This window comes from Strongylocentrotus purpuratus, unplaced genomic scaffold (genome assembly GCF_000002235.5).
Source record: "Strongylocentrotus purpuratus isolate Spur 01 unplaced genomic scaffold, Spur_5.0 spur5_scaffold_18, whole genome shotgun sequence".
In the NCBI taxonomy this organism is placed as follows: Eukaryota; Metazoa; Echinodermata; class Echinoidea; order Camarodonta; family Strongylocentrotidae; genus Strongylocentrotus; species Strongylocentrotus purpuratus.
Window position 1 is genome coordinate 21,938,513 of NW_022145603.1, and position 72,089 is coordinate 22,010,601.

Consider the following 72,089-nt stretch of genomic DNA (forward strand, 5'->3'; position numbering starts at 1 on the left):
CATACATGCCATTAGATGAATCCTGACCCCCATATCCCTTTGAAAGGGGCGTAGGGGCAAATATTGTGATAATTTGAATAAACACCAATTTCAGGCCGAAATGGTAAGGGCCGGGGTGGTTCAGCATTTTGGAGGAAAAATAATATTTTTTTTAATAGGCTAGTTTCCCCACAATGAATGTACCTACATGCATTAGATCGATTCTGACCCCCATATCCTTTTGAAAGGGGCGTAGGGGCAAATATTGTGATAATTTGAATAAACACCAATTTCAGGCCGAAATGGTAAGGGCCGGGGTGGTTCAGCATTTTGGAGGAAATATATATTTTTTTAATGGGTTAGTTTCCTCACAATGAATGTACATACATGCCATTAGATGATCCTGACCCCCATATCCCTTTGAAAGGGGCGTAGGGCAAATATTGTAAAAATTTGAATTATCACAACTTTCGGGCCGAAATAGAAGGTCCGGGGTGGTTCAGCATTTTGGAGGAAAATATATATTTTTTTAATAGGTTAGTTTCCCCACAATGAATATGCCATTAGATGGATCTTGACCCCCATATCCCTTTGAAAGGGGCGTAGGGGCAAATATTGTGATAATTTGAATAAACACCAATTTCAGGCCGAAATGGTAAGGGCCGGGGTGGTTCAGGATTTTGGAGGAAAATATATATTTTTTTTAATAGGTTAGTTTCCCCACAATGAATGTCCATACATGCCATTAGATGGATCCTGACCCCTAATCCCTTTGAAATGGGCGTAGGGGCAAATATTGTGATAATTTGAATAAACACCAATTTCAGGCCAAAATGGTAAGGGCCGGGGTGGTTCAGCATTTTGGAGGAAAATATTATTTTTTTTTAATAGGTTAGTTTCCCCACAATGAATGTCCATACATGCCATTAGATGGATCCTGACCCCTAATCCCTTTGAAAGGGGCGTAGGGGCAAATATTGTGATAATTTGAATAAACACCAATTTCAGGCCGAAATGGTAAGGGCCGGGGTGGTTCAGCATTTTGGAGGAAAATATTATATTTTTTGAATAGGCTAGTTTCCCCACAATGAATGTACATACATGCCATTAGATGAATCCTGACCCCATATCCCTTTGAAAGGGGCGTAGGGGCAAATATTGTGATAATTTGAATAAACACCAATTTCAGGCCGAAATGGTAAGGGCCGGGGTGGTTCAGGATTTTGGAGGAAAATATATATTTTTGTTAATAGGCTACTTTCCCCACAATGAATGTACCTACATGCCATTAGATGGATCTTGACCCCCATATCCCTTTGAAAGGGGCGTAGTGGCAAATATTGTGATAATTTGAATAAACACCAATTTCAGGCCGAAATGGTAAGGGCCGGGGTGGTTCAGCATTTTGGAGGAAAATTTATATTTTTTAATAGGCTAGTTTCCCCACAATGAATGTAGATACATGCCATTAGATGGATCCTGACCCCCATATCCCTTTGAAAGGGGCGTAGGGGCAAATATTGTGATAATTTGAATAAACACCAATTTCAGGCCGAAATGGTAAGGGCCGGGGTGGTTCAGCATTTTGGAGGAAAATATATATTTTTTTTAATAGGCTAGTTTCTCCACAATGAATGTACCTACATGCCATTAGATGGATCTTGACCCCATATCCCTTTGAAAGGGGCGAAGGGGCAAATATTGTAAAAATTTGAATTATCACAACTTTCGTGCCAAAATGTAAGGGCCGGGGTGGTTCAGCATTTTGGAGGAAAATATATTTTTTTTTTAATACGCTAGTTTCCCCACAATGAATGTACATACATGCCATTAGATGGATCCTGACCCCCATATCCCTTTGAAAGGGGCGTAGGGGCAAATATTGTAAAAATTTGAATTATCACAACTTTCGGTCCGAATTAGAAGGTCCGGGGTGGTTCAGCATTTTGGAGGAAAATATTTTTTTTTTTAATAGGTAGTTTCCCCACAATGAATGTCCATACATGCCATTAGATGGATCTTGACCCCCATATCCCTTTGAAAGGGGCGTAGGGGCAAATATTGTGATAATTTGAATTATCACCAACTTTCGTGCCGAAATAGTAAGGGCCTGGGTGGTTCAGCATTTTGGAGGAAAATATTATTTTTTTTTGAATAGGTAGTTTCCCCACAATGAATGTCCATACATGCCATTAGATGGATCCTGACCCCTAATCCCTTTGAAAGGGGCGTAGGGGCAAATATTGTGATAATTTGAATAAACACCAATTTCAGGCCGAAATGGTAAGGGCCGGGGTGGTTCAGCATTTTGGAGGAAAATATATATTTTTTTAATGGGTTAGTTTCCTCACAATGAATGTACATACATGCCATTAGATGAATCCTGACCCCCATATCCCTTTGAAAGGGGCGTAGAGCAAATATTGTAAAATTTGAATTATCACAACTTTCGGGCCGAAATTAGAAGGTCCGGGGTGGTTCAGCATTTTGGAGGAAAATATATTTTTTTTTTAATAGGTTAGTTTCCCCACAATGAATGTCCATACATGCCATTAGATGGATCTGACCCCCATATCCCTTTGAAAGGGGCGTAGGGGCAAATATTGTGATAATTTGAATAAACACCAATTTCAGGCCGAAATGGTAAGGGCCGGGGTGGTTCAGCATTTTGGAGGAAAAATATATTTTTTTTAATAGGCTAGTTTCCCCACAATGAATGTACATACATGCCATTAGATGGATCTTGACCCCCATATCCCTTTGAAAGGGGCATAGGGGCAAATATTGTGATAATTTGAATAAACACCAATTTCAGGCCAAAATGGTAGGGCCGAGGTGGTTCAGCATTTTGGAGGAAAATATTATATTTAGTGAATAGGCTAGTTTCCCCACAATGAATGTACATACATGCCATTAGGTTGATCCTGACCCCCATTCCTTTGAAAGGGGCGAAGGGCAAATATTGTAAAAATTTGAATTATCACAACTTTCGGCCGAAATGGTAAGGGCGGGGTGGTTCAGCATTTTGGAGGAAAATATTTTTTTTTTTGAATAGGTTAGTTTCCCCACAATGAATGTCCATACATGCCATTAGATGGATCCTGACCCCTAATCCCTTTGAAAGGGGCGTAGGGGCAAATATTGTGATAATTTGAATAAACACCAATTTCAGGCCAAAATGGTAAGGGCCGGGGTGGTTCAGCATTTTGGAGGAAAATATTATTTTTTTGAATAGGTTTGTTTCCCCACAATGAATGTCCATACATGCCATTAGATGGATCCTGACCCCAATCCCTTTGAAAGGGGCGTAGGGGCAAATATTGTGATAATTTGAATAAACACAATTTCAGGCCGAAATGGTAAGGGCCGGGGTGGTTCAGCATTTTGGAGGAAAATATTATATTTTTTGAATAGGCTAGTTTCCCCACAATGAATGTACATACATGCCATTAGATGATCCTGACCCCCATATCCCTTTGAAAGGGGCGTAGGGGCAAATATTGTGATAATTTGAATAAACACCAATTTCAGGCCGAAATGGTAAGGGCCGGGGTGGTTCAGGATTTTGGAGGAAAATATATATTTTGGTAATAGGCTAGTTTCCCCACAATGAATGTCCATACATGCCATTAGATGGATCCTGACCCCTAAACCCTTTGAAAGGGGCGTAGGGGCAAATATTGTGATAATTTGAATAAACACCAATTTCAGGCCGAAATGGTAAGGGCCGGGGTGGTTCAGCATTTTGGAGGAAAATATATATTTTTTTAATAGGCTAGTTTCCCCACAATGAATGTACCTACATGCATTAATCGATTCTGACCCCCATATCCTTTTGAAAGGGGCGTAGTGGCAAATATTGTGATAATTTGAATAAACACCAATTTCAGGCCGAAGTGGTAAGGGCCGGGGTGGTTCAGGATTTTGGAGGAAAATATATATTTTTTTTAATAGGCTAGTTTCCCCACAATGAATGTACCTACATGCCATTAGATGGATCTTGACCCCCATATCCCTTTGAAAGGGGCATAGGGGCAAATATTGTGATAATTTGAATAAACACCAATTTCAGGCCAAAATGGTAAGGGCCGGGGTGGTTTAGCATTTTGGAGGAAAATATTATATTTTGTGAATAGGCTAGTTTCCCCACAATGAATGTACATACATGCCATTAGGTGATCCTGACCCCTAATCCCTTTGAAAGGGGCGTAGGGGCAAATATTGCGATAATTTGAATTAACACCAATTTCAGGCCGAAATGGTAAGGGCCGGGGTGGTTCAGCATTTTGGAGGAAAATATTATATTTTTTAATAGGCTAGTTTCCCCACAATGAATGTACATAAATGCCATTAGATGGATCCTGACCCCCATATCCCTTTGAAAGGGGCGTAGGGGCAAATATTGTGATAATTTGAATAAACACCAATTTCAGGCCAAAATGGTAAGGGCCGGGGTGGTTCAGCATTTTGGAGGAAAATATTATATTTTTGAATAGGCTAGTTTCCCCACAATGAATGTACATACATGCCATTAGGTTGATCCTGACTCCCATTTCCTTTGAAAGGGGCGAAGATGCAAATATTGTAAAAATTTAAATTATCACAACTTTCGGACCGAAATGGTAAGGGCCGGGGTGGTTCAGCATTTTGGAGGAAAATATATTTTTTTGAATAGGTTAGTTTCCCCACAATGAATGTCCATACATGCCATTAGATGGATCCTGACCCCTAATCCCTTTGAAAGGGGCGTAGGGGCAAATATTGTGATAATTTGAATAAACACCAATTTCAGGCCGAAATGGTAAGGGCCGGGGTGGTTCAGCATTTTGGAGGAAAATATCATATTTTTTTAATAGGCTAGTTTCCCCACAATGAATGTACATGAATGCCATTAGATATATCCTGACCCCCATATCCCTTTGAAAGGGGCGTAGGGGCAAATATTGTGATAATTTGAATTATCACAACTTTCGTGCCGAAATTGTAAGGGCCTGGGTGGTTCAGCATTTTGGAGGAAAATATTATATTTTTTTTAATCGGTTAGTTTCCTCACAATGAATGTACATACATGCCATTAGATGAATCCTGACCCCCATATCCCTTTGAAAGGGGCGAAAGGGGCAAATATTGTAAAAATTTGAACCATCACAACTTTCGTGCCGAAATTGTAAGGGCCGGGGTGGTTCAGCATTTTGGAGAAAAATATAATTTTTTTTTCATAGGCTAGTTTCCCCACAATAATGTACATACATGCCATTAGATGGATCCTGACCCCCATATCCCTTTGAAAGGGGCGTAGGGGCAAATATTGTAAAAATTGAATTATCACAACTTTCGGGCCGAAATTAAAAGGTCCGGGGTGGTTCAGCATTTTGGAGGAAAATATATATTTTTTTTAATAGGTTAGTTTCCTCACAATGAATGTACATACATGCCATTAGATGGATCCTGACCCCCATATCCCTTTGAAAGGGGCGTAGGGGCAATTATTGTAAAAATTTGAATTATCACAACTTTCGGGCCGAAATTAGAAGGTCCGGGGTGGTTCAGCATTTTGGAGGAAAATATATATTTTTTTTAATAGGTTAGTTTCCCCACAATGAATGTACATAAATGCCATTAGATGGATCTTGACCCCCATATCCCTTTGAAAGGGGCATAGGGGCAAATATTGTGATAATTTGAATAAACACCAATTTCAGGCCAAAATGGTAAGGGCCGGGGTGGTTCAGCATTTTGGAGGAAAATATTATTTTTTTTGAATAGGTTTGTTTCCCCACAATGAATGTCCATACATGCCATTAGATGGATCCTGACCCCTAATCCCTTTGAAATGGGCGTAGGGGCAAATATTGTGATCATTTGAATAAACACCAATTTCAGGCCGAAATGGTAAGGGCCGGGGTGGTTCAGCATTTTGGAGGAAAATATTATATTTTGTGAATAGGCTAGTTTCCCCACAATGAATGTACATACATGCCATTAGATGAATCCTGACCCCCATATCCCTTTGAAAGGGGCGTAGGGGCAAATATTGTGATAATTTGAATAAACACCAATTTCAGGCCGAAATGGTAAGGGCCGGGGTGGTTCAGGATTTTGGAGGAAAATATATATTTTTGGTAATAGGCTACTTTCCCCACAATGAATGTCCATACATGCCATTAGATGTATCCTGACCCCTAAACCCTTTGAAAGGGGCATAGGGGCAAATATTGTGATAATTTGAATAAACACCAATTTCAGGCCGAAATGGTAAGGGCCGGGGTGGTTCAGGATTTTGGAGGAAAATATATATTTTTTTTAATAGGCTAGTTTCCCCACAATGATGTACCTACATGCAATTAAATCGATTCTGACCCCCATATCCTTTTGAAAGGGGCGTAGTGGCAAATATTGTGATAATTTGAATAAACACCAATTTCAGGCCGAAGTGGTAAGGGCCGGGGTGGTTCAGGATTTTGGAGGAAAATATATATTTTTTTAATAGGCTAGTTTCCCCACAATGAATGTACCTACATGCCATTAGATGGATCTTGACCCCCATATCCCTTTGAAAGGGGCATAGGGGCAAATATTGTGATAATTTGAATAAACACCAATTTCAGGCCAAAATGGTAAGGGCCGGGGTGGTTTAGCATTTTGGAGGAAAATATTATATTTTGTGAATAGGCTAGTTTCCCCACAATGAATGTACATACATGCCATTAGATGAATCCTGACCCCCATATCCCTTTGAAAGGGGCGTAGGGGCAAATATTGTGATAATTTGAATAAACACCAATTTCAGGCCGAAGTGGTAAGGGCCGGGGTGGTTCAGGATTTTGGAGGAAAATATATATTTTTTTAATAGGCTAGTTTCCCCACAATGAATGTACCTACATGCCATTAGATGGATCTTGACCCCCATATCCCTTTGAAAGGGGCATAGGGGCAAATATTGTGATAATTTGAATAAACACCAATTTCAGGCCAAAATGGTAAGGGCCGGGGTGGTTTAGCATTTTGGAGGAAAATATTATATTTTGTGAATAGGCTAGTTTCCCCACAATGAATGTACATACATGCCATTAGGTTGATCCTGACCCCTAATCCCTTTGAAAGGGGCGTAGGGGCAAATATTGCGATAATTTGAATGAACACCAATTTCAGGCCGAAATGGTAAGGGCCGGGGTGGTTCAGCATTTTGGAGGAAAATATTATATTATTTTTAATAGGCTAGTTTCCCCACAATGAATGTACATAAATGCCATTAGATGGATCTTGACCCCCATATCCCTTTGAAAGGGGCATAGGGGCAAATATTGTGATAATTTGAATAAACACCAATTTCAGGCCAAAATGGTAAGGGCCGGGGTGGTTCAGCATTTTGGAGGAAAATATTATATTTTGTGAATAGGCTAGTTTCCCCACAATGAATGTACATACATGCCATTAGGTTGATCCTGACTCCCATTTTCCTTCTAAAGGGGCGAAGATGCAAATATTGTAAAAATTTAAATTATCACAACTTTCGGACCGAAATGGTAAGGGCCGGGATGGTTCAGCATTTTGGAGGAAAATATTTTTTTTTTTGAATAGGTTAGTTTCCCCACAATGAATGTCCATACATGCCATTAGATGGATCCTGACCCCTAATCCCTTTGAAAGGGGCGTAGGGGCAAATATTGTGATAATTTGAATAAACACCAATTTCAGGCCGAAATGGTAAGGGCCGGGGTGGTTCAGCATTTTGGAGGAAAATATCATATTTTTTTAATAGGCTAGTTTCCCCACAATGAATGTACATGAATGCCATTAGATATATCCTGACCCCCATATCCCTTTGAAAGGGGCGTAGGGGCAAATATTGTGATAATTTGAATTATCACAACTTTCGTGCCGAAATTGTAAGGGCCGGGTGGTTCAGCATTTTGGAGGAAAATATTATATTTTTTTTAATGGGTTAGTTTCCTCACAATGAATGTACATACATGCCATTAGATGAATCCTGACCCCCATATCCCTTTGAAAGGGGCGAAAGGGGCAAATATTGTAAAAATTTGAACTATCACAACTTTCGTGCCGAAATTGTAAGGGCCGGGGTGGTTCAGCATTTTGGAGAAAAATATAATTTTTTTTCATAGGCTAGTTTCCCCACAATAATGTACATACATGCCATTAGATGGATCCTGACCCCCATATCCCTTTGAAAGGGGCGAAGATGCAAATATTGTAAAAATTTGAATTATCACAACTTTCGGGCCGAAATGGTAAGGGCCAGGGTGGTTCAGCATTTTGGAGGAAAATATTTTTTTTTTTTAATAGGTTAGTTTCCCCACAATGAATGTCCATACATGCCATTAGATGGATCCTGACCCCTAATCCCTTTGAAAGGGGCGTAGGGGCAAATATTGTGATAATTTGAATAAACACCAATTTCAGGCCGAAATGGTAAGGGCCGGGGTGGTTCAGCATTTTGGAGGAAAATATATATTTTTTTTAATGGGTTAGTTTCCTCACAATGAATGTACATACATGCCATTAGATGAATCCTGACCCCCATATCCCTTTGAAAGGGGCGTAGAGCAATTATTGTAAAAATTTGAATTATCACAACTTTCGGGCCGAAATTAGAAGGTCCGGGGTGGTTCAGCATTTTGGAGGAAAATATATATTTTTTTTAATAGGTTAGTTTCCCCACAATGAATGTCCATACATGCCATTAGATGGATCTTGACCCCCATATCCCTTTGAAAGGGGCGTAGGGGCAAATATTGTGATAATTTGAATAAACACCAATTTCAGGCCGAAATGGTAAGGGCCGGGGTGGTTCAGGATTTTGGAGGAAAATATATATTTTTTTTAATAGGCTAGTTTCCCCACAATAAATATACATACATGCCATTAGATGGATCTTGACCCCCATATCCCTTTGAAAGGGGCATAGGGGCAAATATTGTGATAATTTGAATAAACACCAATTTCAGGCCAAAATGGGTAGGGCCGGGGTGGTTCAGCATTTTGGAGGAAAATATTATATTTTGTGAATAGGCTAGTTTTCCCACAATGAATGTACTTACATGCCATTAGGTTGATTCTGACTCCCATATCCCTTTGAAAGGGGCGAAGATGCAAATATTGTAAAAATTTGAATTATCACAACTTTCGGGCCGAAATGGTAAGGGCCGGGATGGTTCAGCGTTTTGGAGGAAAATATTATTTTTTTTGAATAGGTTAGTTTCCCCACAATGAATGTCCATACATGCCATTAGATGGATCCTGACCCCTAATCCCTTTGAAATGGGCGTAGGGGCAAATATTGTGATAATTTGAATAAACACCAATTTCAGGCCGAAATGGTAAGGGCCGGGGGGGTTCAGCATTTTGGAGGAAACTATATATATTTTTTTTAATAGGCTAGTTTCCCCAAAATAAATGTACATACATGCCATTAGATGGATCCTGACCCCCATATCCCTTTGAAAGGGGCGTAGGGGCAAATATTGTAAAAATTTGAATTATCACAACTTTCGGGCCGAAATTAGAAGGTCCGGGGTGGTTCAGCATTTTGGAGGAAAATATATATTTTTTTTAACTGGTTAGTTTCCTCACAATGAATGTACATACATGCCATTAGATGGATCCTGACCCCCATATCCCTTTGAAAGGGGCGAAGCGGCAAATATTGTAAAAATTTGAATTATCACAACTTTCGTGCCGAAATTGTAAGGGCCGGCCGGGGTGGTTCAGCATTTTGGAGGAAAATATTTTTTTTTTTAATAGGCTAGTTTCCCCACAATGAATGTACATACATGCCATTAGATGGATCCTGACCCCCATATCCCTTTGAAAGGGGCGTAGGGGCAAATATTGTGATAATTTGAATAAACACCAATTTCAGGCCGAAATTGTTAAGGCCATTGTGGTTCAGCATTTTGGAGGAAAATATTATTTTTTTTGAATAGGTTAGTTTCCCTACAATGAATGTCCATACATGCCATTAGATGGATCCTGACCCCTAATCCCTTTGAAAGGGGCGTAGGGGCAAATATTGTGATAATTTGAATAAACACCAATTTCAGGCCGAAATGGTAAGGGCCGGGGTGGTTCAGCATTTTGGAGGAAAATATTATATTTTTTTAATAGGCTAGTTTCCCCACAATGAATGTCCATACATGCCATTAGATGGATCTTGACCCCCATATCCCTTTGAAAGGGGCGTAGGGGCAAATATTGTGATAATTTGAATCACAACTTTCGTGCCGAAATTGTAAGGGCCGGGGTGGTTCAGCATTTTGGAGGAAAATATATATTTTTTTTATTAGGCTAGTTACCCCACAATGAATGTACATACGTGCCATTAGATGAATCCTGACCCCCATATCCCTTTGAAAGGGGCATAGAGGCAAATATTGTGATAATTTAAATAAACACCAATTTGAGGCCGAAATGGTAAGGGCCGGGGTGGTTCAGCATTTCGGAGGAAAATATTATATTTTTTTAATAGGCTAGTTTCCCCACAATGAATGTACATAAATGCCATTAGATGGATCCTGACCCCATATCCCTTTGAAAGGGGCGAAGGGGCAAATATTGTAAAAATTTGAATTATCACAACTTTCGTGCCGAAATTTTAAGGGCCGGCCGGGGTGGTTCAGCATTTTGGAGGAAAATATTTTTTTTTTTTAATAGGCTAGTTTCCCCACAATGAATGTACATACATGCCATTAGATGGATCCTGACCCCCATATCCCTTTGAAAGGGGCGTAGGGGCAAATATTGTGATAATTTGAATAAACACCAATTTCAGGCCGAAATTGTAAGGGCCAAGGTGGTTCAGCATTTTGGAGGAAAATATTATTTTTTTTGAATAGGTTAGTTTCCCTACAATGAATGTCCATACATGCCATTAGATGGATCCTGACCCCTAATCCCTTTGAAAGGGGCGTAGGGGCAAATATTGTGATAATTTGAATAAACACCAATTTCAGGCCGAAATGGTAAGGGCCGGGGTGGTTCAGCATTTTGGAGGAAAATATTATATTATTTTTAATAGGCTAGTTTCCCCACAATGAATGTACATAAATGCCATTAGATGGATCTTGACCCCCATATCCCTTTGAAAGGGGCATAGGGGCAAATATTGTGATAATTTGAATAAACACCAATTTCAGGCCAAAATGGTAAGGGCCGAGGTGGTTCAGCATTTTGGAGGAAAATATTATATTTTGTGAATAGGCTAGTTTCCCCACAATGAATGTACATACATGCCATTAGGTTGATCCTGACCCCCATATCCCTTTGAAAGGGGCGAAGATGCAAATATTGTAAAAATTTGAATTATCACAACTTTCGGGCCGAAATGGTAAGGGCCAGGGTGGTTCAGCATTTTGGAGGAAAATATTATTTTTTTTGAATAGGTTAGTTTCCCCACAATGAATGTCCATACATGCCATTAGATGGATCCTGACCCCTAATCCCTTTGAAATGGGCGTAGGGGCAAATATTGTGATAATTTGAATAAACGCCAATTTCAGGCCGAAATGGTAAGGGCCGGGGTGGTTCAGCATTTTGGAGGAAAATATATATATTTTTTTTAATAGGCTAGTTTCCCCAAAATAAATGTACATACATGCCATTAGATGGATCCTGACCCCCATATCCCTTTGAAAGGGGCGTAGGGGCAAATATTGTAAAAATTTGAATTATCACAACTTTCGGGCCGAAATTAGAAGGTCCGAGGTGGTTAAGCATTTTGGAGGAAATTATGAATTTTTTTTAATAGGTTAGTTTCCTCACAATGAATGTACATACATGCCATTAGATGGATCCTGACCCCCATATCCCTTTGAAAGGGGCGAAGGGGCAAATATTGTAAAAATTTGAATTATCACAACTTTCGTGCCGAAATTGTAAGGGCCGGCCGGGGTGGTTCAGCATTTTGAAGGAAAATATTATATTATTTTTAATAGGCTAGTTTCCCCACAATGAATGTACATAAATGCCATTAGATGGATCTTAACCCCCATATCCCTTTGAAAGGGGCATAGGGGCAAATATTGTGATAATTTGAATAAACACCAATTTCAGGCCAAAATGGTAAGGGCCGAGGTGGTTCAGCATTTTGGAGGAAAATATTATATTTTGTGAATAGGCTAGTTTCCCCACAATGAATGTACATACATGCCATTAGGTTGATCCTGACTCCCATTTTCCTTTGAAAGGGGCGAAGATGCAAATATTGTAAAAATTTAAATTATCACAACTTTCGGACCGAAATGGTAAGGGCCGGGGTGGTTCAGCATTTTGGAGGAAAATATTATTTTTTTTGAATAGGTTAGTTTCCCTACAATGAATGTCCATACATGCCATTAGATGGATCCTGACCCCTAATCCCTTTGAAATGGGCGTAGGGGCAAATATTGTGATAATTTGAATAAACACCAATTTCAGGCCGAAATTGTAAGGGCCGGGGTGGTTCAGCATTTTGAAGGAAAAAATTAAATTTTTTGATTAGGCTAGTTACCCCACAATGAATGTCCATACATGCCATTAGGTTGATCCTGACTCCCATATCCCTTTGAAAGGGGCGTAGGGGCAAATATTGTGATAATTTGAATAAACACTACTTTCGGGCCGAAATTAGAAGGTCCGGGGTGGTTCAGCATTTTGGAGGAAAATATTATATTTTTTGAATAGGCTAGTTTCCCCACAATGAATTTACATACATGCCATTAGATGGATCTTGACCCCCATATCCCTTTGAAAGGGGCGTAGGGGCAAATATTGTGATAATTTGAATAAACACCAATTTCAGGCCGAAATGGTAAGGGCCGGGGTGGATCAGGATTTTGGAGGAAAATATTATATTTTTTTAATAGGCTAGTTTCCCCACAATGAATGTACATAAATGCCATTAGATGGATCCTGACCCCCATATCCCTTTGAAAGGGGCGTAGGGGCAAATATTGTGATAATTTGAATAAACACCAATTTCAGGCCGAAATGGTAAGGGCCGGGGTGGTTCAGCATTTTGGAGGAAAATATTATTTTTTTTGAATAGGTTAGTTTCCCCACAATGAATGTACATACATGCCATTAGATGGATCCTGACCCCTAATCCCTTTGAAAGGGGCGTAGGAGCAAATATTGTGATAATTTGAATAAACACCAATTTCAGGCCGAAATGGTAAGGGCCGGGGTGGTTCAGGATTTTGGAGGAAAATATTTTTTTTTTTAATAGGCTAGTTTCCCCATAATGAATGTACCTACATGCAGTTAAATCGATTCTGACCCCCATATCCCTTTGAAAGGGGCGTAGTGGCAAATATTGTAAAAATTTGAATTATCACAACTTTCGGGCCGAAATTAGAAGGTCCGGGGTGGTTCAACATTTTGGAGGAAAATATATATTTTTTTTAATAGGTTAATTCCCCACAATGAATGTCCATACATGCCATTAGATGGATCTTGACCCCCATATCCCTTTGATAGGGGCGTAGGGTCAAATATTGTGATAATTTGAATAAACACCAATTTCAGGCCGAAATGGTAAGGGCCGGGGTGGTTCAGGATTTTGGAGGAAATATATTTTTATGCCTCCGCCACCGAAGGTGGTGCCGGAGGCATCATGTTTTTCGGGTTGTCCGTCCGTACGTCCGTAACGTTTGACCGTTATCACAATATCTCAAAAACCATTTAAGATTTAAACTTAAGACTCGGGAATAGTATTTATCACCATAGGAAGACGATCTGATTAGATTTTGGAGTACGTAGGTCAAAGGTCACAGGTCACAGAGGTCAACTTATGAAATTCCTTATATTGAGTTTGTTAGCGCGATATCTCAAGAACCATTTGAGATTTAAACTTAAAACTTAAGGATAGTATGTATCACCATAGGAAGACGATCTGATTAGATTTTGGAGCACGTATGTCAAAGGTCAAGGGTCTCAGAGGTCAACTTATGAAATTCCATACATTGAGATTGTTATCATGATATCTCAAGAACCACTGGAGATTTAATCTTCAAACTTAGTGATAGTGTGTATCACTATAGGAAAACAATCTGATTACATTTTGGAGCACGTAGGTCAAAGGTCAAAGGTCACAGGGCTCATTATGTATGCAAAAACAGCTTGTGATCGCGTTATCTGAACAACCGATTGATGGATTCCTGCCAAACTTTGGTCATGTATGTATCTTGCAGAGCTGATGAACTGATTAGATTTTGGGGTCACGAGGCCAAAGGTCAAAGGTCACAGGGCTCATTATGTATGCAAAAACAGCTTGTGATCGCGTTATCTGAACAACCGATTGATGGATTCCTGCCAAACTTTGGTCATGTATGTATCTTGCAAATCCAATGAACTGATTAGATTTTGGGGTCACGAGGTCAAAGGTCACAGCGCACATTATGTATGCAAAAACAGCTCGTGATCGCGTTATCTGAACAACCGATTGATGGACTCCTGCCAAACTTTGGTCATGTATGTTACTTGCAGAGCTGATGAACTGATTAGATTTTGGGGTCATGAGGTAAAGGTCAAGGTCATGCGGCTCATTATGTATGCAAAAATAGCTTGTGATCGTATTATCATTAGAACAGATTGATGGATTCCTGCCAAACTTAGATCATTTATGTATCTTGCAGAGCCAATGAATGGTTCATAAGATCAAAGGTCATGGGCTCATTGTATGCAAAAATAGCTTGTGGATGCATTCTCATTAGAACTGACAGATGGATTACTATTTAACTCAGGAAATCTTGCAGAGCCAATAAACTGAGTAGATTTTAGGGTCATGAGGTCAAAGATCAAAGGGTCATATATGTTTATGAGAAATTGCTTGTAATCACGATATTCTGAGAACATGTTAATGGATTACAATTGAACTTGAATTTGAAAAATTTCTTCCGTTTCGGTTTGTAAAATTGCTCTATGACGGAGGCATCATTTTCGACTGCGCGCAGTCGAATTCCATCTAGTTTTTAATAGGTTAATTCCCCACAATGAATGTACATACATGCCATTAGATGGATCTTGACCCCCATATCCCTTTGATAGGGGCGTAGGGTCAAATATTGTGATAATTTGAATAAACACCAATTTCAGGCCGAAATGGTAAGGGCCGGGGTGGTTCAGGATTTTGGAGGAAAATATATTTTTATGCCTCCGCCACCAAAGGTGGTGCCGGAGGCATCATGTTTTCGGGTTGTCCGTCTGTACGTCCGTCCCGTTTGACCGTTATCACAATATCTCAAGAACCATTTAAGATTTAAACTTAAGACTCGGGAATAGTATTTATCACCATAGGAAGACGATCTGATTAGATTTTGGAGTACGTAGGTCAAAGGTCACAGGTCACAGAGGTCAACTTATGAAATTCCTTGTATTGAGTTTGGTAGCGCGATATCTCAAGAACCATTTGAGATTTAAACTTAAAACTTAAGGATAGTATGTATCACCATAGGAAGACGATCTGATTAGATTTTGGAGCACGTATGTCAAAGGTCAAGGGTCACAGAGGTCAACTTATGAAATTCCATACATTGAGATTGTTATCATGATATCTCAAGAACCACTGGAGATTTAAACTTCAAACTTAGTGATAGTGTGTATCACTATAGGAAAACAATCTGATCACATTTTGGAGCACGTAGGTCAAAGGTCAAGGGTCATAGAGGTCAACTTATGAAATTCCATACATTGAGATTGTTATCATGATATCTCAAGAACCACTGGAGATGTAAAAACTTCAAACTTAAGGATAGTATGTATCACCATAGGAAGACGATCTGATTAGATTTTGGAGCACGTAGGTCAAAGGTCAAGGGTCACAGAGGTCAACTTATGAAATTCCATACATTGAGATTGTTATCATAATATCTCAAGAACCACTGACGATTTAAACTTCAAACTTAATGATAGTGTGTATCACCATAGGAAGACAATCTGATTAGATTTTGGAGCACGTAGGTCAAAGGTCAAGGGTCACAGAGGTCAACTTATGAAATTCCATACATTGAGATTGTTATCATGATATCTCAAGAACCACTGGAGATTTAAACTCCAAACTTGTTTAAATTGCTCTATGGCGGAGGCATCATTTTCGACTGCGCGCAGTCAAAATTCCATCTAGTTTTATTTGGACATTGCAGTTCAGTGTACGTTTACTGTCTGTTGTCATCTCTCTCTCTCTCTCTCTCTCTCTCCTTCTTTCTTTCTCTTCTTCCTTTCTCTTCTTCCAACTCTTTCTTTCTTTCTCTCCAACTCTCACTTTCTTTCTCTCTTTCTCTGCCTCCACTTTCACTCTCTCATCCAATCGGTATGTACCTGTATCTTCTGTGACATCACAACATTCGCTCTCCCTCTCGCTCTTCCTCAAACTCTTTGCTCTCTCTCTTCCTCTCTCACTCTATCTCTCACTCTTTCTCTCTTGTCCAATCTCAATATGTTGTGATGTCATATGGACCTCCCAAGCATAATATATCCCCGTACTATTATCTTTATCTCCCTTTTCTGAAGTGATGCAAAGTCTCCTCGGAATGAAATTCTTCACAACATCGAGCCGGTCTTCAACTACTCGGCCATCAGAATAGGCGACTATAAACTACACTACGGCGCTCTCTCTGCGCATTACTCCGGATGGTATCCACCAGAAGGTATACACATTTTTTTTAATGATTCACTTATTTATTGATATCAATACAACACGATCGCATAGACTTCTAAGATGTCAACACCAACAGAAATCAGGGTCATTATTTCTTCATACTCACAGGATAAAAGCAAGCACTTACTGTGATCGCCCTTCACTTGCATATATATCTTAAAATATAATTCTTGGTAGTGTGTTATCAGTCATCATTTCTACTATTATTATATTGTGTACACGTTTACAAAATTTGTTATATTTTGTATATGTTGTATTGCTGCAATGTTATCTGATTAGTATGTTGCAGAAGAAAATAAATAAAATTCGATTCAATTCAATACAATTAATCCATAGAATGCCAGGAAAAGTCACTTCAGGTTCATTGCATACCTTTTTTTAGCAGCTGATTGATACAATTACCAGTATATATTTATTTTTTATCAAAATACCACTATTTTTCTGTGGTTTGCTAAATCAAATCACTAATTTGGGGTTAATTTTACCAAGGGGCTGCAGCCCTAACTCTGTTTAGCTTAAATATCAACATCTCATGTTTTTATTTGTGTAGGAGAGACTTTTAACGAGACAAAGCGAGTTCCAAACGCCTTTGTGGTGAGCTGTCCTTCTAAGCAGACTAACGCCTCCACCAACTGCGACTATGAGAATCACCAGCCTTGTCTCTATAACATCAGGGAGGATCCCTGTGAATTCAACAATATAGCAGACTGGAACCAAGGTGAATATATGATGATGATGATGATGATGATGATGATGATGATGATGATGATGATGGTGGTGATGGTGGTGGTGGTGGTGGTGGTGATGATGATGATGATGATGATGATGATGGTGTTGGTGGTGGTGTTGATGATGATGATGATGATGATGGTGGTGATGATGATGATGATGGTGATGATGATGATGATGGTGGTGGTGATGATGGTGGTGATGATGATGGTGGTGGTGATGATGATGATGATGATGATGATGGTGGTGGTGGTGATGATGATGATGATGATGATGATGATGGTGGTGATGATGATGATGATGGTGATGATGATGATGATGGTGGTGGTGATGATGGTGGTGATGATGATGGTGGTGGTGATGATGGTGATGATGATGGTGATGATGATGATGATGATAATGGTGGTGGTGGTGATGATGATGATGATGATGATGGTGATGGTGGTGGTGGTGGTGGTGGTGGTGGTGGTGGTGGTGATGATGATGATGATGATGATGATGATGGTGATGGTGGTGGTGATGATGATGATGATGATGTTGATGTTGATGGTGGTGGTGATGATGATGATGATGATGTTGATGTTGATGGTGGTGGTGGTGGTGATGATGATGGTGGTGATGATGATGATGATGATGACGATGATGGTGATGATGATGATGATGATGATGCTACCGATCATAAAAACAATGTTAATTGACTTAACAAAACAAAATTACTGGTAGGAGGAATTAAACACAACATTAGTGCTAGTCCAGAATCTGGCCTATGTAATTTTGATCTCCACCAGTACCAACGCTACCTCTCCCTACTTACTTGCTACCAGCCGATGGTGGCGTGATCATTAAATTAGGACGCCCTGCTGGGCTGGTGAGCATAATTATGAGTTTGTTGATACCGCCATCTTCGACGGCTTGAATCAAGTGTGTAGGGAATTATAAAGGACTGGGCAGATTCTGGACTACATTAGTGCTTGTGCAGATGTCTCTATAAATGAACAAAGCCAGCTTTCCACAGACATTAACCAATCCAAATTTGGATTTAATGAAAATTATTTGTTTTAATGACATTCAAGATATCAATTTTAGAATACCACCCCAGAGCAAATATCAGATACCTGAAGTTCATTATCATATCTCTTATTGTTTTCCTTCTCAGCCATTGTTGATATAATGACGCTAAGACTTGAGCTGTACCCCCAAACATTTTTGATTTGTAATGAAAATTATTATTTGTTTTGCTGACATTAAAGATATCAATTTTAGAATACCATCCTAGAGCAATTATCAGATCCCCATAATATCATCGTGATATCTCTTATTGTTTTCCTCCTCAGCTATTGTTGATATAATGACGCTAAGACTTGAGCTGTACCGTCAAACAGCAGTGGAGCCCAGGAACCAGGCAGGAGATCCGCAGAGCAACCCAAAACTACATGGAAATGCTTGGGTACCCTGGATCACTCCTTAGCATATCAGCATATCGAGAAGAAATATACTCCGAACAAAATTGTTGATCAGAATACTGCCCTCATGTTTGCAATCTGACAAGGAATAGCTGAAAAGTTTGGATGAAATGATCTACCCTGGGTCACTCCATAGCATATTGAGTAGAAATATACTCTGAAAAGAATTGCTCATCAAAATACTGCCCTCATGTTTGCAATCTGACAAGAAATACCGGTAGCTGAAAAGTTTGAGTGAAATGATCGTAAATGTTTTGCTTCTCCTTTTTTTAATGACGATGAGACTGGAGCACTACCGCTGAACAGCAGTAGAACCACAGAAGTGGGTCACTATAAGCCAGTACATATACTTCTGTGAAACCTGTCTATAAAGACCACTCAAAGGAGACAAGAAAAGTGGTCTTTTTAGGCAGGTGGTCTTTATTACAGGTTTCTTTAGTACAGGTTACAACGAGAAACCATATTCAAGGGAAACAAAAAATGTGGTCTTTGTAAACGGGTGGTTGTTCTATACAGGTGGTCACTAAAGCAGGTTTTACTGTGTCTGTGTATGGGGCAGATGAAGGTCATTTTACACCAAGCTTGTCAAACCCACCGAGACAAACACTGGATAAATGCTCATGAAAGTTATGTATTCATTATTCATTTATGCCCCGACGGTGCTGTCCATCATACACAGGTGGAAGTATTCTTTTTAAAAGGGTAAACCAAAAGTATTCATGAAGCACCTCCATCACTTGGAGTATTCTAAAATGCACCAAGTGGGACGTCTCTTTGTGTAAAAGATCCTTGGATACAAAACGAAAAGATCTGTGGATATATATTTGGGGTCATTTGTGCTATATGCTATTGGATAGAATACAATATTGTCTTATGCATGTATATCTTTTGATACAAAGAGAACAACATGAGACTACATTCAAAACATTTCTTTCAAATTTCCTTTTTGCTTCCAAAACATGAGCGTGAAATTTATTCAACATAAACATGTTGGTCATTCCATTATCTTGTCAGGAAACATTATATATATATATATACATGTATAGTTTTATATGAAGAATGAAGAGGCTTGTGAAGTAGGCAGGCTAACCACTCTAATAATAGTGTACTATATAAACTTTTCTATGTTGTTATCAGTTTTTCCTCAAATTTTCACTGTTCTGTTGCCCTTGCATTTTCTCCCATTTTTATTTGAGTGGACGCTAACTTTCATAGGAGGAAAGTTGTTTTTCTACATCATAATTTGTAGGTTTATTTAGTGTAATTGTTTTGTTAAATATTTAATTGTTTATCATTGTATTTTGTTTGTTAAAGGGCTTAGAGACTTAGTTGGTAAGAGCTCTAGAAGCACCGTTTTTATTATTTTTATTATCATGAACTTCCTGATAAAAATCAGGTAGATGTATGTGTATTATGTACCGTCTGTATGCAATTTTATTTTGTGCTTTGAGACCAACTTTCTCTGTCTGTTTTGATCATTGATGAAAGACTATCAAATTAAAGCAAGAATTTTTTCATTTTATAAATGACATTGTAAATTCATGCAAAATTATGTTTGCACAGTATGCATGAAATTTATATTTGTGTACATATTTTGTGTACATTTGTTTATTTCATATTTCACATCATCAATTTTGTTTACAAGACATATGATTATGATAATACAAAAGTATTTTGAATAAAAAAAAGTACATAAAATGTATTCAATCACTTAGGTTTCCGTGTAGTTTTTGTGAATTAAAGTAAAATCCAACTTTATCAGACAACTACGTGTACGAAAGAAAGCTGAAAAATCTGAGAAGCAGACTGGTGAAAGTGTGAATGCAATCGGACAAACAATAAGACAGTTCAGAATGTTGATAGTTGTAATCCCTATACGTATGGGCACTTCAAATTGGACCAATCGGTCATGTCACTGACTTTTTTTCCCTGTATTTTTTTAAAAACACAAAATGACAAAAATGTCAAGACGATATAAAATACAGTATAACCTGTCTACTAAGGCCACCCAAGGGAAACAGGAAGGGGTCTTTCTAGACAGTTCTACAACACACCATTCAGAGAGGGGGACAGATGGTCTTTATAGAGAGGTTAGCCACCAAGACAGGCTTTACTGCACAGTAGAAACCAACACATAAACATTTTTAGTCTGGATTTTTAATTTGTATAATCTTGTTTATTTACTCTATTTATTGATTAATTTATTTCATTTTTCTATCTATTTACTTATTTATTTACTATTTTATTCAATTGTTATAATTTCTTTTTTGCCCAGGAACTTATATGTAAAATTGTAACTTAAGCCCTAAACAATAATTTCAAAAAAGGGTGACTATCTGCTTCATCACAACTTTTACCAGAATTTTTTTTTTAATAGATGCAAAGCTACCGGTATTGTGAATAATACTGGAGGAGTAGTAAATTTGAAACCTCATGTTTAATTGATTTGCTGGGCAATGGGCAAAATGTGAAGAAAAAAAACTTTGATGTGAAACCACGTTACCTTAAAATACACAAACACAGAAACGCACATACGTGACAATGTATCAGGTTTCAGTTCAATGAGACTTTTATTATCAGCTTTCATATACATTTCATTGCGTATCAAAATTGTTCAAAATATTTTACTTTTTCCTTTTTCAATACAGATATTATTCTTGTTTTATAACAACTTTCCTTATCAATACCAAAACTTCCAAGCACCCTTAATACATGTACTAAGATAATTGAAAAGTAATTCAGAAATGTTACCTTACAGTTAAAATTGGCAACGCATATTTCATATGCCATAGTAGACAATTTGATGTTTGTTGCCAACACATTGGGTTAAGCATTTCTTATTATGCAAAGTTGTACCAGACAAAATATAAAGGTTTTTTTTTTTCTTTCTTTTTTTCTCTTTTATTTGAAGTCATTTTGGACCGTGACTGTTCAGCAAGATACATCTATGTATTGTATCAGACAGAAAATAAAGGAGATTTCTAAATTTCGTTTGAAATCTTTTGGGACGCTATTCATTTTTTGCGGTCAATTCACTAAACTTCCAATTACCTGTAGTTGGTATAACACAAATATTCATGCACATTTCCTCAGGAATATAATGGAACACAAAAAACAAGATCGCAACTATTTTTTAGAAGAAAAAAATCAACTTGATACTCTGGAAGTTGCTTCTTGAATCGACTTCAAAAAATGAATAGCATACCAAAAACAATTAAAAAAAATAAAAAAATACTCCATTATTTTCTGTCTGATACAAAATATATTTTGCAGAATAGCATCCCAACAGACTCCAAATGAAATTTAGAAATCTCCTTTATTTTCAATGGTACGTTTCAGAGACATGATGTTTCAATCGTGACGCGCAAGGCTACTGAAATTGCTGTAGGTTGATTTTTCTAAAGTAGCTGCTTTTGTGTTAAAATTATGTGTGGCGATGTGCTCATCACGATAATAATATTCTGGGTATATATATATGTAGCACTAAATATTTAATGCATCTATCGTGCCTCCGAGTACTTGACAGAAATATATTATTACCGGTACCAATGGATTGGCTCGCTTGCACACAATGTATGTACATTCCCCACTCCCAGGGGAGCATTCCAGCCATGCCAGGTACCATTTTACAGACACTCACAATGCTGAGCAAACTACAATGACATTCGTTTCTCACCGGATACCCACCAACACGTGAGCTAGCTATAAAATTTGGGTTTCAAATTTTTGCTTCTTAGAAATAGAATGAGAATATGCACAGTGAAGTCTATTCCCGTGGTGACATATTTCATGCCTAAATCGAAAAGGGTACACAGAACAAGCACAAACAAACTCATGCATGTGAACATAAGAAATGGTTGAGTTATCCCTAAGACATTGGCTCTGTGTCGTGAAATTTGTTAATAAAAACAAGATGATAACAACAACAATGATGTGGGATTTTTTTATAGAACTCATTTTTCCATGGAAGTTGCTCTAATAATCATTACCCGGCATTAGCTGAACCGCTGCTTTCGAGAAATTTTTCAAAGATTTAGTTGAAGTTGTAGTTGGTAGTGATAACAATTTTTAAGAATTGAGAGTCCAATCTAAACATTTTGGGGGAGGGGAGCTAAAGATTTTAGAAAATACTTGTAATTATCACTATTATTAGTATTATTATTATTAATAATATCATCATTATCATTATTATTATTATCATCATTATCATTATCATTATTATCATCATTATCATTATTATTCTAATCATCATTATCACTATTATTAATCTTATTTATTCTGCAAAACATCAGTAAGTTTTGAAGTGATTGATTTGATTTTTATATTAATATATTTGCTGGGGGTTTCTAAATTCATGAGAGATACTTCAAGGTAACATACCTCTATAAAACACCATCGCTAAAACTTTCCAAAATAAACACTAGGGCAATTTCAAATCCCTGTTGAACATCCAATATAAATCTTGTAGGGTTATAGGTACTAGGTCATTGTTTGCACGTTTGAATAGGTGACGGACGAAGCTATCGGAAGTGGCTTGGACTGATTTTTCGAAAGTCTTTGTGATCGCGCTACAAGAAAACTACAAGTAAACAATCCATATGCATGCTTGTATATCACCTGTTTGGAGCCAGAAGGGCGTTAACTCACACATAGTTTAACACAGTGTTAATTTCCTTCTGCCTCCGTAACGTACAATGTTTTCCCTGAAATCCACAACAGAGCATGTACCTGAGATAAATAACAACTTAATAATAAATTTCACATACAGAGAAACCTCATTATAAAGGGGTCTGATATAACGAGGTATCTGTTATAACAAGGTGAATTTGCTGGTCCCAGCTCTTTATTTTCTAATGGTTTTTCACCCTGATATAACAAGATTCCTGATATAACAAGGTAATTTCCTCAGCCCCAAGGACCTCGTTATAATGAGTTTCCACTGTAAAATCTTCACAAAATACAGGTAACAGCGCCAATATAGGAGTACCCATAAAGTGCCTTTGCCTTCTCTGTACATTTCAAGACCCAACACACAAGATATATTTGTCAAATCCCTGCAACCATTTCCAATACATCAGGGCCCCATTTCACAAAACTTATCATCAGTGACAAATGACAGTTTTTTGTTATAAGCTAGTGAAATCCTTGCTTCTGATTGGTCATCAGCAGATTTGTCACTGTATTTTGTCATTTGTCATTGAAAAAAGGCTTTGCGAAACAGGTCCCAGTACAAGATATCACATCATATTCAAATCCCTACATACCATCCAAACACATGAATACACTCTATAACAACATACATTATTTTACACTGACAAATATTTGGCTTAATAGCATTTTGTAGTCTGTCTAAATAAAACTACTACTAGTTTCACACAAAGAAACATAACTGTATTGTAAATTATTTTCCCCTTAGTCCTGCTACTACATAGAATCAGGTGTAATTGTAGAACTGCTTTATGTTGTCCCATGTATTCAATCTGATGTAGCACGTGCTAATAAGCTTTTGGATTCCTCTGCATCTTCTACACAAGGATCTGCATTTGGTTTTTGCACTTCCATATTAAAGCAACTCCTAGCTTTACACTAGTTAATATGAATTTATTTGAATGGTAGCAAGATATATATATATATATATATATCATATATAAGCAGGTGTAATGTGCAAAACCATTCTGCATAGTCCCATGCAGTATATCTGATGTAACATTTTGAGGGTTCAGTGACACAAAGACGTAACTTCATATTTTACAAAAATGAGTATTTGATATCAAAATGTGGGCTTTCCAGGAAACACAAAGACTTATCTCCACCCAACACCCCATTGAAGTCAATGGCTAGTGAAACATAGACTTAACTCCTTTAGGCCCAAGTGCTCAGTGACACATCAACCACTTTTTCTAAAAATGGCCAAAGTAGAGTCTCGTCTCTGTTTCACTAACCCCTCGATTTGATAGTTGAGTGTTAATTCCTGAACACCTCCCAAACCATAGGGTTACATCCCCCTTACATGAATTAGAATCGCATCACATCTATCTTTTGTTTTTATTATGCTCATTTATTCTTCATTTTCTTTCTCTATTGCCATTGTAATTTTCCCCATTACTATTTACATTCCCCATAAATAATCTCACTATTCCAGCACTGCATTTATCATATTGATAGATGTTGTGTTTTATTTTATTTTCATTTGTTTATTTATTTATACATTCCATCATTTTTTGTGGACAAAAAATATACAATGTTTGGCGAGAATAATTCCTTAAAAAGCTGATCTGAATTGAAATGTTAAAGATAACCCTCCATGTATAAAGGACTTGTCATATATCACAGATACAGTATGAAAATCAGTTTATGTAGACAAATCATAGGATTTTGATAATGCTTATGGGACTTCGGCACCGATTTTCTTGCATCCAATACTTATTTTATATAGACTGATTTTATTGTATGGCTACAGTTGCTAACTGATAGAGATGATATGACCAACCCATTACATCACACAACATAGTCTTGAGATTCCTCACATTATTATTGATCTTTCAAAATTACCATAACATGCATACTTTTCTGCTTCTCCCCATGCCAATCATTTATGATGTGTTGAATACCTTTTAATGTCTACCTGCAAATTGGCAACTGATATACCAAAGATTATATAACTGTTTCCAGTGAACGATTAATCTATACCATTGTTACAGGAGTTGTCAGAGAAATCATCGAGAATGGAAATGGGTAACTTCGCAAGCAATTGTGTTGCACAAAGCAATAACAGACGTGTATCAATCAGATATGATTATTTACGTCTGGGGACCAACCATTAAAGGGAGTGTGTCATGACAAGACTATGTGTCTTTCCCGTGGCCCTACTCGGGCCAATTGGGTATAATACGACTATGGACGACGCGACCGCAGTATTCACGTGTATGCAACATATGCGAAACAGAAGCGTGAGGAGATATTCGCGAACGCTAAGGGGCGCTGATCCAGTTAATTAAGTCCATTCGTTTACGTGCAGTTGTCCAAAAGAAGACGTAGATGACGTTAACAAGTATTTCCCATGAAACACTCCCTTTAACATCACCATACGAAAGACGTGACTCAGTTTCAAACCGGGGTCGTCTCAGCCAGTTTGTAGGCGTAGACAGAGAGCTGACCAAGTGAACGTGTCGTTAGACCAACTAACATCTCCCTCAAATGGTGTCTATTCTTTTGTGCAAAAAGACATAGGTGGCAAACGAGCGACTTGTGCAGAAAGGTGAAGAAAGCAACCGCAGAGTTAATGGAAAGATGACTCATCTTTGATGAAGAGGCACATCAGGGGGGGCGTTTCACAAAACTTGTCATCAGTGACCAATGACAGTTTTTGTTATAAGCTACTGAAATCCTTGATTCTGATTGGTTATCAGCAGATTTGTCACTGATTTTTGTCATTGAAGAAATGCTTTGTGAAACAGGTCCCAGTAATTATTTTTTTTTTTTTTTTGCTTCATACAGTCTACTAAAATGCAATCTGTATTCACTAATGACAAAACAAACACATCACAACTACATAGTCCCATACATCCCTTTTGGCGTCCATTACAAATATAATCTGCATTAATATTGCTTAGACACCTGCTATCAGTCCCACGACTTTAGATCGGTGTTAGTGACAAATATAATCTTCATCCATATTGCGAAGCACCAGATAATATTTCCATGAATTTACATCGACGTTGGTTTTGGGCAGGTTGATGTCCGATTTTCTCGTCTATTCAATCCTCACCTCCACTCTACAAATTGGACACACCGGATCCTGATTTTTCTGTAGGAGCAGATGGACAGGAATTAATGATTAACATGTATCAGAGATATGGGAGATAAATAAGCTTAGGAAGTCCATAATATTTTTCCTTATCTCAACAGACCACTGTTCCTCTCTCTTATCTCTGTCATCTTCCCCACAACTGGTACCTTTTCATTTCTATTTTTCTGTCTTTGATATTGTTATTGATAATGGCCGAATTGGACAATGTTTTACAAATGTAAAATACGATATTTAAAAACATTCATAGCAAATGACATCAAAATAAATGATCGGAAAATTAATGAGTAAATTGTATAAGATAATACTTTCAAATTCTTATTTGATCTCCCTAAAACATCTTAACTTATAATTGGAAATATTTGTTTAAGTCTTGATCAATCTGAAGTGTAATATGTTGCATAATTCTTATTCATTCTAATCATAGTTTTTGTTGCTTTTTAATTATGGTGAATGTATTGTCTATAATTTTGGAAAAAACAACTGTAATCTTTGTATGCATCAGTCTTTGGACTGTTATTACTTTTAGGCTTGAGTCGGTACGGTCGATCACACCGGGACCCGACCGTTGCCGTCGGGTCCCGGTTTCGTTTCTTGAGAACCGGCGCTCCGAAAAAAATAATGAAATATGTAAGAAATTGCAGTTTTGCACACCACTAAAATCAATCCACCCTAAAACTTAAGTATTTAATTGTTACCAATCGTATTCTAGCTCATCCAGAATCAATCCGAACTGCTGATATAAATATGGGTTGAAAAGCAGTTCGCCCCATGGGGTTGTTGTTGCCAGCTGCTAGCTAGCTACTGTACTGGCCGGGTCTCTCGGCAGAATTAATAAATCCGGTTGAAAGAAACATTAATGTTTGAATAATAAAACGACTTTCTAAAAAGTACTTCTTTACAACATACCGATCGAATAATTTTTAAAAGACAAAATATATATTTTTTCTTTGATTTTGAACACCGCATGCTTCTTTTAAAAGCTGAAAATGACTTGGTAATCACAAGAAGTTTCGATACGGATAGCTGTTGCAATGCAAGTTCAGACTAGTCTCGGAAAAATGCGCAGTGCTCCTTGTTAGCTATAATGCGTGCCAGAACGAACCCAAACAAAGACGTGGTCGTATCGAGAAAAAAATCATTAAAAACTACGAGAGCACAATTGGAAAGACAACTACTCAAAATTATCGTAAGCAGATACATAACTTGGAGGAAGAATACAATAGTTGTCCAAGAAAAGCCACATAAATAGTGATATTTAATGAGTTACTATAGGTACAATCATTATCGGAAGGGCCTGCTGCAATATATCTAAACCTGTTTAAATTGAACACGAGGCAAATACCGCCCTCTACGGTAAAAAGCAGTATAACAAAGGATTTGAGTATTTGCAGCAGGCCCCTTGCGATAAAAATGTACCCAGTTACTCCTCGATTATCACAATTTCTGTGGCATTTCTTGGGCGATTATTGAATTCTTTGTCAAAGTTATGTATCTGATTATGGTAATTTTGAGCAGTATATCTTTCCAATTGTGCTTTCGTAGTTTTTAATGATTTTTTTCTCGTTACGATCACGTCTTTGTTTGGGTTCGTTCTGGCACGCATTACAGATAACGAGGAGCACTGCGCCTTTTTCCGAGACTAGTCTGAACTTGCCTTGCAACAGCTATTCGTATCGAAACTTCTTGTGATTACCAAGTAATTTTCAGCTTTTAAAAAAAAGCATGCGATGTTTAAAATAAGAGATAAATATTTATTTTTGTCTTTAAAATATAATATGATCGGTATATTGTATAGGAGAATTTTTTAGAAAGCTGTTTTATTATTCTAACATTCATATTTTTTGACCAGATTTATTCAACCTGCATATATCAAAATGGCGGCTCGATTGTAGTCTTTATATTTTTGCTCGAGTTTTTTTACTTTTAGAGGCACGATAATGGCACTAAACATCGCCAATCATGGATGAATATAATGTCAAATGGAAGAATATACCAATCTGTGCCGAGGTATGCATGTGTTGATTTATTTGACTGATAAAAATGTCACTTTTAAGGGACATACTGATGATATGCGCTTTTTATAGAGGCAAGTGACAAATCCTGCGAGCTGATTTCGGGACACCGGGTCCCGACCGGTGCAAGGCCGTCGGGACCCGGTTTATGAAAATCCCGACATGACTCAGGCCTAATTACTTTCTAAATTTGTTTCAACAGATTTTTCTGTCAATAAGCCAAAATGAATGAGTAAATCTTTGCCTAACTCTATGTATAAGCATATAAATAAGGCACTGAATTAATGATTATATAGTAAGACTTGATTCTATGCTTCATAGCCAGAAACTTTTTAAAGAGGTCTGAATTCTAAAAGTTTTGTTTCCATAAAAATTTCCATTTTTCCCCAATCTCCAGACTTTTCTTTTTTCTTGTTTACTTTAACTTTATAGTTCATGTTATATAAATGTAATAAAGTAGAGTACCAAAAATTCTTGCCAAAGACAGGGAAGCAGACTCGACTAGCACTTGTGCTAACTTCTGGTACCCCTTTAACGACAAAAGTGTACACATAATCTTTTCTTTCATTTGTATATAACATGCTTTGTTAAACAATGTTTATCTTATTCATGTGTAATGTTATTTATCTTGTGTTATATTGTTATATTGAATGTAAACATGATTGATACCTTATGTTTACTTGTTCTTGTTGATGTTGTTAATAAACTCAAACTCAGACTCAAACTCAAGACTCAAACTCAAACTTACATTTAACCACATATCAATGCACTTCTTGTGGTAGACATGGAAACAGGGCAGTCTACGAAGCTCGGCCTCCTCGTCGTAATCATCCATACAGACCGGACAGGCGTTCTCCTCCTGCGAACCTGAGTGCCGCTCCTTGGAGAACTTGAAGGTTGGAAGGCGGTCAATAGATGCCTGGGTGAGCCGCTTATCAACGGCCGGTCCAAGACTGTCCGCAAGCTGGAGAAGAGCCTGTTGTATGGTGAAAATGTTTATAAGAGATTATTTGATAATAACCAGTATTGTTGAAATAAGATAATAGGACAGATATATACTATGAAACTTCAGAACTATTCTTTCGAGAAATTAAAGGTTAAAAGGCGGTCGATAGATGCCTGGGTGAGCCGCTTATCAACGGCTGGTCCCAGACTGTCCGTAAGCTGGAGCAGAACCTGTTGTATGGTGAAAATGTTGAGTAGAGATTATTTGACAACAGGTATTGTTGAAATAAGATAGTGGGAAAGGTATATACTATGAAACTTCAGAACTATTCTTTTGAAAACTTGAAGGTTGGGAGGTGGTCAATAGACGCCTGGGTGAGCCGCTTATCAACAGCCGGTCCCAGACTGTCTGCAAGCTGGAGGAGCGCCTGTATTTACGACAAAAATATAAAATAATACAAAGTTTAAAGACTACAATCACTAGTGGCGATGAAGGGATGTAGGATGTGCTATGAGGAAATAGATATGCTTTGAAACTCCAGAACTGTTCTTTGGAGAACTTGAAGGTTGGGAGGCGGTTTGTACAAGGCTTGGAGAGCCGCTTGTCCAGGGTTGGTCGTAAACTATCGGCAGGATGAGGAAGGGCTGGTTGTAGGGTAAAAAGGTGAAAAAATAAGCCAGATAGTACTGTAACATTAGATAATAATCAACATAAGTTTGTTTTACCGATATGTCACAACATGTACTTTGTTTAAATCTCTTGTTTTGTTCTTGCTTAAAAAATTTTTTGAACCCCCCCCCCCCCCCCAAAAAAAAAAAAAAAAAAAAAACACAATGTTGTTTACATAGGGTAGCTTCATCAGCTTCAATGACGGTCTTCCAGAGGGCCAACAAATTCCCAAGGACCAATTTAAACCTGGGTGGAGAGTGGCAAAATTGGATAAGCGCCTTGCCAAAGGACGTTAGTGAGGGGCTGGGATTTGAACCCTCATCCCTTGGATTGAGAGTACCAAGACAAAGCGAAGCAGAGAATATCTGAGACTCGTTTCACAAAGCTTTTTTTTTATCGATGACAAATAACAAAATTCAGTGACAAGTCTACTGATAACCAATGAGAAGCAAGGATTTCAGTAGCTTATAACAAAAACTGTCAATTGTCTGACTGATGACAAGTTTTGTGAAAAGCCCCCCTGAACTTACATCATAGTCGTTGCCATCATTCTGGCCAGCGCCTACATCTCTTCTTCGACCTCGTGCTCGACCTCGACCTCGTCCCTGCTGTCGCCCAGGCCTCGGTGGTGGATTAATCTGGTATGAGTTTAAAGAAAAATGCGAAAAAAACAATTTGTACAGTTTTGGAATGTTGACAAAAGAGCTATACTTCTTGTGTTGGTAGTAGTGGTCACTGCTAGAAGAGCAAAAGGGCAAATCTGTGCAATGTGTCATTCAATGCAAAACTTACATTTTCAAAATATGGGTGAGCCATCCTGCGTAGATCAACAAGATCATGATGTAGATTCCATATCATCTCCATGTTCGGTCTATGACGATCATGGGGGTGTCCTCTCGGGTCTGCCAAATCAGGGATGACCTCGTCCAGGCGATCATTAGAGCTACGCCGCCTATTCCCCCGTTGCCGGGTGGGACGCCCTCTCCGGGGCACGGGAGGAGGAGGGGAAGGCGGCGCAGGTGGCCTGTCGGGTCGGTCCAGGAGCGATGACGCAGGCTGGAAGTCGTAGTTCCAGTTGAAGCTGCCAATTTGGACGGGGACGTCAGAGGAGACCTCGATAGAGATGTTGTGATGCGGATTGAAAGTGCCAAAAGTACCAGCGTCTGGCTGGTCTGCACGACTGACATTGACGGAGCAGGACGCTGAAGAAAAATTATTTAAACATGAAAAGTTATTTATTTATTTAATTCTTATTTTTAAATCATGGATGATAGATCTTGTCACTGAAGTACCTCTTAGTACATGAATCAGCAAAACATACGGTAAACAGATTCCATAGATTTCTGAAAGGCCAAGTCAGGTTCAATACAAGGGACCCCTGTAACTGAGAATCAAGAGGACAAATTACATCTTCCCCAACTTCTATTTTTCCCATTTTTACATTAAAATAGTGATTTTATATTTTACAATATGTTGCCAATGTAGAGACTTTCATGACTTGACAAGTTACACAATAAATTGCTCCCAATACAAAATGTCAAACGAACTGCGACAGCAAAATTTTCTGACAGTTTTTTTTTAATTCTCTAACATGCCAACAGAGCCTTGGTCCGCCCACACTAATACCTTGCCACGCTGCCAGGCCAGTTTACTCAATTTGGACAATAATGTTGCGGAGTACCCGAGCCTATTTATAAGTACAGTCAAGTGAAACCATGCAAAACATGAAGTCGTACAAGTCAAATTTTCTCCAAGTCAACTAAATTTTAGGGCCAAACTATACAAAACAAGTGTTATTTACACTTCCTATTAAAGTAAAATTTTGCCTTTTTATATGCAGTCATAGCACATTTGACTTCTGCAAAGTAAACACTAGTTTAGTAGGATGACGGATAATCAACCTGATTACAACGTTGAGCCACTCCTACTACCCATCCTCTCCAACCGGCACTATAGTTCTCTTTAGAACTATAAGCTCAAGAAAGATTACCAACAGTCCTTTTCAGGACTACACACACACACACACGCTCAAGAAAGAAAGGTTATCAACGGTCCTTTTCAGGACTCCCCAATCCCCCCCCCCCCTCCACCCTCTCTCACATGGTGCAACCGTAAGCCTACTGTACATCTACATCATCATGCAAGCTGATAGAGTCAAACCTGCTTTAGTGACCACCTGTCTACAACAAGCAATATTTTTGTTTCCCTGGAAAATGGTTTCTCATTGAAACATGTACTAAAGGAACCTGTCTACAAAGACCAATATTATGTTTCCCTTGGGCGGTCGATGTAGACAGGTTTGACTGTACTTGTAAGCAGCATCTTAACTCAAGTTGATGTGCCTTACCCCTGGATTCTGCTTGAGGGTTGGTATCCTCTGTAGACCTTTGTGGTGGGCCATGCTGCTGAACAGACCTAGCCATCTCTGCATCAAATTCTTCCTGCAAAGGATTGATTGGAATAGAAAGAAGTGTAGTGCTGGTTATTTTACCTGACTGCTAAGAAAGCATAAGTGCTTGTTAGTAAGCAAGAAGAAGACAGACGGCTTTAGGTCCTCTCCGAGGGACCTGGTAATGAAGATTAATGCCTTACCAAAGGGCACTAGCGCATCGCCTTGGTTTGGAACCCGGGTCGTCTGCTCCTCTCCGAGGGACCTGGTAATGAAGATTAATGCCTTACCAAAGGGCACTAGCGCATCGCCTTGGTTTGGAACCCGGGTCGTCTGATTCGAGAGCACTGCTCTACCAACTGAGCTACAGTATCGCGCCTCCTCCAAATGAAAAAGACTATTATGATTCTTGTCATCACCAGACTCCATTTTCTTTACCATTCTCCGTTTTCCCTTTCAGATCAAAATTTAAACAGTAATAGGGTTTTTTTTTTTTAAAGGGGTAAGAGCAAAGAGAGTAGCAGAATTCTACCTCATTTAGGTTATCAATCTGAAATCTATGAATACAGACTAATAAAACTTATTACATCTATCAGAACACGGTCGAGTAAGAATTAATACAGAACAGTGCAATTCAAAGGGGCAGAAGAGTTACACAGCACAGTGGTTTGGTTACTTTGTAATATTTCATCTCATGAAGAGAAACGCAAATCAGGAAACATTATCGATTGTGGCATTTTGGTGCGGTTCTGGGAGAGTATATCAAGATATACATGTAGAGGGCCACTTAAGAGTATATTAAACCTTTTAAGATAATATCAGGGGCATTCCTACCTGCATTCTTCTTGCCATTGCCTCATCTGAGTCCATCTGGTTCAGCTGCTGCAGGAGGGATGGTGAGACAATATTCCTCTCATCTTCAATGCTTCCTGCTGCTCCGCTACTCAAAAGGCCTGTGGACGAAGCTTTGGCCTCTTTCTTCTTATGACTCTTTCTCGTCTTACCGTAAGCTCCCACAAGGGAGGAAGCATAAGAGAAAGAATCGACCATCACAACTTCATCATCCGAATCATCCTTTACCATGTTCATAGTATCTCCAGAGATGCCACTCGACGAGGGAAGATCTGAAGCTTCAAGACTGTGATGTTTAGCGGAGGATCTCATGTGGTCTTCTCTACTTGCAGAGCCAGTGGGACTCTTTCCTTGTTTCTTTCCTTTCCCTTTGGAGTTCTTTGAGTGGACAGACTCATTGCTAGATCGATGACTAGACGAGGCTTCGTGGGACGGATTAGCATATGGTTTGGAGGACGTTGCTGTTGTAGGTGCGCTTCCGTGGTTTGAATACAAAAGAGACGAAGCTGTTGAAGAACTACCAATATGTGAAGCTGATGATGATGAATGATAACTGTCTTTCATTCTTCCTGAAGTATGAGTTCTTGTGCTAGACACATTATGTCCACCCGGTCGGAGATTCCTGGAGACATCTGAACTCTCGGTTCTGTCTAGACCTATACCCTGATAGTCATTTACCCTGCTCTGGATAGGTGATGTATCTTTGTCTTTGGAACGAACAGAACTTTCATGTCTTCTAGAACCCCCTGACCCCAAACCGTCATCTTGAGGACTATGCAAATTTGTTTTCCTCCTTTTGGCTGCTTCATCCATGAGCGCGATAGCCTCATCCTCATTCTTCCGCTTCTTATCGGCAAACGGATGAGCATCCTCATCTTCATCACTTGAAAAGACAGCAAGCAATTTCTTCAACTTATTCTTCTTTGCCTCTTGCATCGCTGCTCTTCTGGCCGCAACCCTGGCCTCCTTGATCTCTTCCTTTGTCCTAGTCCTACAACTGTTCCTTAAGGTACTTTCCTTGTTTTGTCTTTCCTCCTTCCAGGTTTCAGTCCTGGATGATATCACACTGCTTCCACCAGTCTGTGGCCTCCACGGAGATATAACAACACTTGATGGAGTGCTTGAATGGGAGGGTGAAACCCATGGCCTCTTTTTGGGAGGACTTAACCAAGCTCTTGATGGAGATGTCACCGGTGCATCATACTTACTTTTTGTAGAATCTGCTGGCGATTTATGATGAAAACCACTTTTGCTCTTGTTGGTAACAAGAGATATAAGAGGAAGATCATCATCTTCACTTGTTGCACTAGAACGCTGCTGATGCCTTCTACGGAAGTCTTTGTCAGGACTAGTTATTTTGTTTAGATAAGTAGTATCTCTTGGATATTTTCCATCTCTTCGTCTTCTGTGATCAAACTTCCTTGAGAAATCGGAAGAGCGCCTTTCTGGAGAAGATAAAGTTTCAGCAAAGTCCCACACTGGATCTCTTCCTCTGCCTACATTTTTCTCACTACTACCTTCCTGCTTTTCCAGCCTAAAGTCTTTGAACTTCCTTGTAGGACTGTGAAAAATGCTCTCTGATCTTGGGCTTGTATACCTTGAAGATGGAGAGCCAGGTGAAAAAAGGTGCTTACTACTGGTTGAGCTAGAATGCAAGTCCTTACTTGAGTTAAGGTCTCCTTCAGACAACAGATCATTCAACATAAAATTATCTCTGTGGCTCTTTTTTAAATGCACCTGTAAAGATTTCTTACATGTAGATCCACTGTTTTTCCCATCATGCTTTCTATCCCATTCAGGGGTGTCGAGAATCAAAACGGGACTTCTCATACTGAACACCGAGGATGATCTGTGACTGGGGCTTGAACTAGAGTGGGCCTGAAACTTGCTAGGACTGAACTGGCTACTGGTTCTTGGTTCTAATGAGGTAGATTTCATCTGTTTATTCTTGTCCCAATGTATATGAACGCTTGATCCTGTAGGACTGCGCTTTGGGCTACTTTGTCCTGAACGCCTCCCTGGAGAAAGAGGCGAGTTCAACAACTTTCTTGAACTTTCCGAAGGACTTGTTGGTAACTTCCTCCATCCTCCAGGACTACTAGAGAGGGCGCTGCTTGTCTCTACAGGCATCTGCTTTCTAGAGGTCTCTACTCTTTCTGTTGCAAATCGGCACGGGATTTCTGACTGTGTTTCAATATTGCCCTTTTTATCAAGATGTTCTAGCAGTCTAGAAGCCCCATTACCTGATGCCTGTTCAGTCTTGCCAAGCTGTTCCATTTCCGAAAAACGACACTTTGTGCTTTCCTGTCTTTCAGGGGTTCTGTGGCTGTGTGCTCTGACGTCACTGGATGTTCCCCTGTTGACACTAACTGTTGCCTTATAATCAGCAGACGTTGCAAAGGGATTACCTTCATCTATTGTCAGTTTCCCGGAGAAGGGTGGACTTAGTGGACCCCTTGAAATATTGCCAGTGACTTCCGACAGAGGACTGCCACGTTCACTAAATGCTAACCCATCTGCAGTCCCACTACTCCCTGAAGTTCTTGACCCTTTGTTCAACGTATCATGTGTGTTTTCAAAGAATGGCCTGGCATGGCTGGCAAACAACAATTCCTTTCCATCATGGCGTCTGTTGATTCGTTTGTAGAGTGGAGTATTGAAATCAAGCTCATCATCCGAGGTTGTGTCCATCATAGAAACATCATCCATCCTGAAGCGTTGGTTTGCCACACACTCACATCAGAGGGAATCTGAGATGTAAAGAAAAACAAGTTGTTGTGATGTTGTTTGTTTTGAGAGGCAAACTAGATCGAACTTCGACTGCGCGCAGTCGAAAATGATGCCTCCGCCAAAGAGCAATTTTACAAACCAAAACAGAAGATATTTTTTAAATTCAAGTTCAATTGTAATCCATTAACAGGTTCTCAGAATATCGTGATTACAAGCAATTTCTCATATACATATATGACCCTTTGATCTTTGACCTTATGACCCTAAAATCTACTCAGTTCATTGGCACTGCAAGATCTCCTGAGTTAAATAGTAATCCATCTGTCAGTTCTAATGAGAATGCGTTCACAAGCTATTTTTGCATACATAATGAGCCCATGACCTTTGACCTTTGAATTCATGACCCAAGAATCTACTCGGTTCATTGGCTCTGCAAGATACATACATGATCTAAGTTTGGCAGGAATCCATCAATCTGTTCTAATGATAATGCGATCACAAGCTATTTTTGCATACATAATGAGCTGCATGACCTTTGACCTTTGACCTCGTGACCCCAAAATCTCATCAGTTCATTGGCTCTGCATGATACATACATGACCACAGTCTGGCAGGAATCCATCAATCGGTTCTTCAGATAACCCGATCACGAGAACGGGACGTACGGACGTACGGACGGTACGATGGACGGACGGACAACCCGAAAATATAATGCCTCCGGCTACTTCGTAACGGAGGCATAAAAAAAGTTGATACATAATCAGCAGTTTTGGGGAAAAAAAATGCTTTTTACAATGTTTTTGTAGTATCAACTTGACTTGATCACATGAATTTTCAGGCTACTTTTGGCCCGCAATCTTGCGCAATTTGTTTGGTTCAGGAGCGTACTAACACACACGCACAGAGATTGCTGAATGTAGCAGATGCCCAGCATGTGTCTTTTTACACTAATCGCTATTATCATAAAGTAAGTAACAAATTGGCAATGTGAAAACACCATGTGTATTTGCATTTTCAGGCAGAACAAACACCTCTAACTCTTGTGAGATCAGCTTTTTTGAAAGGTAAATTGCTTGTTAGCTCATTATTATCAGGAACATGTGGACGGTACCTGTAAGCAAAGCGCTCTCACCATGGTATCAAATTTTCATATTTTTGTTTAATTCTTGACTAATTTCCAAGTGCTTTGTAGACGTGGTACCGGTATTAGATAGAAGAATCTCTAGCTAGTCTTCTAGCAAACTATGCAGGTAGTCTACAGGGTTTGTTGAGTGTGGGAATGGGCGACAAATCTGTCTTTGCGTTGCCGATTTGATACTTACTTTACGATAATAGCAATTAGTATAGTATATGAAGGGCATGCACGGAGTTCCCTGAATTCTCTGCCCCAGCGCCTTTTTGCATTGATTGCTATTAGTATTATCGTAAATACTTCACTGTTTCAAAATCACCCTTAAATTATTTTTTGCAGCAAAATTTGATATGAGGTCTGCGAGTGTTTCCCATTCCTTTTTGAGTCCATGTAATTTTGCGTGCAGTGGATCTGCCGCTGGCGCATTAGCCTCATTGGCAAACTGACATCCCGCTAGCTGAACGCTCTAGACGGTTCTTGTTCCGCAGAGAGTGTGGCGGAAGATGTGTTTGCGAGGTCGAGGTGCGATTTCGGTTTTGAGAATGCACATTACTCACACGTGTGCGCCATCATCTGTCCAATGAAAATTGAGAATGTGGAAAGTAGACCTGTACGATTTTTTGTAAAAATATCTGGCTAGTTTTCCTTCTATTCCTTCAGTTGTAGACTAGGGTAGCGCGCCCAGTATTCGGCCATTCCAAGTATTCGGTCAGACGGCCGTTTCAACAGCTGTAACAATTTAAAAAATAATTAATGAGCCGCGAAACAAATCAGGCAGCTGAACAACTTTTCTTAACTCTCAAAACTAAATCAGATATAGGGCCCCGGAAAGATCTCCAACTTAGCTCAAAATTGGTCAGTGTCGCACAACTTTCTGCACTTCCGTGTCTATTGCGAAACAACTACGTGTGCTGTCGCAATGAGTTTATTATGTGTGTGAAGAGGAGCTCTTCCATGTTCGCTCCATCGCAGCATATTTGCAAATGACGCACTTGCCGATGTGCAAGAGGGATTTATACGATACCCTTGCCATGCGGTATGGCTCGTCCAGTATTCGGTCAACGCATTGACAATCAGTGCTTTATTGCGCAATTGTGTGAAAATAGTGCGCAAATACGCTTTGCTCCTTGGCAACGGAGATACCACGCACAAATCGCGTGACCGAATTCTAATCGGCGCGACCGAATTCTGGGCAGAAAAATGCTCCGTCTTCTTTCAGAGATATTTTTCTTATCATTATTCTTTATTTTAAGTGACTATAAAATCCTGTTAGAGGAAAAAATTTCTTTTCTTTTGATGGGTAGATTGTACAATAAAAGAGGTAAGAATTCAAAATATTAGTGATTTCCCCTTAAGTGACCGAATACTGGGCACTCTACCCTACAGCTCCTAACAAAAAAAACTTTTTCAAAATTGCTCCCGACGCGATGACTGTCCGACATGTTTTTCAAGTCATTTTTGTTTTGTTTGGGTTTTTTTGTTAATAAATGTGCCTAGCCACTATCAATCTTGTACTTTTTTCAATGGCTAGTGCTATTTGATAATTTCATTGATGAGAAATAAAAAGTAGTGTTAATAATTTACAGATCCCTCAACGGCTACGGCCTACGCTCTACCTTCATGACCTTACATCAATTGACATGTATGGGACCTGGCTTAATGCAAAATTTGAAATAACTTGAACATAAAAATACGTGTGCAGAGAGGAATGTCTTTTAAAGCAAAACATTGGGATCTAAATGACTATGATAAATACTTACATTACAGATCAATGCTACCAGACATGATTCTAGCACGAAAAATGGTAGATTTTCTTCTGCTGACTCAATCAAAGGAAGGTATGACGAAGCTAAAGCGCATGCGCAGTTTATCTTCCGCGCGAGAAATCTTCAGTTCAGTGATTCCGTTGCATAATAACTTCGGCGGGGCGCGCATATTTTTTTTACACAACTGTTTAGCCATTTTCGCGAAAAAAATCCAAGAAGTGCTCTGGTAAAAGAGTCTAAGTCGTCAGCGCACTTAAATGTGCAAGCACGTACACCCAGTGAAGGGAAGATGATAGACAGGGGAAAAGAAGGATAGTGGAGAGGATATGGAGAAGGAAAAACAAGGAAATAAATAAGGAAAGAGAAGAGGATAAGTCAAATGAAGAACATATAAATATATAATTGAAGAGCTGAGAGGATCATAGATCTAGACTCTTGAAAAACAGGGAAATAAGAGAAGATAGGAGAAAGGGAATCTATCAGATTAAAACAAAGAAATAGATGACGAAGGAGAAAAGGATAGATTGAAGGAGAAACAAAGAAATACATTAAACAAAAGAGAAGAGGAATAAAGGAGAACAAAAGAAATACATAACGAAGGAAAACTGGGGGGTAGATTGAAGGAATTAAAACAAAGAATTATAACGAAGGAGAATAAGTGCAGATTGTAGGGGGGAAAAGAAATACATGACAAAAGAGAAGAGGATAGATTGAAGGAGAACACAGAAATACATAATGAAAGAGAAGAGAGGATAGATTTAACCCGAAACAAATAACGAGTATGTACACACTTGTACAGGGTACAGCTCCAGCAATCCAACAAAACTGCTAAGGGTAATGCTAGACTCTGTCTCTAGTCGTTTGCACGGTATATTTGACTGAAGTGGCTAAACAGTTGTGTAAAAAAAATATGCGCCGGCGGCGGGGCACTCGCCCACAAAAAACATAAACAACAACCATGCACTAAATATAAGGGGGAGTTTTGGCCAAGAATTATGAAAATTCGACCCATACACTAAAACAAATTTCTAGTTTTGTCATATTCTGAAACTACATACTTTATTTGTCCGTATCCTAAAAAAAAATCAGCGTGAAAAAATTAAGAGAAAGCCATAAAATTAGCGGTTTTATTAATTAGAGCAAACTTTAAATGCGTGACCTTCAACAAAGAATCTAAGACAATTTATTTATTTTTATTTAAATTACTTCTTTTTTTTCATTGTAAAAATACGAACATTTTAATGGAAATATCAGTAGTTGAAAGTATGACAGAACTTCGATAATAGTTCAATTAAAGTTTTAAAAAACGTAACATTTATCGTTTATATTGTGTATATTGCTTGTATTGTGTCTCAGACAAATTGGGAAATGTGAGCTTATGTTTCTCCTTGTTTTTCTAGGAATCAGCTTTTTGATTGATTGTCCGAATTCCAAATAGGATAACTCAAGAGTGGGATGTCTAATTCTGTTCAAACCTTGCATGTTTGTTGATGATATGCCCCCCCCCCCCCCACTCAGTGTTACTTAAGGTACGCGTATGCTTGTTCCCTCTTTTTGAAAGCACCCCCTATCTGAGGACTGCCAACATTTCCGAACCCCCCTTTCGCGGGCTTTTCACAGGCTCGTTTCCTGCTTTGGAGACCCCACCTAAATTCGGAAAAATATTCAATGTACGCCCCCTAAATTCGGAATAATTTCTCAGGAGTCCAAAGAGATGAGAGAAAAAAGAAAAAACACCCCCGGGTGAAAAGTTAATACACCCCCTTCTTTTACAATTCTCGGGCCGGACTTTGTCGCACAAAAATTACCCCTTTACAGGACATTTTGGTAACACGCATTGCCAATAATTTAGAATGCATGAAAAACTTTCTTCGTTCTTCTTCCATTTTTTTCTTCTTCTTCTTCTTCTTCTTCTTCTTCTTCTTCTTCTTTTTCTTCTTTTTTTTTTCTTCTTCTTCTTTTTCTCTTATTATACTTCCTTCTCCTCCTTTTCTTTTTATCAAATTCTTTTAGAATAATATTCATCTCTGTTTCTTCTTCAAGTTCTTCTTCTTCTTCTTTTTCCTCTTCTTCGTCTTCTTCTTCTCCATTGTCTTTTTCTTCTTCTTCTTCTTCTTCTTCTTCTTTTTCTTCTTCTTCTTCTTCTTCTTCTTCTTCTTTTTCTTCTTCTTCTTCTTCTTCTTCTTTTTCTCTTTCTTTTACTTCCTCCTCCTCCTTTTCTTCTTATCAAATTCTTTTAGAATAATATTCATTTCTGTTTCTTCTTCAAGTTCTTCTTCTTCTTCTTTTTCCTCTTCTTCGTCTTCTTCTTCTCCATCGTCTTCTTCTTCTTCTTCTTCTTCTTTTTCTTCTTCTTCTTCTTCTTCTTCTTCTTCTTCTTCTTCTTCTTCTTCTTCTTCTTCTTCTTTTTCTTCTTTTTCTTCTTCTGCTATAATACTTCCTCCGCCTCCTCTTCTTTTTTATCAATTAATTTTAGAATAATATTCGTTTCTGTTTCTTCTTCTTCTTCTTCTACTGCTTCTTCTTTTTCTTCTTCTTCTTTTTCTTCTTCCCTTTCCACCACCTCCTCCTCCTCCTCCTTTTCTTCTTTGTCTATTTTTCTTAGAATAATAGTCGTTTTTGTTTGATATTTTGCTATCATTAGCCTGATTTGCTCGTATTTGAATCGGACCTTGATGAAATGACCTAAAGCTTGAAAATCATCTTGATTAGAAATTTGGAACTCTAAAATAATAAAGGAAGCATAAAGAGTTGCAGTATATTTTTATTACTTCTTTTTAGGACATGATTGTGACAATATTATTTTATTCTTGATAGATTGAAGTTGATATCTTCTCAGAACTTTCAGCAATTTCTTTGAATCTTTAGATTGATAAAACAACGTTCTGAGAAGATACAAACTTTATCCATCAACTATAAATCATAATATTCTCACAAACATTTCATGAAAAGAGGTACATAATACACAAAATAGAGTAGTAACAAAAAAACGAGGAAAATGATAGTCTGGCTGGGCAGAAGCCCTAGTAACGCACGCCTTTATGAAGCTACTGCAATTAAACAAATTTAAAGTGAGATTATCGAATAAAAGTTTCTAAGATATAACACGGCCTATATACTAAGCCCCAAGTGATACCTTTGCGAACGCTAACAATAATTGTTTTGTTTGTTATGCATGTACTTTTTATTTCTTTATAACATTTAAGAACAAAATACAGGGATTGGATGGAGGACTCTTTTTTAATGGGATGGTGTTCCTACTTCCCAGATACCAAGTCAGGGAGAGGAGGTGGGGGTGTCTCTCCTTTTTTCTTTTTTTACTTCTTCTTCTTCTTCTTCTTCCTCCTCCTGCTCTTCATTTATTTACCTTTCTTTGAATTTGTCTTCTTCTTCCTTAATCTACCTTCTCCTCCTTGTCTTTTCTTTCCCTTTCATCCTCTTCTTCTTTCTTCTTCTTCATAATATATTCTTTTCTTAACCTGACTTATTTGATACAGACTTTGAATCACCCTTAAATCCTATTTAATCCCTCCTTAGATAAGTTTCTTTTTGAAAGGCCCCTTTTTAATATTTATTTCTTCAATAACTGAATTTGAGTTCTCCCAACCAATGTCTGATTTATACCAATAGATGGCGTGTGTCAAATAACTCCGGAAAACGACTGGAATTTCGCGTTATTTTCGAAACGAAAACCGTCGTCGGCAAGGGTTCTTTGGCCGGTTCATCACAAAATTCCAAGCAAATTTTACGATGTCATTTGAGTATCTGACAAGCCCCCAAAATCAAGGCTTGAATCGACACAGGAGTCAATCGACTGAACCGTTATTGTGGGAAATGTTAAGAATTTTTGCCATTGTCGAAGTGCCACATCTCTGTCGCAGATTGATGATTCACTCATCCTCATCATCATTATGCTCGCGATCGCACGTCTCGGCTATCAACAAGTTCGAGATGAGAGTGTTAGCATTTGAAACAGTTTGCATGTGAAACACAACGAACTCCCACTCCCAACTTATTAAGTTATTTGATTGATGCCGCTAATTGGGAAAATGTCAGCGCTCACGACTTGAACTGTTATAATGCCTGTGACAACAATACTCAACAATTATGACTTCGAGGAATAAATTTGGTCATTTTTGCGGCCGTCGCCAGTCGGCATTGCTGTCAACATGGATGTTGATTTTATTTCTAGCTGGAATGGCTTCTTATACGGTAGGCCAGCAGTCATCCACCCCAGAGCTTGGGCCATCCAGCACCGTAGCGGTGACCTCAGAGCCGCTGAATTTTTCGGGTAAGACTTCTGTTTGACTGCCTAGACTAGATAGAGAATCAAATGATATTTTTAATACTTTCTAATGTTCATCAATCATGATACATACCGTTTCTATATAATTTGCTTTGCATTACATTCAACATGTAACTAGTAGGCTAGACTATTAATGTTTTGTTTATTTAGAGTCTACTTTTGTAGTCTATCTATTGACTTTTTTAGAGGGGGGGGGGGGGGGATTCATGAAACGTTAATTTGTTTGAATTCTTATTGATATTATGATTTATGGGAAGGGCTCAGGAGGGAGGGAGTGTCATCATGGCGCAAAAGTCAGTTACCTCTTGTATTCAAGAGAATGCTGACTTTAATGAATGATTATTGTGATGATTGTATAATTCTCTTGGATAACAGCATCATCAAAAACAAAGAAATTGTGCTCCATCTCAACACCTTTTCCATTATGAAGTCCTCTATTTGTTAAGCCATTGAAAGAAATAGATAAATATCATAACACTATAGCATTCCAATTTCCAAAATCATAGATACGATACCATAATAATAATGATAATATGGGCACTTGTAATTGTATACCGGTAGCTACATGTACAGGTACATGTACTAATGCTATATGAATAGACTCTACTGCGCTTTAGTACAAAGTATCATGCCATTATAAGGCGCTAAAGCATTCCAAGGAATTTCTTCCTATCGGGTACCCATTTACATCACCTGGGTGGAGAGTGTGCCGCGATGTGGCTCAAACCACGAGGCCCGAACCATGTGAATCACTAGACGGTAGACCATCCTCTACGTCTCTGTGATCAACTTATTTTTGCAATGACTGGAGGGGTGACTAGTCATGTCCCCTAAAGGACAGGTCATTTGACTCATTTCTAAAACTTGTCCTTACCTTGACCAGGTGTTTCAGCTGACCACTTGTACAGTGAGTAACAATCAGCTGAGATGTGAGCTTGTACATGTACTACGCATTCTCTGGTGACAATTACTTCAAGGTCAATGTCCTGCAGTGGACAGTGAGATCCCATTTAGAGGGAAACTAATTACAAAATAATAGCTGATCATTATTTGAGTCACCTTCTAAAGCAATGACTGGAGATGTAGCCTACAGAGATGGTTACCGGTATATGATCTTGTTCCTTGAATAAGTGAAATACTTATATTAAACTGTGCAATGTGTAATTAATTTCATTAAAGATTAAAGGAAGGAAGAGGTGGAGCAAGAAATGAGCTATGGTTAAAAGTAAATAAATAGTTGTGAGTAAATTTAAATTTACAGATCACTTTAAGTGTAATGTATGTCACAAATTTATCTAGAATCACTTGAACTCCCATTACCAGATTTCGCACTGATGTGAGTTTCAGGTAGATTGTTACCGGTATTTGGTTTTTATTTCCTGTATTTCCTTTCCATTCCAAGGCTCTGATTACAGGTCTGCATTGTTCCAGTATAACGATATCTAGTATTCTTATCTGCAGTTTCTTCACTTTGTTTCATGACTCGTGACTCAAGCAGATTGAGGCCAAGGCCACTTGCTTCCGAGATTTAAAATGACCGTTTTTTGTTGTTGTTATTTTCGTTTATTTTTGTATTTAGCTAAAACAATATTCTGGCATTGACTTGGAATGGTGCTGGCCAAGTTTAGACCATGGTCCATGTTTAGACACATTGTTTATTTATTTTGAGATTCTTTGGAATTATCATCTTCTATTGTAAAAGAAGCAGGAAGTAAAGTTAGAGAGATAGAATAAAGGAAATGAAAGAGAGAGAGAGAGAGAAAAAAATTGTAATGTATAGTAATAGAGGGAGAAAGACATAAAGGGGAGAGAAGCATAAAATACAAGAAAGAAGAAGGAGAGAGAGAGAGAGAGAGAAAGAGAAAGAGAAAGAGAAAGAGCTCAGGAGAGAGATAGGAGGGAGGGGGTAGAGAAAAAGAGGGGCAGGGGTAGGGAAAAAGAGGGGCAGGGGTAGGGAGAGGGAGAGGCATGACCATACATGTAGGTATAGATGTACATTTTACTGTTTTACAAGTTGGCTTCATTTTACTTTTTAATGGATTACTTCAGCTGGCTGGACATTAGACACTGTACGGTACACCTTTTATTGTGTGAAACTAGAAAGCTCAAATCTCAATCAAATATAAAGCCTCCGAGCTATTACAGTGTAGGTGTTGGATAGATGTTTAAACTTTTAGGAATTCATGCAATGACAATGATTTAAAACACTTCTTTTTAGCCTGCCAGCGTATAATTTTATTGTCTCATCATGAATAATTCAGTAGTTGGTGTAAGTTACACGGCAGAGCTGCCCGAGCTGCCTCGTGAAACCTAATTCTCTTTGTGTGTCTGTGTGATACGCTCATGAAACGAAAGTGTTAAACCATGCATCTCTAGTCAACTGTCAGGAGTGTCTGCCTGGTTAGACCATAGTATATTTACATTATGAAACATAAGAAATGTATAAAGAATCGTTGTATAACAAAAGGAGTGTTCTAACTAGAGAACAGCTAACAAAGAAACGTCATAAAAAGAAACAAATTTTGACATGGTCAATTGACATGACAGCTAGCCAATCATCAATGCACGCTCATAAGCCCATCCCAGATACGTTTTTTTTGTAGGATACAGCGTTCAGACTAAAGCTGGACACTGACTTGTTTATCGAGTTATCGTTCTAAGAAACGATATTAAAACATGCGTTTCACTACATGTTGTATATGAGACGTTCCATTGCTCAAGTATGACGTTCAGACTAGCCTAGTTCAGCCTGGTTATATATAATTCTTGTGTAGAAACGTATAGCTAAACGATGAATTCCGATGGACAGAACGCAGCGTGTCTCTACACTTGTGACCAAGTCACCAAAGTGTTTTTGTAACCGATTTAATTTTTTGTGTGGTTTGGAAGATTTGAATCCAACACCAGCTTTCGTGAAATTTCATCCTCCTGAAGGATATTTTGAAAGGTTGCCTTCGTACTCATCTAGGACGAATGTCTATTGTTTCAAAGATTAGACTGAGTGGATTTAGAATTTTAGATATACGGTAGTTAACGTTTTGAAGGTGCTGACAATGCCAAAAAGATTCTGTAAAATTGCCAATGCTTTAAAAGATTTGTCCAGTTTCAGTTTGACTTACTTGTAGAACTTTAATATTGCAATATAATGGATACAATCGAGGCTGCAATCAAAACATGTGACTGTTGTAGACAATTTTGCCCATACAACCAATTTACATGTAATACAAATTATCATTTTGCCGTTTTAATTTTTAATTTTTATAAGTTTCATAGTTTAGGTTTAATTTTCAAGACAGATCATGCAAAATAATCACAATTTCATTTTGTTTCTTTATTATTTATTAAAAAAATCAACACTCTATAGAACATCAATTCAAAGACAGATGTCTTTATAAAAGACAGATGTAGTACTTTAAACAATTTACATGTAAACAACAATTTCATTCTTAGTTGACAATTTCTCTATAGTATAGTACCTTTAAAATGACATGGTGAGCAAGGATTGTATATTACACAAACTGCAGTATTGTACTGCCATAAATAACCAGTACAGATTTCCTTGGAAATCTAATTTCATCTCCACTGGCTGGCTAGTGTGAGTCTGTACCTGGTACGCATTCAGTGTGCAATATACGTGATTTATGTTGATGGAGAGAAATCCAGTAAGGTCAGTATCTCCTTTTAAACTGAATGGGTTTTAGTTCTCTTTCCTGGAAATTCAAAACCTAATTGCAGTAGATATATACCCTTGAGATATTTCATATTGTCTTTATATTCTCAGACATCTCATGTCCAATGTGTATGGATGAAGATAAGAATACTCGTATAATTTTTTTCATTGTAGAAAACATGCATGCATATGGTTTTCTCTGTAGGGCTCTGCACTTGTTTTATTTTCTAAGATTGAAGTGGAGGGTGACATGATTATCCTCCCTTTCCCTTTTCTGAAAACTACCTACAGGTGCATGTAAATTTATAACTCTTTGGTTATATCCATCAAATTGAAATAATGCTTTTAATGTATGATATTGTCAGTGGTTTGTACTTAAAATGTTATATCTACTACTCTTGATGACTGTCAATTATATAAATTATATTTTATATGTTTCAGTTCGAATTCTTAGGGGGAGGGATGATTGTGAGTGAAGGAGGTAGAAGGGAGAGGGGGCTATACAGTACATGTACGTACATGTATTTCAAATAAAATATTACTGGTATTTGAAAATGTTATCAATCAATTAATTACATGTAATGTTACTCTTTGTCTCACAAGATTCAAATAACATTGTACAACTGTAGTTCACTGTACTCAAAAAAGTTTTTTTTTTTTATATTACTGCCTCCAGCATTGAAAATGAAAGTATGAAACCCAAATGGCTTTACCTGATTGTGTGGTTTTAACCACGTAATCTACAACATGTATGAACTCCAGTTTACAGAATCATCCCACAGCATGTGTCTGAGATGTGTTTTTTTTTTAAACTTTGCTGTTTCTCCATTGTACATGAAATTAGTTATTATGTTAACATGACTCTCTCGTCTCTACACGTCCACACTATCATTATTACAAAGAGTTGCACATGCACACTTCTCAATAAAAAAAACTTGAACGTTTCATTAGGCCTAAAATAAAAACTTGTTGTATTGCCCTTTGCGACCGACCCAAAAATCTGAAAATCTACGGTCAGCATTTTAAAAAAGTTTTTTTTTTTTAAACCGTTTTAACCATTTTTTTTATATTAATGAATGAAAAAAAAAAGTATTTTGTTTGTTTAAATGGGATATAAATGCATAAAATCAAATTATTCCAAAATTTCTCGCACTCGTGCAAACCATGGATAATTATGAGGTGAAAAGTTATCAATAGAATGATGAGGCTGAAACATGTATCAAAGCATTAAAAACTGAGAAATATCAGCCAAAAGAGGGCGGGAAAAAAACACCAAAAAAAACAAACATTAAAATCTGAATAATATCGGCCGAAAGAGGGCGACAAAAAAAAAGTTTTAAAAAATGAAAACTTTTCCGACCGACCGACCCACGTTTTGGCACCCAAGGGCAATACAACAAGTTTTTATTTTAGGCCTTATGGCAAGCAAACACATTTTTATACAGGTTATTTCAGTAGTGTAAATGTGCACTTGTACATGTACATACTGTAGTTGTAGTTTAAAAAAAAAAAATGATGGTTCAAATTGGGTTTTGTGCAGTGTAAATGGGCCCCATTATGAAAATGGTGTACATGTTCATATACACAAGGTATTTCATACCAGGCTTGCCTAACGCATGCAATCACACCCCTTGCCTTCTTGATCCGCTCACAGAGTGAGTGAACAACCAATTTTGACTTGAAGGCAAAGCTCCTTCCAATCCCCGTCAAATTTTCAGCCATGTTGAGCAAATGCCAGGTGACCTAGGACTACAGGGAGGGTGTGCCATTAAGCCTTGTTCACATTTGACTAGATGAACTGGGTCAAAGACAACTGCAGACAAATTCAACCCATTGACCACTGCTGGGTTCTCACTAAATTCATTAATACAGTCAAACCTGTCTATAGAGACTGCCCAAGGGAAACACAGAAAGTGGTCTTTGTAGACAGGTTCCTTCAGTACATGTTTCAATGAGAAACCATTTTTAAGGGAAACAAAAATGTGGTCTTTGTAGACAGGTTCCTTTAGTTCATGTTTCAATGAGAAACCATTTTTAAGGGAAATAACAAAATGTGGTCTTTGTAGACAGGTGGTCACTAAAGCAGGTTTAACTGTAGCAGGAAAATTGAATCTCATTCACATACGTTTTAATGTACATGTACATGTAGGACTCACCTGGTTCTTGGAGGCAATAAGTTAATGGCATATCTAATTAGCACAGTGAACTTCACAAACTAAAGCCTCGTTCATCATTACTTGCATTAGGTCAGGAATGGGTATGCTTTGGGCCGTGTACATACAACATGTACATGCATCCAGCTACCTTTAAAAAAAACTTCCACATGCCATTCATTGTCATTTAATTTGTTTAAATTCAATAAAAATGCTTTTTTAATATAGTTTTGCAGCACAACATTTCTTTTAAAAGGCAGTTCATTACATTATGTGGAACAAGGCTGCTTTGAGGCATATTGAATTAGCATATTTAATTTTTCTTAACCCCTACAGGTACAGTGCACATGTACGTGCCAATTTCACATGAAATGGTTTTAATGCACACCACTTTCTTGAGGCGGTTTACATACATTATGTAGCACAATGTTTGTTTGTTTGTTTGCGTGTCTTCTCTCTCTTCCTTTCTATGACTTTAAGCAGTTTTTTGTCAGGGAAAAAAATATTTAAACAAATTTGGGGGGCTGCTTTTCAACCTTGCTTTCATGAAAATAACACTCTTTAATTTGTTTTGCATTGAACTCTAATGCAAATTCTTTGGGGCTCTTTTATGACTTTCGGGGGCTAATTGGCCCGAGTCCCTGTGTATTTTTTGGGCTGTTTTCTGTACAATGTATGAACAAGGCATTTAGAAAAGAGCGGTCATGATGCATGAGCAGTGACCAATCTATTCGCTTGTCTTGACCGCCTGGGCAGGTCATTGTACTGTATTTTTGTTGATTAGATTTAAGGTGAACTGGCCATTGGTCTTGCATAAATGATATTGCTTTTACATCCCAATCCCTGCTTCACGTTTCCTCTCTTTAATTCCCTGCTGTTTTGCAAGTTGTGTTTTCATCTACCTGTATCCTAATCTGTTCATGAGAGCATATTTATAATTTTCTGAGAAAAGAGTAGAGTAGAGGTGCAATTTTCTCTCTTTACAAGTTTACATATTTTTCTTCTTTTTTGTTTCCCCCCTAAGAGCCCCTTCTAGCTTTGTGAAACTCAATTTGTTGTCCAATATGTAGTTCCTGAGTATTTTTTCTCTGAAATTAAATTTGTAAAGAGTAAAGATTTTAAAGTTCCAGAACTTAAATTGAATGAGCATTATTCTAGATGACTGATGTATTTTTGTTTGAGAAAAACATATCATATTCAGAAAATACCAACCTAACTAACAGTAAGTGAAAGTTTTCTCTAATGTTCTCTCTTTTCTTTTTTCTTCTTCTGAATTTGCCATTCTTCTTCATTCTGTCTTTGTTTTTCATTCATCATTTTTTTTCTTCCTCTTAGATCTTATTTCTTCTTCCTTTTCCTGTTGACTTCCCCATTTGTCCGTCTTGCCTTAAACATTCTATACTTCTCCGCATTGCTTCCTTTTCCCCCTTTTTCATTATCATCATCATCATCATCAATATCAATAATATCACCAATACCATCACCATCATCATCATCATCACCAATACCATCATCATTATCATCATCACTATCATCTTCCTAATTTTGTTTTTAATCTTTTTCTATTTACTCTTCTTCACATTCATCTTTGCACTCCTCTTATTATTTTTCTCATTCTCTCATTCTTTTCTTTCCTATTCTTTTCTTTTCCATTCCATCCTTTTCCATTCCATCGTTCTCTTATATTCTCTATATATGAATATTCTTCCCATATAAAGACAGTGCACTTTATATATCATCCTTCCAAACCATGCAAGACACACATTATTGTAGGCACGTTATCCCCCATCTTGCATCCATCCTTCTGTCTAGATCTCCGATGACGGTGACAGAGTGTTTTCATATGCACAGGGATTGGTTGAATTGATGAGTAAATAGCTCTAAGTAAAAAACACACAGCGAGTCTTCTTCCTTCCGTCTAGATTTCAGTTGATCAGCTTATATTTGCGCTCCAAATTCTTTTTCAATTCATTCCCGACTCTTTTTATTTTGTCCCCCCCCCCCCCACATAAAACAAGATCGGCCTCAGGGATGATGAAATCGCTGGAATCAGATTATCATAGTTTAATTTAGAGGAAAAGCCACCCAGATTCTTGAAAAGGCCATTTCGTTTTTTCTAGATGTTTTCCCTTGAAATGTGGTGTCTTTCTCTAGTGGTGATATTTAATTGATCTTCAAAATGAGCAGTTTAGATCCTGGAATTCAGACTGCCATTTTCGTATCCAATGATGACTCAATTTTCCTTGTACATGTATTTCCTTTTAGTGTGGTATTATTTTTTAACCTACACATGTATTACACTGTACCACAAGGAGTATTGTACTTTATACCCGGTAATGTTTATTTTCATATATTTATTTGTATATGGATACACTTGAGCTTCAATTCATAAGATTTTGTAGAGAGAGAAAGAGAGACAGAGATAGAAGGAAGGAGGAGGGAGAGAGACTATAATAATTGTACCTTACATAGCCATAAGGGGGTTAAGTTGTACTAAATGCAAAGGGATGAGATAATACAATTCTTGCTCCAAATTAAAGCTTATCTGCCATAGTTTACAGGAGGGATTAGACCGCTCTGCAAGGTCACTGGACAGGTGGTTATCTCATCAACTCAGCTCTCAGTTAACATAAGAAAAAGAGGATCATGGGGAACCAATGGTCACCGATTAGGCATTGTTTATTATATAGAGGGCGCAAGTAGCTACCAGTAATGCAGTGGGCCTTTAATAGACAATATTTAGGTGCTACATGTACTTCAAAATTGAGGAAACTGTGTCATACAGCCATACAAATTCAATCATCCAAATATCAAATGAATGTCAAATTTGAGTCTGCACTTGCAGACTAACCAGGAGATGCACTAAGATGCAACATTCAAAAGTTCAATGAACTTCACATCTAGCTACAGTGAGGGCAATGAGATGGAAAAGAGAAAAATCACATGCAGTTTGTGGTTCCATGGTGGTTCCATGGTGGTTTCAATGCAGATGTAACCAGTAAACCACCTGGAGCAACATGTACATGTACAATGCGCCTGTCTTCATCAGCTCGAGATTGCCAAATATCCTGCTATTTGAACTACCCTGATCACAAATTATCCAGTTAATTTGCATCTTCATCAGCCCGAAGTTGCAATTAGCCGGATATTTGGTCGAGATAATCATCCCAAGATATCTTGGACTTGTAGTTTGCAAAATATCCCGCTATTTGTCCCATTCGTCTTCACCAGCCCGAAGACTTGCACTACGCGCGAACGCTGAGCAAATATCTCGAGCTTATTTCTCGAGCTAGAGTTTCAACTTTCAAGGTCAAATCTCGAGCTGATGTACATGTTGACGCGACTTGTAACTTCGGGATTATTTCCCAAATCAGAAATAGCAGGCTATTTGGCAATCTCGAGATGATGGAGACAGGCCTAATGTATGTGGGGATTGGTGTTTGATCACATGATATTGATAGCCAGACGTGTTGAAAAGACATCTGCATCAAGGTTGCGCCAACATTTACAGTCAAAACATAGGAAGCACAAACGATAGGAAAGCTGAAAAAATGCTTTACATGTATGTCATCTTGTTTGAAGTCAGAAGGCATTAACTGTTAATATCATTTAACATAGGGTTAATGCCTTTCTGGCTTTCAAATCTCTCAACGAATCTGTTTGGAGCTACAGTGTACATGTAGAAGGGCTTAACTTGTATGATTTAATGGCCCGGTCCCACTGGCCGATGGACACAAAACGTATGCATAAAGGACACAGCGGACAAGCAAAATTTCGCGGGTGGCTCCATCCGTTTTCATCCGCTCCAGAAATGGACAAAATTTCCAAAAATTTGCGAAAACAGAACGGAAAATAACGGACGTGGGTAGTATGTAGCGGGGATGTTAAACGGATGTTCATCGGAAGCCTATCGGATGAAAGCGGATGTAAGTGGATGACAGCTTTCAATACTTTACATACGAGATGCATACGCTTACATCCTTTCTATTTCCGTGCTACTAACGATGTATAGACGTTCCATGTACCTTATCTTTCCTCCCTCTTTCCATTTTCAGCTGCAGCGGATGTGAGTTGCGAGGATGCCCAGAGGATGCAGAGAGGATACAGCGGACGTTTAACGGATGATAACGGACATAGAACGTTTGTTGCTCGTATTTGTCGCGGATTTACATCGTACACGGTGGAAGTTCATCCGTTCTAAAAGTTTTGTGCAGCTCAAAACTTTTTGCGCGGATGAAATCACAGTGGACGGATGCTCGATGGATAGAGCGTATGAAACACGTATGCAATGAGTACACAACGGATGCATAGCGTTTTCCACCGGTTTTCCAACGGATGGCAAGATTTTTTTACGTTTTACATCCTCTTTGCATCCGTAAGTGCAGTGGGACCGGGCCTTAACCAAGGTTAAAACGCTCTTCTGTGTGGCTGAGGCTCTCAACAGACTAGTCATCATCTGTTTAGAGTCAGAAGGTGTTAACATGGGGGAATGCCTTTCTGGTTTTGAAATCTCTCAATAAATCTGTTTGGAGCTAGAAGGGCTTAAGTTGTATAATTTAACAAAGGTGTAATGCCCTTCTGTGTCTTGAGACTTGAGACTCGACAGACTAGTCATCTTCTGTTTAGAGTCAGAAGGTGTTAATCTAGGGTTACCGTAATGTGTTTCTGGCTTTCAGATCTGTTTGTAGCAAGTATAATTTCACAAAGGTTTAATACCCTTTTGGGTCTTGAGGCTCTCAACAGACAGTTCATCGTCTGTTTAGAGCCACAAGGTTGTTATCTCGTACTATTTTACATGAGTGAAAGTCCTTCTGGGTCTCAACGGATGATACCTGTATGCTTACAGTGTATATACATCATGTACACCTGACCTATACAACATTGATTAACCTGTTGAAAACTAAGGCCGAGAAAACTTCGGCTGGAGGTTGTGGACAATACATGTGTTGCCAAAATCAACTGTTTGTCCAATGAGTAATAGTCCTTACTCCTTTAGTTTCAAATACCAATGGACTTGTTTGAACCACTCTGGAAACGGCTATTATCCCAAGCGAAACCAGTAGCCAGTTCAGACTACCGGTATATGACATCTATACAAAACTTGTAGTTTTTTAAGGAAATAGTTGTATTTATAAAGAACCATCATAGAGTGAGAGGAGCATACAGACTATAAAACAACATTGTACAAAGAAATATATTAGATGAAGTCAATGGACGTGACGATTGGCCAATTATAAGTGTGTACCCACGATAATTCTGCCCTGTTTTCCTGCAGCGAAACCCTGATTCTTTATCGACTTTTCATTTCATTTCATTCAAATTACATTTTTATTGTACAACGTAATAGACAAAGAAGAGATGCAATTACTAATTATTGATTGCATAGCTATACAATCCTCGCGTAGCTACATGTACATTCAATGAATTCTTGTAGTCTTAGCGCATGGTAGGGCTTAAACTAGGGATAGCAGCTTGAGTTAATATCCCATGCACATCGATAAAATAGGCATGCTATTTGTATCTTAACTGGAAATTAGTTTGAGCTAATAAATAAATCTTGATTGGGCTCATTTCCTTGAATTAGAAATTAACTGGCTAATTTGAAAACGTAGGCAAACGTGGATGGTCCTTGCCCCTCTCTTCATACTAGTATAATTTTTGGTATAGGTATACATACGAGAAATCTGAACTATAAATATCTTTAGCTATCTAATGAATATATGACGTTTCTTAAATTCAAGTTTTGTATAACTTTCTGCTGGTGCGAACAGGCTTGTATGTTGTGAAAAGGCTGCTCCCAGACCCCGGTCAGCTGTGTCCTGTCGGGTCAATCTATGGTGATGGGGAAATCCTCATTCCCCCTTTCATCACAACTGCTCGTAATCGTACAGCCCATTAGGAAATGATTAAATCTGCGAGCACAGACTCTAATAGACTAATTTGAAACTTTGCCACAAGTCGTCAAGACTTGAGCTGAGCCTAGCTCTGTCAGTCTCTGGATGCGCCTTGTCCGGAGCAGCTTAGTACAGAGTCTATGCAGTAAGCTAGTAGCCTAGTCTCAAAGTACAGACACTGTTTACAGACACCGAATGGATAAAGTTTTGTGCCTGCAAACTCTCTTATCACCACTGCTCGTAACCTTACAGCCCGTTAGGAAATGATCTCATTACACACAGCTAATGGTATAATTAAACTGGTCCAGCCCCTGTCAATAGCAAAATGTTCGGGACACAGCAGGAGCGATTTGAGAGAGATTATGATGTTCGAAAAATTGGATTATGGGGATGATAATTGAGAGAACCTGTTGGAGGCAGGACTGATGAGGAAACGGTGTAAGGATGAGAGACAGTACATGTACATGTACATGTAACATGACAGAAATAAATACAATAGCAAAAAGGGGGAAGAAATACTAAGATAAAGATGAAAATGAAAGAAAAAGAGATAGGAGAAAGAGAGAGAAAAAGAAAGAGAGAGAGAGAGTGAGAGTACTGAGAGAGAGAGAGAGACAGAAAGAGAGAGTAAGAGAGAGTAAGAGAGAGAGTACGAGAGAGAGAGAGAGAGAGAGAGAGAGAGAGAGAGAGAGAGGGGAGAGAGGGTGAGGAGGAAGAGAGGGGGAACAAGAGAGATAATGTTGATTGAGAGATGGAAACAGGTGGGTGGGGGATATTGACGAGAGACGGGGAGATAGAGCAAGAGATAGAGAAAGAGAGAAAGGAAGATCAGGGAGGACAGAGAGATGAAAAAGAGGGGAGAGAGATAGAGAGACTAAAAAAAAGAGTAAAGTAGACACACATGGAGAGAGAGAGGGAGCGTAGGAGGAAGTGAGAGAGAGAGGGCCGGGGGGGGGGGGGGGGGGGGGGGGGGGGGAGAGAAAATGTAAACACGTGAGCAGCACATTGCATTATACATTTCAACAAACCATCTAGCAAGTCACTGATCTAATCAAAAGCAGAAAGAAATGTGCCACCTGCGTAATTACATCAACGGATAGCCATTACTCCAGAAAGGGTGCTGCAAAAATACAAAATATAATATGCACAAAAAAAAAGGACAATATATTATTTGTCTAGAAATTACCCCTGGGGAAATCAGTCAAAAATTGTCGAGTTTCTTTTTTTTTATTTTAAAGAAATTTTTATAATGAAATAGAAAATGTAGTTTCTTCAGAAGTTCGTTTTTATTAAGGTTACATGCATGTGTACCTCGGGATCTATTTCGTACTACAGTGTTCGATAAATATTCAAAGAAAATGGATATTGCAGAAATTTTGTTTCACCTTTGACCTATTGACATTACAATTTTCAGTTGTTTTTGAAAATAGTTATGGAAGCGAAACAAACTTCCAGTTAATTAAAAGAGGTAACAAGTAACCTCAAATAGTTAAGCATTTACATTAATAGGGTAATATGAATATCTGAGGTCAATTTTATTACATAGTCTGTTGAGAACCAGAAGGGTGTTAACTCATACATACTTTCACACACAGTTAATGCCCATCTGGCGCTGAACAGACGATATAATGAAATTGACCACAGAAATTCAAATTACACTATGCATGTAAATTGTTTAACTATAGGCGTGTCTTCATCATCTCGAGATTGCCAAATTAATAGCCTGCTATTTCTGATTTGGGAAATAATCAGCTCAAAACTTGAAACTCGACCTTGAGAAATTAGCTCGAGAGATTTTGCTCAGCGTTCGTGCATAGTGCGAGTCTTCGGTCTGGTGAAGACGCACCGGACAAATAGCTGGATATTTTGCAAACTATCCCAAGATATCTTGGGATGACAATCCCGACCAAATATCCCGCTAATTGCAACATTGGGCTGATGAAGACGTAAATTAGCTGGATAGTTTGCGATCAGGATAGTTCAAATAGCGGGATATTTGGCAATCTCAAGCTTGTGAAGACAGGCTTAATTTGAGGTTACTTGCTACCTCTTTTATTAAATGTAAGAAAGTTTTATCATTTTTTGTAATTTGTTGGATATGAGGATATATTCAGGGAATTGTCCTTTGTTGTTTCAAAATCAGACAAAGTCAAGTACGAGGAAGTAACATTCATGTTAAGTATGGGATCATACTGTGAAATATGAGACAGTGATGCGTGATCGACCCAGTGCCCTCATAAAACTTGAAGATCTCATTAACCACACAACACATGCTACTCTACAACTATCAAGTAACACATTAATAATAAGTTGGGGCCTGGTAATTTGGTAAAGGTTAAAAATAAAAAATCTTTCCCAGGCTTTCATCCAAGCCAGGGTTTAAGAATTTTGTGTCCAACAATGTGCCCTAGAAAGAAAATCCATTAAAGCCCCACTGCACTTAACTTGTAGCTACTTGCACCTTCTATACAGCCAACAATGCCTAAAGTGGTACCCATTGGTCCCCCACGGCCCCCTTTTTGTTACATGTATGTTAATTGAGAGCTGATTTGGTGAGATAACCACCTGCCAGTGACCAGGAGGGAGGTCTAATCCCTCCTGGCCAAACTAGCGCAGACAGGCTTTAAATGGTATGGATAAAAGCAAAATTACAGGATGTCTACCACAAAAAAGGGCCTCCTTTGAACAACCCAGATGTCTTCCTGACCTGAGGGGAAACCTGTCCCTCCCCCAAATTCTAGCTCTCTAAACCAATATTTTCCATCCACACAAATATATATTTATCAGTATTTATCAGTGTATGTTTTCATTTCCTGAAATCGTATTGTTTTAATGCCGACTTCCTGCATGCCATGAACCGTTAAAGTTTTGTCAGGTGTTCAAATGTTATTATTTAAAACTGAAAATGAGTAACTTTGTAACAGATGTGAACTATATCTGTTTAAAGCAGGCCTCTTCTGATGGGTAATAAAAAGAAAGAAAAATATAAGAGGATCAAGGTGTGAACTCTCCCATAGCCCCCCTGCATTCACTGTAAAGGTGAAACCTCAGGTGTGCCTCCACACCCCTGCTGTTTTTCAATCTGCGTGCATAATTACACAAAGAAATGTATATGATTGGATGTACACACTGTATGGTACACAAGACACTGTCTCAGTTTAGATACTATAGTAATTGATTGAGTAATACATATTACAAGTTTTGGAGGATACACAAATAGATTGTTTATGGAATTGCTAAATTCTAGGTAATCTTGAGGGAAATGCAACTTTGTCTTGCAAAACCTCATTCTTATTTTCAATACAACTAACATTAGGCCATTAAAAAAAAATTACATGTTTAGCATCCCCGCCCGCTTCCTTTTTGGGGGCCGCCTTCTATTTTTTATTTATTTTTTATTTTTTGAAAAAAAAAATTTTAAAGAAAAAAAAACATGAAAAACACTTCTAAAATGGATCTATTTCTGATTTAAAAAAAAAAAAAAAAAAAAAAAATGTCGGCGGCCATCTTGAAAAATAGTCCGACTGTCAGGGAAAATGTACCGAGTGGCCATTTTGAGCGGCCATTTTGAAAGAAAAAAAAAAGGGCCTCCTCCTTCCTATTTTAAAAAAAAACAGGATGCTAAACATGTTTTTTTTTGTTATTTGGCCTTAAACAAGAGTTCGTGCCTCCAAACTATCAGAGTACATGATGTCTATGGTTTAATAGAAACAAAATTACACATGCTCTGATAGTAACAAAGAATTGTTGTGGTGGGCAAACAGATACATACCTGTACATGTTAGCCTTTAGTAGGTTTTAAAAATAACCCTGGGGAAAATCTTACAGAGAGTTTTTAAAAGCGAGATACGCACTAAAGAAGATTGTATGGCAAAGTTCATGATTGACCGCAACCATTCAGAACTGAAATTGCTTTTGATAATCGTACATACTTGTGAGCTTTCGCTTCCTTGCATATTGAGAGTAAAATACAGTATTATGATTAGCATACTGTGCGTATCCGTAGAAGGGCGACTGGCTGATATGCTCCCAGAGGGAGTGGAGAGTGTGCGCTGTAAATGTGTGGAATAGTAATAGAATCCAGTGACCGGGTAATAATACTGTAAGTGGTTTGGTCGGTTAAGTTGTAACTGATAAAGCACTTTATAAGAAATAGTTGTTAATATTATCATTAATGGGCAGACATTGTGTGCAGGCAAGCCTGAATCTGATGACCGGGTACTTGCAAAGCCCTTAGAGATATCATTGATGTATCATAAAAGCAAGTACATGTACAGTATGTATTCCCAGAATATTATTCATTATTATTACACATTCATTGTAACATGTACCTTACAGGTACTGTGCAACCAATGCATACAATTGTACACAGCTTCAAGATATACTTGTAGATTGATAGAGCGTAGGTTAATTTGCACTAATGGAATCTACGGCAGACTACGCCATACTTACCTATACCATTAATGCTATTCCCTTACTTTACCCGCTATTTACCGGCAAAGGTTTTCTCCTTAGAGAAAAACACAAAAAAGAGTCTGTAAACACAGACTAAGTCTTTTTGTGACGTCATACTCCGTCGGAGTCAGTGCAGGAAACCCCGACCGTCAGTAGTATATAAGGCCCCGCGCCAATAACACTTCCTCTTTCCTTTGCCGGCGCCTGTTGATAGTACAACCCAATGTTATCAGGCGCGCTCGCAATCTTTCACCGGCTCTTCGAGACTTCAACTCTTCACAAATAAAAACGATGTCAACAAACACCGCTAAGGATGGGTCCTTATCGGACATCCCAGCTAATGAAAAGGGGAACAAAACACCATCAAAATCGAAAAAGACAATTTCGAAAACCAAGAAACAAACAGACAAGTCGAACCCCAAACACGCGGGTGCTACCCCGGGGGTGTCCAAGACTTTATCCCATGAGCCGATCGTTGATCGGGGGAAACAAAACCCTCCTCCCACGAAAGAAAAACCACCACGGAGGACGGAGGTAACTACACGAAAATCTAACCCCAAAAACGCGGGTGCTACCCCGGGGGTATCCACGATTACATCCCATGAGCCGATCTCTGATCGGGGGAAACCAAACAACCCTCCCACGAAAGAAAAATCTCCCCAAATACCTAGTGGGCTGCCACGTGGGACGGAGGCAATGAAACGAAAATCGAATCCCAAGAACACGGGTGCTACCCCGGGATCAATATCTAAACAAAACCAGGGGAGTGAGAGTAGAGTGGAAAATGTTACTACTCCCACGGAAGAAAATGAAATGAGCAGTGGACTACCACTGGGGACGGAGGTTATGAGCCCCAGTGGGGACGAGGTTGTCACTCCAACTCAATCAAACTTTTTTCCGGTAAACGAAATAACGGAGGGAGAATTACATGAGCAATCCGTCGATATATCCGAAAGAAATACACAAACAGGATTGCCCAAACAACCAATCATGTCCATGGATCCATCTGCAGCCGCGAACTGGTTCTTTCAGACTCTTCAGGCGGCTTTTCAGTCCGGAAATCAACCCATTGTTGGGAATTTCTCGGTACCAAAATCAGGACCCACCGCACCGGCGACGGCAACCCAGCCCGACGGGCCGGGCGATTCTTCACACGACGACCCACCGGTATCCGCCGGGGACTCAGCCGGGCGTTCGCGGCCAAGACAACGAGAGGGAAGCTCACGTCGCAGTCGGGAGGCTAGCCCTACCCCTCCTCGTTCTTTTCGACCTGGCTTAGCACGATATGCCGCCTCTATTCAACTCGATGATGAGTCTAACTCTGAACTAAGTTATCATCGACCTATGGCTGGTTCCAGGAAGAGAAAATGGACGGACTCTGCCTCTTCCTCGACACTCTCTGACATGGATTATACTACTGGCATTAGCAGAAAGCGAACTACTTTTTCTGTTCCAGACAATGACATTGCCAGTGACTCTGCCTCTCTGTTGGGTGAAAGTGTTCATGAATCTCCCCCTAAGGACGCAGATGATGTTAATATCAAGCCGCTTCAACCAGCGGAAATTATCACTAAATACTGCCCCCAGCTGAAGGCAGAACAAGCAGAACAACAGCAAAATGTTCCTAAACCAATTTTCTGTTTGGACTCTCATCTAAGTGGTGACAAACAAGCATCATCGTGTGCCATTAAGCTTGATGCCCCCTTCATATCATGCATGAACAGCCTGAGTGATAGAGGGACCAGACTGAAACCCCTGCGGAAGGAGGTAAGTCGCAAGTTTCCCTTCGGGGAAACTGAATATAAGGCCTTTTTCAAGGCCCCGTCCGTACCAGACGCTGCTACCCGAGTGGGGGACGCCAGGGCAAAAAGATCAACGTCGAGGCGTAACCCCCTCCGCTCCCCCAAATTTAACATGATGGAATCACAGTTACACGCGGTTGACTCAGCAGCTCGGGGCTCAATGAGGCTCGCTGCCTATCAAACTTATTTACTCACTGCCCAACGTGAGGCAGACAAGCTCAATATCTCACCTGAAGATCGTAAGCTTATCTCAGACCTGCTACTGCAGATTGCAGAACTCCAATTTGAACAGGCGACTAGAACAAGCATCCTCGTTACTCGCCTTCGGAGATCGCTTGTCCTTGAACATCTCCAAATAGAGAAAAATGCTGCAGCTCTCCTCCAAAAACTCCCTGTGAAAGGTGAAGATCTCTTCGGAGGAAAGTTCCAGGAGATCCTGGAATCCTCAATCACTGCATCAAATACAGCAGACAAGACGGTGTACAAGTTATCTGCCCCATCGAGCTCAACCTATCGACACTCACACAACGATAGACACCACACTCCCAGATACCGGGAGCCATCCACCCAGGGCCAGTCACCCCGATTTTCAGCTGAGAGCAAAACGCCACAAAAGAAATGGGGAGACAACAAGCCCTTTCGAGGACAATCATCCTTTCGAGGACAATCGAAATTTCAGCAAAAATTCAAGCGCCACTCCGGCCGGGGGGGTCAACAATTCTGACTATCTGGCACGACCGTTGCGGGTCCCCCAATATCCCCTACCAGTAGGGGGGAGATTAAAAACTTTCATACAAAATTGGCGACAGATCACCACCGACAAGTTTGTGCTCAGAACGATCCACCAAGGTTATACCATTCAGATAGACCCAGTATACCGAAAATCCCTTTTCTGGTTACGACAGATCACCCCCCTCCCCGAGAACAACGCACACAGCAGAGCTCTGCTAAAAGAAGTGCAAACTCTAGAACAAAAAAAGGCCATACGTCCCATAAATTCCCGCAACGGTCTCATCTTATCCCCAGTATTCCTCGTCACCAAAAAATCTGGAAAATACAGAATGATCCTCAACCTAAAGAGACTAAATCACTTTGTTCCAAATCAACAGTTCAAGATGGAAAGTCTCTCCAAAATCTTGCCTCTAATCCAATGCAACGAGTGGGCAGCAACTATAGACCTGTCGGATGCCTACCTACACGTCCCTGTAGCCCCCTGGTCACAGAATCTGCTCGGCTTCGCGATAGGGGAAAGAACATATGTCTATCAAGCCCTCCCATTCGGACTTCGCTCATCCCCTCGCACCTTCACTCTCATAGTAAGAGCAGTCGCAGCCGCACTACGAGAGAGAGGGATAAAAATATTCTGCTATCTCGACGACTGGCTGCTTCTAGGCCTCTCACAACAGTCACTAAACAGACAGGTTCAGACCACAATCGATCTCGTCACCAGTCTGGGGTTTATCATAAACAGAGAGAAATCAAAACTAACCCCAACCCGGAACCCAGATTTTCTGGGGGCATCCATAGATATCCAAAGTCAAAAAGCAACGCCAACACCTCACAGAATCCTAAAGGTGCAAGAGACGGCTTCCAACCTACTCCATGCCCCAAAGTCCTCGGTCAAATACTGGCAGGTCTTCTTGGGTTTACTGGCAAGCCTAGTGGATGTGGTACCTCGATGCAGACAACACATGAGAATTCTCCAAATCCACCTACAAAAATACCTATGCCCAACGTCACAGGCAAACAAGACAATGGTTCCCAACAATTCCAGGACTCGAGCAGCAATTCAGTGGTGGCTGCACCTCCCCAATCTAACGGCAGGGAAACCTTTTCAATTCCCCCCTCCAACCCTCACGATCCTAACGGATGCATCGAAACAAGGTTGGGGAGCAGTGCTAGATCTCGACCAAACCGGGGGGGCATGGAACCCTCTGGAAAGAAATTGGCACATCAACAAATTGGAAATGGTAGCTGTCCAACGGGCCCTCCTACATTTTCAGACAGAGATCGAGGGGAAGTCAATCCTCATAAAGTCAGACAACAAGACTGTAGTGGCTTTTATCAACCATCAGGGGGGAACCAGATCAAGAACCCTGTGCTTCCTAACATTGGAAATCCTTCAGTGGTGCATCAACCAGGCAATCTTCATCCGGGCATCGTACATACCGGGCAAGGACAACTACATTGCCGATTTCATATCACGGGGGAGATATCTACCGACGGAATGGATGCTCCACCCCGTGATAACGAGACACATCTTCAATCGATTTGGCCAGCCGTCTGTCGACCTATTTGCTTCGGAACTGAACAGACAATTACAAACATATTGCACAAAACACAGGGACCCCAAGGCCCTGGCAACAGATGCGTTCTCGATCCCGTGGAACAACGTTCTCAGCTACGCTTTTCCTCCCTTTGCAATCATCACAAGGGTACTGACCAAAGTCCGGGAGGAGAATGCCACCACCCTCCTAATCGCCCCATGGTGGCCCCGTCGACCATGGTTTCCAACTCTGGTGAACCTTCTGAACGATTACCCAGTAATCCTACCAGACAGAAAGGACATACTGAGACAACCGGGGACAACACAGTACTACCCGAACCCTTCGAGACTGAAACTAACACTCTGGCCAATTACAGGGCAACAGCACTTGCGGCGGGACTTTCTGAAAGGGCTGCCGATCTTACAGCACAGTGCCTCCGAGAGTCAACTAGATCCACCTATGATTCAAGACTTCTGCACTACATCAGATGGTGCCGGGAATCAGAGATTGATCCACCCAAAGTATCTTTAGGTGAACTAGCTGAATTCCTTATCTCTCTTTATGACAAGGGTCTTTCACTTAACACTATTCGTGGCTATAGGTCAGCCATAGCTGTTATTCACAAATAGTAGGAGACCAGCCTGTAGGTCCCGTGACCAATCTCTGGGAACAAAGGTTTGAAAGTGTTTTTGTGTTCCCTGATGAATACCGAACAATTTTGACTTGGGCTGCCCCCTTGAAAATCCCAGGCATTTTTGTGAGGGGTCAACAAAGGTCATACAGGGTAGAAATTCAAATATATTTCAATCGTGTCGATATGCATATCAAATTACTCGTCTGGTTATGAGGATTCCAAAAATGTATAGTTTGCTATATCTCCGACCTTAAATGAGGGCGCTAGGGTCAAAAACGTTGAAAGGTCAACACACTTTTGACTGGTGGTCAAATTCACCAACACAGTTAACCTTATCAAATTTCATATCAAATTACTCGTCTGGTCATAAGGATTACAAAAATGTATAGTTTGTTATACCTCCGATCTTAAATGAAGGCGCTATGCTCAAAAAGGTCAATGCACTTTAGACTGGTGGTCAAATTCACCAACACAGTTAACATTGTCCGATTCTAATGATTTTAGTGTCTAATAATATGTTTTCTGACATGGCAAATACAACTATACAACTTTCAAAGGTAAAAGTGTTTACCTTGACCCTGTACATTCAAAATGGCTGCCGTGTCGGTGACAAACGTTTAATAACTTCTTATTCATGGGTTTGGGGGAAATTTCAAGGTGATGGCAACCACTTTTGATTTTAAAAGTTGCTTAGTTAAGTTTGTTATGTCAGAAAACATATTATTAGACACTAAAATCATTAGAATCGGACGATGTTAACTGTGTTGGTAAATTTGACCACCAGTCTAAAGTGCATTGACCTTTTTGACCATAGCGCCCTCATTTAAGGTCGGAGGTATAACAAACTATACATTTTTGAATCCTTATGACCAGACGAGTAATTTGATATGAAATTTGATAAGGTTAACTGTGTTGGTGAATTTGACCACCAGTCAAAAGTGTTTTGACCTTTCAACGTTTTTGACCCTAGCGCCCTCATTTAAGGTCGGAGGTATAGCAAACTATACATTTTTGGAATCCTCATGACCAGACGAGTAATTTGATATGCATATCGACACGATTGAAATATATTTGAATTTCTACCCTGTATGACCTTTGTTGACCCCTCACAAAAATGCCTGGGATTTTCAAGGGGGCAGCCCCAGTCAAAATTGTTTGGTATTCATCAGGGAACACAAAAACACTTTCAAACCTTTGTTCCCAGAGATTAGTCACGGAACCTACAGGCTGGTCTCCTACTAAAAGGGTTTTCGAACGGCGAATCTGTATCCTCATCTATCATGCTGACAAGGTTAATGAAATCGTTTTTTCTTACTAGACCCAGTAAGAAGACGTTGTCTCCTGCCTGGAGTCTCCCCAAGGTACTCCAAACTCTTAGTAGGGCCCCATATGAGCCCCTACACAAAGCTTCTCTTAAAGACCTTACGATCAAGACAGTTTTTCTCCTGACAACAGCTTCTGGTCAACGTCGCAGTTCTGTCCATGCACTTACCACCAGCTCAGGTCACATACGCTGGGAGAAGAACAAAGTAAGGCTCCTCCCACATGCACGCTTCTTAGCCAAAACCAACGTGAGTCATCCCAGCCCCTGGAGATTGTTCTTCCTTCCATACAGTCCCTCTCCTCCATCGCTGAAGATAAACTGTGGTGTCCAGTTAGAGCTCTAAAGTGGTACATAAACAGGACACAGAACTTACGGTCATCAGAGCAACTTTTCGTTAGTTGTCTACCACCACATAAAGCTGTCTCTCGTGATACCATCTCTCGTTGGATTGTGTCGGCTATCAAATCAGCGGGCCAGGTTGCCCTCTTTTCTGACAGAATTCGAGCACATGACACAAGGGGCCTTGCTGCCTCATGGGCCCTCTTCAACGGTGCCTCCATGGAGGACATACTCAACGCTGCATACTGGTCAAGTTCAAACACCTTTACGGCATGCTACCTGTCCGATGTACTTCAGACTGAGACTGAGTTTGCAAGGGCAGTGCTGTCTTGCTCAAGATCTTAAATTGGGTAAGGAATTCACACGATGACTTATTTATGTTTTGGTCCATCATCTATCTGTGTTCCCTTCCTCCCATAGTTAACATGTGGTAATCTAGCATTAATGGTATAGGTAAGTATGGCGTAGTCTGCCGTAGATTTGTATTTTCAGTAGTGAAAATCATATCTACTAAGTAGCCATACTTACCTATACCAAACCCGCCCTCCTTCCCCTTGAGTTAGATGATGGCGTAACAGGCGCCTTGGAAAGAGGAAGTGTTATTGGCGCGGGGCCTTATATACTACTGACGGTCGGGGTTTCCTGCACTGACTCCGACGGAGTATGACGTCACAAAAAGACTTAGTCTGTGTTTACAGACTCTTTTTTGTGTTTTTCTCTAAGGAGAAAACCTTTGCCGGTAAATAGCGGGTAAAGTAAGGGAATAGCATTAATGGTATAGGTAAGTATGGCTACTTAGTAGATATGATTTTCACTACTGAAAATACAAATCCTCTGATAAATCCTTTGATAAATCCTTTATTGCCATGACAACAGATAATTACAGGGGATGGCTTACAGGGTGAAAAGCACACAGCTCCAGTATACTTCTTTAAATCCATTACCTGTATTTACCTGTACTTACAAATGTACCTGTACTATAAAGAAGCAATGTTTGAAATGGAAATAATATTCAAGTAAATACCGGTATTGGGCCTCTCCAGAAATTAACCACCTAACAATCACTTGTGTTGTCTAGATAGTACACTGAATGTATAATTGAGCATTTATAGATGTACTTTGTACAGTGTAAGTGTATGTGAATTGCTTTTAGATCTTAAAGGTAAATGTGATAAGTTATGCAGTTCTTAGCAATCGAAAGTTCCCTCTCTGAATCTCCCAATATTTCCAGACTTCCAATGGATTCCATATATATTTTATTAATTACAAGAACCCTAAAAGGAGGAAGGATTAACAAAATGTACATATTCATACAGAATATGTAAGTTTTCAATTCAATTTAGTTCATTTATTTCCACATAACTCATAAAATGGCCAGGTGAAATGTGTACAACAAAGCAAATTGAAAAAACAACAATGAAATATTACAATAGTAACATAAACATGCAATAACGGATGATACATGATAATTGTGTATATATATATATATATATATATATACATGAATGGTGGACTAGCAAAGACCCAAGGCTTATCAAGGGCTGATCCTCAGTGAAGTTGGGATAAGAAAAATAATCAAGCTATACAATTATAAAATCATTTAGAACAAAAAAGGGGCGGTGTAAAACTTAAAAAAAGTACTTAGCAACAACAAAAAGCAAACAAAGAACAAAAAGGAAATATTTGGGTGAGAGAAAATAATATAAATTGTCATATAGATACATTTTCTTCCCACGTCTATCAAATTTAAGTTTTTTTTGTTTGATTGTCTCCCCTGAGGAAATTACATCTTTTGATCATATGAAACTTTGGACACCAAGCAAACATCTACATGTGATGTACCCCACCTTCTAACTAAATACATCAATGTCACAACGTATTGATCTTCAAGTTCTGGTTTTGGTTATCTATTCAGGCAATATTTACATGGATACTGATACTGTAGTTAGGGCACTATTTAAAGAAATTTTCTGTATGACCCATTAAATTTTATAAGACACTTCAAATATATGCTTTCAATGTCTTTAATATCTCTTAGCATTGAGTGATATTGACTTTTTAAAAACAAATATTGATGACATGAAAGTGAAACTACAGATGTTTATAAGGTGATTATTTTGTGTCACTCATTCAATAAAAAAGAAAACGATTTATTAAAAACTTACATTTGCAGCCGGATGGCTGAATTGTGACAATGATTAACAGATGAAGAAAGAAAAAACAAACAAGATTTACAATATACAAAAACATAGAATTACAAGGAGTAGAATCAAGAAATACTTGAACATGTGAGTATAAATACCATTTTAGCAAATTTTAACCAATTCCAATTGTGAATAAATATCTGTAATTTCATTTAGTCGAGAAAAAGAAGAAGATTCATGCAGGTTACAGATTGATGTGATTAAAGATAAACTCCAGTACTGGTAAAAAAAAAAAAAAAAAAAATTCTCACAGAATCAAACGAAACTTACACTGAATGTTCAAGATTACAAATAAATGACATGTGCCAAACAATTTTGGAAGAAAATGTATACTGGCTGAGTAATGAGCATAGAAAGACAAGGAAATCAAGGTAGTACTAGCCCCGACACCATGTGTGTTGTCCCATATATAGCTTTCTATGTGAGTGCTTGTTACTTTACTAAGACTCGGTCAAATTTATGATGATTTTGATGACTCTAGAACCTTGCATTACACACCATTACTTACATGCTATATGATCAACTTTTCTGATCCATTCCACACCTTTTCTTTCACAATGCAATCGCATTACCAGTACTCAAGTTTATCTTTAATGTACATAGTGAACAGTTGTATTCATTTTATCACCCGTTAAATTATTTACACAATACAAACGTAGATATCAAGGTTTATTTTTATGGATACTAGTTTCGTTGATCGGATACCGTGGACTGTCAAATCAGTTAAAATTTGTATTCTAAATATTGTTATTAAGGTTCCTTGTTTTTATTGGCCTTCGAGAGAACATTACCCAATACTAGTACTGCTGATCAATCAGAAACTTTGGACAGTTTAAAAAAAGCATGTACATTATTCTATTTGTTCCAGTTTCTATTGAGCATTTGATTTTCTTGGAAATTCTTGAGGCTGCATTTTCCCCCATTTAAAGGGAGAGTTCTTTTGTTGGTGTAAAGTATTTAATGAAATAGTGAATAGTGAGAATGGCAAAAAGGCAGAACAACTATTGACAGTAAGAACTAAAAATATCATGTCTTAAAATGCGTATCCATGCATATATGTACAGAGTTCTAACTTAATTTGTTTTTTATTCTCTGAAATCTGTTTACTGCACGTAGGTGTTGAAAGACGTGTGATTGAAATTGATAATTGAAATTTAGAAATATGTATTTTCAATTTGAAAGCCTTTTATAAAACTCTTAGGGGAAATATACTGTAACTAAGAGCGATAAAATGGATAGGTTGTCTCATTGTTAAATTGGTTTAGGGAAGAAAGAGGAGAGAGAATGTTATAGAGAGAGAGAGAGAGATTACTACAGATGAAAAGGATGTGAATGGTGTGTACCCAACACTTCCAGTTTCCATGGAAACTAGTCCATTGTAAATGTACACAGAATTTGTTTGCAGACACAAACCCATGTCAGTCGTTGCATATTGCGTGAAACAGTGTTTGTGTCACGAGACTACAATATGCTCTGTATACTCTAGCCAGAAAATGACAGATTCAGGCTCTGCTCAAGGCTTTAGGAATCGTTGTAAAGCATCAAATTTGAGTCTGTGCCTTCAGACTGACACAGAAGTGGGGAATATGGGCTTGGTTCAATACAATTCATTTTAAAGATTGCATAGTGTACAAGTTACACAAACATAAATTTTAAAAAAAATTGTTGACTACACTGTACTCTGTACTGTAGTCTGTACACTTCTTGATGTGCATGTCACGGATGCCAAACGTAAGTGTGTATGATTTTTCTGGAGCAACTTCATAACGTCATTATACAATTTCTTCCACTGAGTGAGAGCCAGGAGGGCGTTTAATCTGTGTAGAAACATAATGTAAATGGCAGCCCCAAAACGAATGATTTTTAAAAATTGTGTTTGTGCTGTGTATTGAATTGGGCCTCATTTCATGAACTTGAATTATATGATTAGAGGGAGGTTGTCAGGATATTACACAGCAGACTACAGTAGGGCATAATTCTTCCCACAGTGTTGACTTTGCACTTCTCTTGGTTCGTGCAGAGTGAGAAAGATTACCATTTTGGATGAAATATTCCTTGTGTGCACACTCCATCACCTCATTGTCAAGGCAACTGTAGTCACAATTTCACAACACTGTTTGAGTTCATGTACAGAGAATGTGCATTACGTGAGCATTGAGCTGCGTGAAATGCAATAGTTTTTAAGCTGAAATGCACTTTGCTTTCATTCTTAGCAGGGATTTCCTCAAGGGGTTTTAACATGTAACAGTGACAGGTTTAAATTTTGATTGTACAGGATTGAAGATGAGCAACAGTCTTCAGGTTGATATTCATTCTCAACCAAAATTATTTATGAAACATTGGTCATAAAATGGGTTTGAAAATGCCTCAAAACATGGATCAGTGCATCTAAGAAGCCCTTACGCAAGCCCTGGAGCCAAGCCACAAGGGACTGAATGCTTCCCATACATTTTCATACTGCTTCCATGTCCAATTGTCCATGTTTGATTTGTTTTAACTTTTGCTAGTTTGGGCTACCCTTGTTCTCAGTGATCAATGCTTTGACAAATATGGTATTAAAAATTCATGATGGTGTGAGGCCTTGTGTAGATTAATACTCTGAAAAACCTCTTACTTTTGATATGCACATACATGTTAAAGATACAAAAGACACATTCTTTATTATGCTAAAGATACAAGGAGAATTTTTGTTTGGCAGAGATTCAAAGAGATTGACCTGGTATTAAAAATATTGCCAAAACAAACAAACTAAATTAAAGCAAACTTATTGCCCAGGGCAATGTGGAAAAGCTAGAAATGTCAATTATAAATGTATAATATATACATGTATATTTACCAGTTGAAGGACAACATTGAAACTTTGTGAGCAGGTCATGCGAGGACCCTCCCATTTCCCCTGTACTTATAAACTTCAAATAAATTATGTTTTCCCTTCAGAAAATATGTGCCTACCCCACCCCACCCCACCCTCTCCAACTTTTATGGCATGATGATGACTCGGGGAAGGGGTTGGGTGGCATGTTTTGGCAAGGTTGTGTAGTCTGCTGTTAGCAAGCTATACATACACTTCAGGGTAGACATTTACATCACCAGGGGGGTGTTTCACAAAGATCCTAAGTAGAACTTAACACTAAGTTGGACTTAAAAATTATGGACAGCCATTGGAGCCTTAAAATGAAATATATCCAAAAGCAGAAATTCAAGTGTTTTAGACTTTTTTTATAAATTCCACGCCAAGAACATGAAATCTCCCATGATAATAGGAAATATGAATGATTTGAATCAACATTTTATGCCTTCTACATAGAAATTTACAAAATATTTTCAAGGATGCTAATGGCTTCCCATAATATTTAAGTCCAACTTAGAGTTAAGTTCTACTTAGGATCTTTGTGAAACACCCCCCTGGGTGTAGAGTGGAAAATGTAAATTAATGCCGTGCCACAAATAAAAGGATGTTAGTGCTATGGCATATTATACACTGTATACTTGATATATCGTCGCTGTTTTCATGAAGTGACGGTAGTGAAAAAAATTGCATTCACTTTGCGTGACGATTTTCCTCACTACCGTCACTTTGTGAAAACAAGGACGATATGTAGGCCACAGTGCAATATATATAGTTTTTGCAGCGTCATGAACTATTTAATATTGATTTTTGGGACTGGGAATGAGGTGTTGGAAGAATGATGTTTGGGTGTTGTTGTTTTTCGGACAGCATTTTTTTTCAGGGTTGTCTCAAAAGCAGCTGTAGATACAGTATTAGTATTCCAAATGGTAGTGAAGATGTAGACTTGCAGCCAGGCTTAATGTGTTATCTTCCTATGTCGATAACCTTTTGAGTTGAGTTGAGTTGAACATGGAATTTGGAACATAGGTATACATGTACATGGATTATATCCCCTTCCCT

At 38.8% G+C, this 72,089-nt stretch overlaps 2 protein-coding genes and 1 non-coding gene across 3 annotated transcripts; 2 read left to right on the forward strand and 1 right to left on the reverse strand.

Annotated features, from left to right (window-relative positions):
- Positions 1 to 16,266: 16,266 nt before the first annotated feature.
- On the forward strand, positions 16,267 to 19,271 carry LOC587034. Its single transcript, XR_004064753.1, has 3 exons — positions 16,267 to 16,622; positions 17,184 to 17,351; positions 18,697 to 19,271. It is a non-coding gene; the product is annotated as an uncharacterized LOC587034 (transcript).
- A 7,010-nt stretch (positions 19,272 to 26,281) lies between these two features.
- Positions 26,282 to 39,257, reverse strand: LOC582350 (E3 ubiquitin-protein ligase Arkadia). The gene is made up of 7 exons (XM_030989457.1): positions 39,126 to 39,257; positions 33,486 to 36,253; positions 32,610 to 32,703; positions 31,055 to 31,464; positions 30,793 to 30,900; positions 29,396 to 29,623; positions 26,282 to 26,632 (listed from the first exon to the last, which is right to left on the reverse strand). The coding sequence occupies exons 2-7, from the start codon at positions 36,210 to 36,212 to the stop codon at positions 26,579 to 26,581; spliced, it is 3,621 nt and encodes a 1,206-aa protein (XP_030845317.1). The 5' UTR covers positions 36,213 to 36,253; positions 39,126 to 39,257; the 3' UTR covers positions 26,282 to 26,578.
- Positions 39,258 to 62,535: 23,278 nt separating this feature from the next.
- On the forward strand, positions 62,536 to 66,802 carry LOC115925496. Its single transcript, XM_030989460.1, has 2 exons — positions 62,536 to 64,303; positions 65,556 to 66,802. The coding sequence occupies exons 1-2, from the start codon at positions 62,562 to 62,564 to the stop codon at positions 65,977 to 65,979; spliced, it is 2,166 nt and encodes a 721-aa protein (XP_030845320.1). The 5' UTR covers positions 62,536 to 62,561; the 3' UTR covers positions 65,980 to 66,802.
- Positions 66,803 to 72,089: the final 5,287 nt, after the last annotated feature.

Coding starts and splice junctions, on each gene's coding strand:
- LOC115925496 (XM_030989460.1), top strand. CDS start 62,562: ATGCAACGAGTGGGCAGCAACTATAGACCTGTCGGATGCCTACCTACA. Junction 64,304..65,555: donor GCCATAGCTGTTATTCACAA/ATAGTAGGAGAC, acceptor TCTCCTACTAAA/AGGGTTTTCGAACGGCGAAT.
- LOC582350 (XM_030989457.1), bottom strand. CDS start 36,212: ATGGATGATGTTTCTATGATGGACACAACCTCGGATGATGAGCTTGAT. Junction 30,901..31,054: donor CTCACCCATATTTTGAAAAT/GTAAGTTTTGCA, acceptor AACTCATACCAG/ATTAATCCACCACCGAGGCC. Junction 26,633..29,395: donor GCATTGATATGTGGTTAAAT/GTAAGTTTGAGT, acceptor CTGCTCCTACAG/AAAAATCAGGATCCGGTGTG.